Source organism: Vicia villosa, linkage group LG1 (genome assembly GCF_029867415.1).
Source record: "Vicia villosa cultivar HV-30 ecotype Madison, WI linkage group LG1, Vvil1.0, whole genome shotgun sequence".
Classification (NCBI taxonomy): domain Eukaryota; kingdom Viridiplantae; phylum Streptophyta; class Magnoliopsida; order Fabales; family Fabaceae; genus Vicia; species Vicia villosa.
The window spans coordinates 23,489,720-23,552,212 of record NC_081180.1 but is presented as its reverse complement, the minus strand read 5'-3'; the positions used below and the strand labels follow the sequence as shown (position 1 = coordinate 23,552,212).

Below are 62,493 nucleotides of genomic sequence, written 5' to 3'. Positions count from 1 at the left end.
TTATCTTTCCAGTATTCAAAGTTTTCACCATCAAATACCGGCGGTCTTGTATAACCATTGTTACCGTTGTGTTGCTCAGCAGAGCCAGATGTAGATGTAGACTTTGCAGTTTCATCAGCCATCTTTTACTGAAGCGTTTTTCTCTTCCTGAATCTTTTCTAAACACGGTTAAGTGCTTGCACCTTAGAACCGGCGCTCTGATGCCAATTGAAGGATAGAAAAACACTTAGAAAGGGGGGTTTGAATAAGTGTAGCTTTAAAAACTTGACAGATAAAAATAAATTGCACAGTTATTTTTATCCTGGTTCGTTGTTAACTAAACTACTCCAGTCCACCCCCGCAGAGATGATTTACCTCAACTGAGGATTTAATCCACTAATCGCACGGATTACAATGGTTCTCCACTTAGTCAGCAACTAAGTCTTCCAGAGTCTTCTGATCACACACTGATCACTCCAGGAACAACTGCTTAGATACCCTCTAAGACTTTCTAGAGTATTCTGATCCACACGATCACTCTAGTTCCTTACAACTTAATGTAATCAACTCTAAGAGTATTACAATTGCTTCTTAAAAGCTATAATCACAAACTGTGATATTTCTCTTAACGTTTAAGCTTAATCTCACTAATATATTACAACAGCAATGTAGTGAGCTTTGATGAAGATGAAGATTCTGAGCTTTGAGTTGAACAGCGTTTCAGCAAGTCTTTTAGAATAATTTCGTTCAGAGTTTCGTTAACCTTGCTTCTCATCAGAACTTCATATTTATAGGCGTTGGAGAAGATGACCGTTGAGTGCATTTAATGCTTTGCGTGTTCCGTACAGCATCGCATTTAATGTTATACGCTTTTGTCAACTACCTCGAGCCTTGTTCATGCTGTGTCTACTGACGTTGCCTTTAATAGCTTTTAACGTTCCTTTTATCAGTCAGCGTAGCCTGCCACTTGTACTTCCTTCTGATCTGATGTTTGTGAATACAACGTTTGAATATCATCAGAGTCAAACAGCTTGGTGCATAGCATCTTCTGATCTTCTGACCTTGAAGTGCTTCTGTGCGTGATACCATCAGAACTTCAGTGCTTCTGATCTCATGTTCTTCTGATGCTTCCATAGACCCATGTTCTGATTCTGCTTCGACCATCTTCTGATGTCTTGCCAGACCATGTTCTGATGTTGCATGTTGAACCCTTTTGAGACAAAGCTTCTGAGCGCTGAATTATGCATACTCTTTATATATTTCCTGAAAAGGAAATTGCATTGGATTAGAGTACCATATTATCTTAAGCAAAATTCATATTATTGTTATCATCAAAACTAAGATAATTGATCAGAACAAATCTTGTTCTAACAGACACCTCCAATAGTCTAACTAGACTCTTTGGACATCTCAAGTATCCGAATCAGAATGATACTTAAGGAACACCAATTCAACCTAGAATTGTTCTTCTGGAGATTAGAAGAGTGCTTCTAATCAAGCAGATTTTTCTCCTATTCTAACAGCATATTGTTTATGACACACTAACTAGAAGTCACTTTTGGTGCCTAAACAATTTATCAGAAGTTTCTTAAGAAATAACACAGTACAAGCAACAACTCTTGTGTTTTACATGTTATTACAGGAATTAAAAAATATCTTGTAGTCTTCAACTTCTGGATGAGAACTTCTTCTTCTTCTGAAAGCAGATTAAAAGCAACAGCTCTTGTTTCAAATTTCTTCTTTGACTTTGTCTTCTCTTTCTTGAGCAAGAAGATTAGAGCTTCAACTCTTGAATGTAATTCCTTCTTGTAAGACCATCTTCCTTCTCTCTTGATAAGCAGATGTCAAGTTGATAGCTTCTAGTGCATTGATCTTTATCTTTTTTTTTCAATATTGATCGTGGAGCCTTTTTCAACTAGCAACACATTTATGACTTCAAGCACACATGAAACACTATAGAGCAACAACTCATTGTATTCAATTTCTTTAGTCATTCAATGTGAAGATTCTATGACCAGTCATGTATTTGTAGATATCTCTTTACTCCTTTAAAGCATTCTGCATAACATGCAGATATTTCTGTTTCTCTCTTAAGATTTCAATTTCACAGGTTGATGTTGTGTTTTCCATCATACTTGTTTTCTCATCGCACACTTCGTGTATGTTACCTCTTATGGTACAATTTAATTTTCTACACTATCATGCTTGTGCATACACCCATCCTTAACTTTTAAGGTTTTGTTCTTTATATAGACTTCTGGTATATTACTGTTGGAGCATAGCCGTTGAATCGTATTTGAACATAGCATTTAATGCTTGGTATAGATTGAGTCAGGAAATACCTATTTCCAAGACGAATCTCATCATTGGTGTTTGATAACGTGTCTTCTTCAATTTTCTTCTTCCAAGATAGTTACTATTGGTGGCGTGTCTTCTTTCACTCTTCCAGGATGTAGACCAAAATAGATGTCATAATTTTGTCTTTACTTTGAGTACGGTAATTTCTTGCATGTGACTTAACTGGACCAATTTACGATGTTCTTAGAAGTTTCTGATTATTGGGTCAGAGCATCTTTTGTTGGCATTGCTTGTTCTTCTGAGAAAGCTTATCGAGCTTTTGTTTCTTTGATGTCTTCTGATCTTCTGACTTTAATTATTTGAACTTGCTTTTAATCAAAACATCTGATTATTTAACAATGTTCCATTTTTTTGTTTTTCTTGTTGTTTTCAGACTTCATGCATTTGATATTTCTGGTTTATCCTTTTGAGCTTGTCTGTTACTTTTTCTGATCTATTTTATTCCTCAGTCTTTAAGCATGTCTTTGATATGATTATTATGTTTGTTTTTGGTGAATGTCGTATAAGGCCTTTTAGCATAACATCTACACACTCAATGAAATTATTAGTAATAAAATTGTTACTCACAAAATATATGTTTGTTATTATCAAAACCAGATTCTGAACATAAATCTCAATCTTGTTATAATAAAAAATAATTCAAGGGCATAAAGAGTAATCTAGATATATCAATAACATATCAAAAACCCTAGGACATTTAAAAACGGTAAAAATGAGCATATACTAGACAATAAGTACCTTAGGGGATTGGGCACAAAGTCTTGCCCAAAAATAACTAGATATGTTGTTTTTCATATTTGAGGACTTCATGCTAAAAATTTAACAGAGAATGAAGCTTTAATGGAGAATGAAGCAGAGAGGTGAAAAAAAAGTGTAAGATTTAATGGAGAATGAGAAAGAGAAAGAGAGATGGTTTGGAGAATGAAACTTTAATGGAGAATGAAGCAGAGAGGTGAAAAAAGATGCAAGATTTAATAAAGAATGAGAAAGAGAGAGAGAGAGAGAGAGAGAGAGAGAGATGAGGTTTAGAGAATGAAGCTTTAATGGAGAATGAATCAGATACGTAAAAAAAGATGTAAAGGTTAATGGAGAGAGAGAGAGAGACGTGGTTTAACAGATGGGTGAAAAAAGATGTAAGGTTTAAAGGAGGGAGAGAGAGAGAGAGAGAGAGAGAGAGAGAGAGAGAGGGAGGTGCTTTAACAATCTGTGCAACTAATGGAAGAGGTTTTGAGAACATTCCCACGTTGTCTCTCTCAACAAAGGTTACTTGTATTTGAAAATTAGTGAAAAAAGTGTTGCGACAATTTGGTAAGTTCTCAGTCTTGAAAAGGTACTATTAAAAAGCGTCAACCAAAGTTTGAGATAAATTTTTAATTTGTTGTTATGTGGAGAATTGTTACTACCAAATTCTCTCTCTCTCTTAAACATTCTTTGATCGTTACAATCACATGACTATGTTGTAGTAGTGGTGAGTATGAGCGTAATACTGAGAAAAACGCACATTTGGAGGTGGTAAAATAATTGAGTAAGGATTAACTTAACCTTATTCTAATAAAGGAAAAAGTTTTTGTATTATCTAGCTGACTTTGGATGATATTGTTCTGGTAAAATAATGAGTGAGGTATTAAGGCTAGAGATTTAGAACTTGCACTTAAAAGTATAAAATGAAGCAAAGAAGATGTAGAAGAAAAGAGGTGAGCATGTAGGTTAGAAGGAAAAAATTAGAGAAGATGTGGAGTAGAAAATAGAAATGAGATGAAAAGTTTACACGAGTGTATAGAAAATTAATTAGGTGAGAACAATGTAGTATCTATAACATAAGAAAATTAGTGGTTGTGGAAAAGTCTACAATACCCTTATCTGATTTTTTGTCACCACATTAAAATTGTGGTTATTTAGTCTTTGCACAATAAGGTTATTAATTTTATTATTAAAATAATACAACATTCATATTTTATCAAAGTTATCAAATCTCTCTTCATTCTCTATTTTTTTTCTCTTTCATCACTTTCTCATTTCTTTCTTCCAAAAAAAATGGTATATATATATTTTTATATACGAAAAATGGTATTTATGATCAAAATATTTTTTAGTAAAAAATTGTATACGGGAAAATTTTATTCAAAAAATCTATTATTGATCTGAATATTTTTATATAAGAAAATTTAATATTGATCCGAATATTTTTGTAAATGATACCTAAATAAAAATAATAATTGTATACGGAAGAAATATATTATTTATGAAAAATGGTATTTATGATCAAAATATTTTTTAATAAAAAATGGTATACGGGAAAAAATTTACTATTTATCTAAATATTTTTAGATACGAAATTTACTATATATCCAAATATTTTTGTAAATGATACCTAAACAAAAATAAAGTATGTATACGGAGAAAAAATCTATTACTGATCTAAATATTTTTTATACAAAAAATGTTACTTATGATCGAAATATTTTTTATTCAAAATTGGCATAAGCCAAAAATTCTATTATTGATCTAAATATTTTTATATACGAAAATTTAATATTGATCCAAATATTTTTGTAAATAATAGCTAAACAAAAATAATATTTATATACGGAAAAAATTTATTATTTACGTAAAATGGTATTTATGATCCAAATATTTTTAATCAAAAATGGTATACGGAAAATAAATTTAATATTGATCTAAATATTTTTATATAGGAAAATTTAATATTGACCCAAATATTTTTATAAATGATACCTAAACAAAAATAATATTTGTATATGGAAAAAATCTATTATTTACGAAAAATGGTATTTATGATCCAAATATTTTAATTAAAAAATAATATACGGTAAAAAAATCTACTATTGATCTAAATATTTTTATATACGAAATTTACTATTGATCCAAATATTTTTGTAAATGAAGTCGGAAAACAGGAAAAGAATCTATTATTGATCTAAATATTTTTATATACGAAAAGTGTTATTTATGATTCAAATTTGTTTTATTCAAAAATGGCATAGGCCAGAAAATCTATTATTGATCTAAATATTTTTATATGCGAAAATTTAATATTGATCCAAATAATTTTGTAAATGATACCTAAACAAAAATGAAGTCTGTATACGGGAAAAAAATCTATTATTGATCTAAATATTTTTATATGCAAAAAATGTATTTTATTATCCAAAAAAAATTTATTCAATGGGTACCTCAAAAGGCTTAAAGAGTAACTTAACATCACATATTTCTGTTTGAGAGCTATGGTCCCGAAGCTCAATATGAGATTGGTGCAACATATGAAAAATAATTCAAGGGCTTAAAGAGTAATCTAGATATATCAATAACATATCAAGAACCCAAGGACATTTAAAAAACGATAAAAATGAGCATAAACTAGACAATAAGTACCTTAGGGATTGAGCCAAAAGTATTGCCCAGACATAACTAGATATGTTGTTTTCCAGATTTGAGGACTCCATGCTAATAGTTTAACAGAGAATGAAGCTTTAATGGAGAATGAAGCAGAGAGGTGAAAAATAAGTGTAAGGTATAATGGAGAATGAGAAAGAGAGGTGGTTTGGAGAATGAAGCTTTTATGGAGAATGAAGCAGGGAGGTGAAAAAAGATGCAAGGTTTAATGGAGAATGAGAGAGAGAGATATGAGGTTTGGAGAATGAAGCTTTAATGGAGAATGAAGCTGAGAGGTGAAAAAAGATGTAAGGTTTACTGGAGAGAAACGTGGTTTAACAGATGGGTGAAAAAAGATGTATAAGGTTTAATGGAGAGAGAGATAGAGAGAGATGGAGGTGGTTTAACACACTGCGCAGCTAATGGAAGAGGTTTTGAGAACATTCCCATATTGTCTCTCTCAACAAAGGTTACTTGTATTTGAAAATTAGTGAAAAAGTGATGCGACGATTTGGTAAGTTCTCAGTCCTGAAAAGGTAGTATGAAAAAGCGTCAACCAAAGTTTGAGAGAAATTTTTGATTTGTCGTTTTGTGGAGAATTTTTACAACCAAATTCTCTCTCTCTCTCTCTCAAACATTCTTTTATTGTTACAATCACGTGACTATGTTGTGGTAGTGGTGAGTATGAGCGTAGTACTGAGAAAAACACATATTTGGAGGTGGTAAAATGATTGAGTAAACACTAACTTAACCCTATTCTAATAAAGGAAAAAGTTTTAGTATTATCTAGCTAACTTTGAATGATATTTTTCTGATAAAATAATGAGTAAGGTATTAAGGCTAGAGATTTAGAACTTGCACTTAAAAGTATAAAATGAAGCAAAGAAGATGTAGAAGAAAAGAGGTGAGCATGTAGATTAGAAGGAAAAAAATGAGAGAAGATGTGGAGTAGAAAATAGGAGGAGATGAAAAGTTTACACAAGTGTATAGAAAATAAATTATGTAAGAATAATGTAGTATCTATAATATAAGAAAATTAGTGGCTGTGGAAAAGTCTACAATACCTTTATCTGATTTTTTTGCCACCACATTAAAATTGTTGTTATTTGGTCTTTGCACAATATTGTTATTAATATTATTATTAAAATAATTCAATCTTCATATTTTATCAAAGTTACCAAATCTCTGTCCATTCTCTAGTTTTTTCTCTTTCTCACTTCTTTCATCCACAAAAAATGGTATATATATTTTTATATACGAAAAATGGTATTTATGATCTAAATATTTTTATATAAGAAAATATAATATTTATTCAAATAATTTTGCAAATGATACCTAAATAAAAATAATAACTTTATATACGAAAAAAATCAATTATTGATATACATATTTTTATATACGAAAAATGTTATTTATGATCGAAATATTTTTTATTCAAAAATGGCATAGGCCAAAAAATCTATTATTGATCTAAATATTTTTATATACGGAAATTTAATATTGACTTAAATATTTTTCTAAATAATACTAAACAAAAATAATATTTATATACGGAAAAAAAATCTATTATTTACGAAAAATGGTATTTATGATCTAAATATTTTTATTCAAAGATGGTATACGGGAAAAAAAATCTAATATTGATCGAAATATTTTTATATACGAAAATATAATACTGATCCAAATATTTTTGTAAATGATACCTAAACAAAAATATTATCTGTATACGGAAAAAAATCTATTATTTAAGGAAAATGGTATTTATGATCCAAATATTTTAATTCAAAAATGATATACAAGAAAAAAAATCTAATATTGATCTAAATATTTTTATATACGAAATTTAGTATTGGTCCAGATATTTTTGTAAATGATACCTAAACAAAAATGAAGTCTGTATACAGGAAAAAAATCTATTATTGATCTAAATATTTTTATATACGAAAAATGTTATTTATGATCCAAAATTTTTTTATTAAAAAATGGCATATAGTAGGGTACCTCAATGCGCTTAAAGAGTAATTTAACATCACATATTTCGGTTTGAGAGCTATAGTTCATAAACTCAATTTGAGAATGCTGCAACATATGAAAAATAACTCAAGGGCTTATAGAGTAATCTGGACATATCAATAACATATCAAGAACCCTAGGACATTTAAAAAATAGTAAAAATGAGTATAAACTAGACACTAAGTACCTTAGGGGATTGGGCCAAATGTCGTGCCCAAACATAACTAGATATGTTGTTTTCCAGATTTGAAGACTCCATGCTAAAAGTTTAACGGAGAATGAAGCTTTAGTGGAGAATGAAGCAGAGAGGTGAAAAAAAAGTGTAAGGTTGAATGGAGGATGGGAAAGAGAAAGAGAGGTGGTTTGGAAAATGAAGCTTTAATGGAGAATGATGCAGAGAGGTGAAAAAAGATGTAAGGATTAATGGAGAGAGACGTGATTTAACAGATGGGTGAAAAAAAAAGATGTTTAAGGTTTAATGGAGAGAGAGATAGAGAGAGAGAAGGGAGGTTATTTAACACACTGCGCAGCTAATGGAAGAGGTTTTGAGAACATTCCCACATTGTCTCTCCCAACAAAGGTTACTTGTATTTGAAAATTAGTGAAAAAGGGTTGCGACGATTTGGTAAGTTGCCTGTCCTGAAAAGGTACTATGAAAAAGCGTCAACCAAACTTTGAGATAAACTTTTAATTTATGGTTTTGTGAAGAATTGTTACTACCAAATTCTCTCTCAAACATTCTTTGATCGTTACAATCACATAACTATGTTGTGGTAGTGATGAGTATAAGTGTTCTGGTAAAATAATGAGTGAGGTATTAAGGCTAGAGATTTAGAACTTGGACTTAAAAGTATAAAATGAAGCAAAGAAGATGTAGAAGAAAAGAGGTGAGCATCTAGATTAGAAGGAAAAAAATGAGAGAAGATATGCAGTAGAAAATAGGAGGAGATGAAAAGTTTACACGAGTGTATAGAAAATAAATTATGTGAGAACAATGTAGTATCTATAATATAAGAAAATTAGTGGTTGTCGAAAAGTCTACACTACCTTTATCTGATTTTTTTGCCACCACATGAAAATTGTGGTTATTTGGTCTTTCCACAATAAAGTTATTAATTTTATTATTAAAATAATTCAATCTTCATATTTTATCAAAGTTACAAAATATCTGTCCATTCTCTATTTTTTCTCTTTCTCATTTATTTCTTCCACAAAAACTGGTATTTATGATCTAAATATTTTTATATAAGAAAATATAGTATTTATCCAAATATTTTTGTAAATGATACCTATATAAAAATAATAACTTTCTACGGAAAAAATATATTATTTACGAAAAATGGTATTTATGACCCAAATATTTTTTATTAAAAAATGGTATACGGAAAAAAAATTACTATTGATCTAAATATTTTTAGATACGAATTTTAATATTGATCCATATATTTTTGTAAAAGATACCTAAACTAAAATAAAGCATGTATACGGGAAAAAAAATCTATTATTGATCTAAATATTTTTATATACGAAAAATGTTATTTATGATCGGAATATTTTTTATTCAAAAATGGCATAGGCCAAAAAATCTATTATTGATCTAAATATTTTTATATACAAAAATTTAATATTGACTTAAATATTTTTGTAAATAATACTAAACAAAAATAATATTTATATACGGAAAAAAAATCTATTATTTACGAAAAATGGTATTTATGATCTAAATATTTTTATTCAAAAATGTTATACGGCAAAAATCTAACATTGATCGAAATATTTTTATATACGAAAATATTATATTGATCCAAATATTTTTGTAAATGAAACCTAAACAAAAATATTATTTGTATACGGAAAAAAATCTATTATTTAAGGAAAATGGTATATATGATCCAAATATTTTAATTTAAAAATGATATACATGGAAAAAATCTACTATTGATCTAAATATTTTTATATACGAAACTTACTATTGATCCAATTATTTTTGTAAATGATACCTAAACAAAAATGAAGTCTGTATACAGGAAAAAAATCTATTATTGATCTAAATATTTTTATATACGAAAAATGTTATTTATGATCCAATTTTTTTTATTAAAAAATGGATATAGTACGGTACCTCAATGGGTACTCAATGCGCTTAAAGAGTAATTTAACATCACATATTTCTGTTTGAGAGCTATAGTTCGGAAACTCAATATGAGATTGCTGCAACATATGAAAAATAACTCAAGGGCTTATAGAGTAATCTAGACATACCAATAACATATCAAGAACCCTAGGACATTTAAAAAATAGTAAAAATGAGCATAAACTAGACACTAAGTACCTTAGGGGATTGGGCCAAATAACTTGCCCAAACATAACTAGATATGTTATTTTCCAGATTTGAAGTCTCCATGCAAAAAGTTTAACGGAGAATAAAGCATAGAGGTGAAAAAAAAGTGTAAGGTTGAATGGAGAATGAGAAAGAGAAAGAGAGGTGGTTTAGAGAATGAAGCTTTAATGGAGAATGATGCAGAGTGATGGGTGAAAAAAAGATGTATAAGGTCTAATGGAGAGAGAGGGATAGATAGAGGGGAGGTGGTTTAAGCTAATGGAAGAGGTTTTGAGAACATTCCCACATTGTCTCCCTCAACAAAGATTACTTGTATTTGAAAATTAGTGAAAAGTGTTGCGACAATTTGGTAAGTTGTCAGTCCTGAAAAGGTACTATGAAAAAGCGTCAACCAAATTTTGAGATAAATTTTTAATTTGTGGTTTTGTGGAGAATTGTTACTACCAAAAACTCTCTCTTAAACATTCTTTGATCATTACAATCACATAACTATGTTGTGGTAGTGATGAGTATGAGCGTTCTGGTAAAATAATGAGGGAGGTATTAAGGCTAGAGATTTAGAACTTGCACTTAAAAGTATAAAATGAAGCAAAGAAGATGTAGAAGAAAATAGGTGAGCATGTATATTAAAAGGAAGAAAATGAGAGAAGATGTGGAGTAGAAAATAAGAGGAGATGAAAAGTTTACACGAGTGTATAGAAAATAAATTATGTGAGAAAAATATAGTATCTATAATATAAGAAAATTAGTGGTTGTGGAAAAGTCTACAATACCTTTATCTCATTTTTTTGCCACCACATTAAAATTGTGGTTATTTGGTCTTTGCACAATAAAGTTATTAATTTTATTATTAAAATAATTCAATATTCATATTTTATCAAAGTTACGAAATATCTGTCCTTTCTCTATTTTTTTCTCTTTCTCAATTATTTCTTCCACAATAAATGGTATATATATTTTTATATACGAAAAATGGTATTTATGATCTAAATATTTTTATATAAGACAATATAATATTTATCCAAATATTTTTGTAAATGATACCTAAATAAAAATAATAATTTTTTACGGAAAAAAATATATTATTTACGAAAAATGGTATTTAAGACCCAAATATTTTTTATTTAAAAATGGTATACGGAAAAAAAAATTTACTATTAATCTAAATATTTTTAGATACGAATTTTACTATTGATCCATATATTTTTGTAAATGATACCTAAACAAAAATAAAGCATGTATATGGGAAAAAAATCTATTATTGATCTAAATAATTTTATATATGAAAAATGTTATTTATGATCGAAATATTTTTTATTCAAAAATGGCATGGGCCAAAAACTCTATTATTGATCTAAATATTTTTATATAAGAAAATTTAATATTGACTTAAATATTTTTGTAAATAATACTAAACAAAAATAATATTTATATAAGGAAAAAAATCTATTATTTAGGAAAAATGGTATTTATAATCTAAACATTTTTATTCAAAAATGGTATACGGGAAAAAATCTAATATTGATCGAAATATTTTTATATACGAAAATATAATACTGATCCAAATACTTTTGTAAATGATACCTAAACAAAAATATTATTTGTATACGAAAAAAATCTTTATTTAAGGAAAATGGTATTTATGATCCAAATATTTTAATTCAAAAATCATATACAAGAAAAAAATATACTATTGATCTAAATATTTTTATATACGAAATTTACTATTGATGCAAATTTTTGTAAATGATACCTAAACAAAAATGAAGTCTGTATACAGGAAAAAAAATCTATTATTGATCTAAATTTTTTTATATACGAAAAATGTTATTTATGATCCAAATTTTTTTTATTAAAAAATGGCATATAGTACGGTACCTCAATGGGTACCTCAACGCGCTTAAAGAGTAATTTAACATCACATAATTTAACATCACATATTTCTGTTTGAGAGCTATAGTTCGGAAACTCAATATGAGATTGCTGCAACATATGAAAAATAACTCAAGGGTTTATAGAGTAATCTAGACATATCAATAACATATCAAGAACCATAGGACATTTAAAAAAATAGTAAAAATGAGCATAAACAACACTAAGTACCTTATGGGATTGGGCCTGGGCCAAATGTCTTGCCCAAACATAACTAGATATGTTGTTTTCCAGATTTGAAGACTCCATGCTAAAAGTTTAACGGAGAATGAAACTTTAGTGGAGAATGAAGCAAAGAGGTGAAAAAAGCGTAAGGTTAAATGGAGAATGAGAAAGAGAGGTGGTTTGGAGAATGAAGCTTTAATGGAGAATGATGCAGAGAGGTGAAAAAAGATGTAAGGATTAATGGAGAGAGACGTGATTTAATTGATGAGTGAAAAAAAGATGTTTAAGGTTTAATGGAGAGAGAGGGATAGAGAGAGAGAGGGGAGGTGATTTAACACACTGCTAAGCTAATGGAAGAGGTTTTGAGAACATTCCCATATTGTCTCTCCCAACAAAGGTTACTTGTATTTGAAAATTAGTGAAAAAGTGTTGCGACGATTTGGTAAGTTGCCAGTCCTGAAAAGGTACTATGAAAAAGCGTCAACCAAATTTTGAGATAAATTTTTAATTTGTGGTTTTGTGAAGAATTGTTACTACCAAATTCTCTCTCAAACATTCTTTGATCGTTACAATCACATAACTATGTTGTGGTAGTGATGAGTATGGGCGTTCTGGTAAAATAATGAGTGAGATATTAAGGCTAGAGATTTAAAACTTGCACTTAAATGTATAAAATGAAGCAAAGAAGATGTAGAAGAAAAGAGGTGAGCATGTAGATTAGAAGGAAAAAATGAGAGAAGATGTGGAGTAGAAAATAGGAGGAGATGAAAATTTTACACGTGTGTATAGAAAATAAATTATGTGAGAATAATGTAGTATCTATAATATAAGAAAATTAGTAGTTGTGGAAAAGTCTACAATACCTTTATTTGATTTTTTTGCCACCACATTAAAATTGTGGTTATTTTGTCTTTGCACAATAAAGTTATTAATTTTATTATTAAAATAATTCAATCTTCATATTTTATCAAAGTTACAAAATCTCTGTCCATTCTCTATTTTTTCTCTTTCTCACTTCTTTCTTCCACAAAAACTGGTATTTATGATCTAAATATTTTTATATAAGAAAATATAGTATTTATCCAAATATTTTTGTAAATGATACCTAAATAAAAATAATAACTTTCTACGGAAAAAATATATTATTTACGAAAAATGGTATTTATGACCCAAATATTTTTTAGGGTTAAACCCTATTTTGCCCCCTGCCATTTGGGGAGAATCTCAAAAAGGACCCTGTAAAAAAACACAGATTCCATCCTTGCCAAATTCAGATTCCCTCATTTTAAACCCTTAGTGGATGAGATCCCATAAACAGCTGACATGGACTTGCCACGTTGGCATAACTTATTATTTAAGGTACAGGTGTCATTTTTTTTAATTCAGAATAAACATATAACATATTTAAATTATTGAAACAATTAAAATTAAAATTAAAAAATCAAATCTTCATATGAACCTTTCGTTCTCCCCCTTGCAACCCTAAAACAGATAAGTTCCATTTGCATGTTCTCCATCTTCTCTCTTCAACGTCCATGATCAACGCATCTTCAAAGGAAAAGTATCAACAGTTGTAAGGTATGATTATTTCAGTTCATCTATTGTTCCCGATTCCATTTTTCATGGTTATTAATGGTATGTTTTTCTATTGCAAGAATGACGTTGTGCAAAATAATCTTTCACCATGGTGGTGAGTTCGTGCGTGATAACTTCGTGTTCTACAGAGAAGGAGATGTATCGACTCTTCATAGGCAAGATCCAGATACCTGGTCATTCTACGAAGCAATGACTGTGGTTCCCCAGCTTGGCTTTGATGGAGGTCGAATCAGAATGTGGAGGAAAATAGAAGGTATTGATGAAAACTTTTTTCACTTGACTGATGATCTTCATGTTACAGAAATTATAAAGCATTGTATCCAGCACAATGTTGAGGGGCATATTTGGCTAGAACATTTTGTTGGAGACAACACAAAGTGGGATGAGAAACCAAATATAGTTGATGTTGGTGAAGTGAGTGAAGATGATGACTCTCCAGGGGTAAGGTTTGGGGACAGCGAGGAAGAAAGAGTAAATGATGACAATGAAGGATTTGTGACTGTGGAGGTTGAAAGACCAGATGATGGTAATAGGGTTGAAGTGGCAGGTAAGAAGCTTAGGTACAAGTTAAGAGCTAACAAGGATGCATCAACTTTAAGGTCTTCCAAAAAAATAAAGTTGTGTGTTCCTTCAAGGGTGCTTCGGGACAAACCTAGTTCATCAAAGGCTGTAGAGCATGGTGTTGATTATGAGAGTGAAGAGCTTGGTAGTTTTGATCCAGATGTTAGTGACAATGAGAAGATGCCCAAGTATGAGAAGTTTATAGGAGACTTACTCAACAAAGACTATGAGTTCAAACTAGGTATGGAGTTTAATTCTCTTGTTGAATTTAAAGATGCAATAAGGGAATGGTCTGTTTTAAATGGTAGAGAGATTCGGTTTGTGAAAAATGAAAGCACCAGAGTTAGGGTAGAATGTAGGGGTAAATTTGGATTTACAGCCCTTTGTAGTAAAGGCTTGGGAATGGCTAGTAGGTGTTCCAACCAAACTATGGTGTAAGCATGCATTTAGCTATTATCCAAAATGTGATATTCTGATGAATAATCTTAGTGAGTCTTTTAATAGTACCATACTGCAGGCTAGGGATAAACCAATTATCACTATGTGTGAATGGATTAGGAATTATCTTATGAATAGGGTTGCAGTTAGTTTGACTAAGTTAGATAAGTGGAAACATAAGATTATGCCTAAACCTAGGAAAAGAATGGACAAAGAAATTGTAATGAGTGGTAATTGGATTCCTACTTGGTGTCAAGACTTGATATGGAAGGTTAACCACACATTTGATGGGCACCAATTCATTGTAGATTTAGGGAAAAAAACATGCACATGTTGTTTTTGGGAACTTGTGGGCATTCCATGTAGGCATGCCATAGCTGCCATGAGTTATCAAAACTTGGATCCAGAATCATTTGTGGATGATTGCTATAGTAGGGAAACATACACTAAATGTTACTCATATAGTGTGAGTCCCACTAATGGCATGGATATGTGGCCTACTGTTGATAATGAGGATATGCTTCCACCTTCATACAAGAAAGGTCTAGGTAGACCCAGAAAACTTAGGATTAGAGAGCATGATGAAAATGGATCTAGAATGAGAAGGCCAGGTGTCAATTATAGGTGCACCAGATGTGACAGCATTGGACATAACTCTAGGAAATGTAAAGCTGAAGTTCAAAATCCTGCAGCTTTAAAGAGAAAGGTGTGTAAAAAAAGTTTGCTATTCATTGATTTTGTTTGCTGATTTAGTTTGTTTGCTTCTTATTGATTTAGTTTGCTTCTCTTATTGTTGTGTCACAGAGAAAGGCACCAAGGAAAGCTGCTTCATCAAGCAATGTGGGTGACACTGAGACAGTAGAGGATTACTTTGAGGGGGAAATTGATGCAACAATTGAAGCAATGGTGGCATCAGTTGAAGCTGACTTAGCAACTCAAGCATCACAGATATTGAATCTAAGTCCTACCAACAAGTCTCCATCCAAGAACAAGACAGAGAACAAGAAAGTTGGCTCTAAGAAGAAACGATGTTGCACTTTATTATGTTGTGTTTTGGTACTGTTTGTAATGATTCTAAGAAGACATGAAGTTGCTATTTGTTATGTTATGTTATGTTATGTTTTGTAATAGTTTGAACTCAGTGGCATTTTGTTATGTTATGTTTTGTAATAGTTTGTACCAATGACATTTTGATAACAATTATGTAGTGCTGACAGTTCAGTTGTACCAATGGCAAATTATGCAGTCAGTTCTGTTATTGTTTTGTTGCACCAATTCATTTTGTTGTACCAATTCTGCATAGTTTGTTATTGCAAATTATGCAGTCAGTTCAGTTGTACCAATGTTATTGACTAAGTCAGTTATGTATCTCAGTTTGCAATCATAGTTCAATTAGAGTGCATCTGATACAACTCAGATAGAGTGCAATTTTAGAAGTTCAACTTCAGATACAACTCAATTAGAGTGCAATTAGAGAACAGTTGACAACTTCAGATACAACTCAATTAGAGTGCAATTTTAGAAGTTCAATTTCAATAACATTTCAGTTCACTACAAGGCAATTTCATTTCAACTCAATAGCATTTCAATAAGAGTACATCTGATACAAGGCAATAACATTTCTATTTCAATAAGAGTACATCTGATACAAGGCAATCTCATTTCAACTCAATAGTGTTCCTACAACAACATCTACTTACTACTAAACAGAAAAACAAAAAACAACCAAGATACAATAAGAGTGCAGGTGAGGGCATTAATAATCTTATGATCTTTTGCAGCCTTCATTTTTAGTTTCTCAATCTTCATCTTGTTCATTGACATCCCAACCTCCTGTACAAAATTCTTCCCAAATTCTACACCCAAATTCCTCATAACCTCTAACAGTTGTTCGCTTTCAGCTAAAGAGCCACCTTCAACTATTTCACTATCAATTTCATCGTCCCATTGAAACCCATTACAATCATCATTCTTCTGAAAAAATTTGAAACAACATTAGGGTTAAGAAAAAAGAAATGGAGAACTAGGGTTATAAACTGAAATCGAACATACCCCCCAATTTCTACACTTCCAATATTTTCTTCCTGGGTTTGACTTCGATTTCGACACAAACATTCGCATAGGTTGATGGTGCCCGCAGATTGGAGCTTTCCTCCCACAGCTATTAATCTCAGAACTTGCGCTTCGAGACATTCTTTGAAGCTCGTATGCAGGTTGATGTTGTAGATGGAGGAAGCGCTGCGTACAAACCCTAGAAACAAAAGAGACAACTTGAAATCAACAAAAATTCTTCATTTGATTTTAGTTTAAGTGTTTCAATAATTTAAATATGTTATATGTTTATTCTGAATTAAAAATAAAAATAAAAAATGACACCTGTACCTCAAATAATAAGTTATGCGAACGTGGCAAGTCCATGTCAGCTGTTTATGGGATCTCATCCACTAAGAGTTTAAAATGAGGGAATCTGAATTTGGCAAGGATGGAATCTGTGTTTTTTTTTACAGGGTCCTTTTTGAGATTCTCCCCAAATGGCAGGGGGCAAAATAGGGTTTAACCATATTTTTTATTAAAAAATGGTATACAGAAAAAAAATTACTACTGATCTAAATATTTTTAGATACAAATTTTACTATTGATCCATATATTTTTGTAAATGATACCTAAACAAAAATAAAGCATGTATACGGGAAAAAAAAATCTATTATTAATCTAAATAGTTTTATATACGAAAAATGTTATTTATGATCGAAATATTTTATATTCAAAAATGGCATATGCCAAAAAATCTATTATTGATCTAAATATTTTTATATACGAAAATTTAATATTGACTTAAATATTTTTGTAAATAATACTAAACAAAAATAATATTTATATACGGAAAAAAAATCTATTATTTACGAAAAATGGTATTTATGATCTAAATATTTTTATTAAAAAATCTAATATCTAATATTGATCAAAATATTTTTATATACGAAAATATTATATTGATCCAAATATTTTTGTAAATGATACCTAAACAAAAATATTATTTGTATACGGGAAAAATCTATTATTTAAGGAAAATGGTATATATGATCCAAATATTTTAATTCAAAAATGATATACAGGAAAAAAAATCTACTATTGATATAAATATTTTTATATACAAAATTTACTATTGATCCAAATATTTTTGTAAATGATACCTAAACAAAAATGAAGTCTGTATACTGGAAAAAAATCTATTATTGATCTAAATATTTTTATATACGAAAAATGTTATTTATGATCCAAATTTTTTTTATTAAAAAATGGCATATAGTACGGTACCTCAATGCGCTTAAAGAGTAATTTAACATCACATATTTCTGTTTGAGAGCTATAGTTCGGAAACTCAATATGAGATTGCTGCAACATATGAAAAATAACTCAAGGGCTTATAGAGTAATCTAAACATATCAATAACATATCAAGAACCCTAGGACATTTAAAAAATAGTAAAAATGAGCATAAACTAGACATTAAGTACCTTAGGTGATTGGGTCAAATGTCTTGCCCAAACATAACTAGATATGTTATTTTCCAGATTTGAAGACTCCATGCAAAAAGTTTAACGGAGAATAAAGCTTTAATGGAGGATGAAGCAGAGAGGTGAAAAAAAAGTGTAAGGTTGAATGGAGAATGAGAAAGGGAAAGAGAGGTGGTTTAGAGAGTGAAGCTTTAATGGAGAATGATGCAGAGTGATGGGTGAAAAAAAGATGTATAAGGTTTAATGGAGAGAGAGGGATAGAGAGAGGGGAGGCGGTTTAAGCTAATGGAAGAGGTTTTGAGAACATTCCCACATTGTCTCCCTCAACAAAGATTACTTGTATTTGAAAATTAGTGAAAAGTTTTACGACAATTTGGTAAGTTGTCAGTCCTGAAAAGGTACTATGAAAAAGCGTTAACCAAATTTTGAGATAAATTTTTAATTTGTGGTTTTGTGGAGAATTGTTACTACCAAAAACTCTCTCTCTCTCAAACATTCTTTCATCGTTACAATTACATAACTATGTTGTGGTAGTGATGAGTATGAGCGTTCTGGTAAAATAATGAGTGAGGTATTAAGGCTAGAGATTTAGAACTTGCACTTAAAAGTATAAAATGAAGCAAAGAAGATGTAGAAGAAAAGAGGTGAGCATGTAGATTAGAAGGAAAAAAATGAGAGAAGATGTGGAGTAGAAAATAGGAGGAGATGAAAAGTCTACTATGTGAGAAAAATGTAGTATCTATAATATAAGAAAATTAGTGGGTGTGGAAATGTCTACAATACCTTTATCTGATTTTTTTGGCACCACATTAAAATTGTGGTTATTTGGTCTTTGCACAATAAAGTTATTAATTTTATTATTAAAATAATTCAATCTTCTTATTTTATCAAAGTTACGAAATCTCTGTCCTTTCTCTATTTTTTTTCTCTTTCTCAATTATTTCTTCCACAAAAAATGGTATATATATTTTTATATAAGAAAATATAATATTTATCCAAATGTTTTTGTAAATGATACCTAAATAAAAATAATAAGTTTATAGGGAAAAAAAATATTATTTACGAAAAATGGTATTTATGACCCAAATATTTTTTATTTAAAAATGGTATACGGAAAAAAAAATTACTATTGATCTAAATATTTTTAGATACGGATTTTACTATTGATCCATATATTTTTTTGTAAATGATACCTAAAATAAAATAAAGCATATATACGGGAAAAAAATCTATTATTGATCTAAATAATTTTGTATATGAAAAATGTTATTTATGATCGAAATATTTTTTATTCAAATATGGCATAGGCCAAAATATCTATTATTGATCTAAATATTTTTATATAAGAAAATTTAATATTGACTTAAATATTTTTGTAAATAATACTAAACAAAAATAATATTTATATACAGAAAAAAATCTATTATTTACGAAAAATGGTATTTATAATCTAAATATTTTTATTCAAAAATGGTATACAGGAAAAAAAATCTAATATTGATCGAAATATTTTTATATACGGTATACAGGAAAAAAAATCTAATATTGATCGAAATATTTTTATATACGAAAATATAATACTGATCCAAATATTTTTGTAAATGATACCTAAACAAAAATATTATTTGTATACGAAAAAAATCTTTATTTAAGGAAAATGGTATTTATGATCCAAATATTTTAATTCAAAAATGATATACAAGAAAAAAAATATACTATTGATCTAAATATTTGTATATACGAAATTTACTATTGATGCAAATTTTTTTAAATGATACCTAAACAAAAATGAAGTCTGTATACACGAAAAAAAAATCTATTATTGATCTAAATTTTTTTATATACGAAAAATGTTATTTATGATCCAATTTTTTATATTAAAAAATGGCATATAGTATGGTACCTCAATGGGTACCTCAACGCGCTTAAAGAGTAATTTAACATCACATAATTTAACATCACATATTTCTGTTTGAGAGCTATAGTTCGGAAACTCAATATGAGATTGCCGCAACATATGAAAAATAACTCAAAGGTTTATAGAGTAATCTAGACATATCAATAACGAATCCTATGACATTTAAAAAATAGAAAAAATGAACATAAACTAGACGTTAAGTACCTTAGGGGATTGGGCATGTGCCAAATGTCTTGCCCAAACATAACTAGATATGTTGTTTTCCAGATTTGAAGACTCCATGCTAAAAGTTTAACGGAGAATTAAGCTTTAGTGGAGAATGAAGCAGAGAGGTGAAAAAAGTGTAAGGTTGAATGGAGAATTAGAAAGAGAAAGAGAGGTGGTTTGGAGAATGAAGCTTTAATGGAAAATGATGCAGAGAGGTTAAAAAAGATGTAAGGATTAATGGGGAGAGACGTGATTTAACAGATGGGTGAAAAAAAGATGTTTAAGGTTTAATGGAGAGAGAGGGATAGAGAGAGGGGAGGTGATTTAACACACTGCGCAGCAAATGGAAGAGGTTTTGAGAACATTCCCACATTGTCTCTCTCAACAAAGGTTACTTGTATTTGAAAAATAGTGAAAAAGTGTTGCGACGATTTGGTAAGTTGCCAGTCCTGAAAAGGTACTATGAAAAAGCGTCAACCAAATTTTGAGATAAATTTTTAATTTGTGGTTTTGTGAAGAATTGTTACTACCAAATTCTATCTCAAACATTCTTTGATCGTTACAATCACATAACTATGTTGTGGTAGTGATGAGTATGGGCGTTCTGGTAAAATAATGAGTGAGATATTAAGGCTAGAGATTTAGAACTTGCACTTAAAAGTATAAAATAAAGCAAAGAAGATGTAGAAGAAAAGAGGTGAGCATGTAGATTAGAAGGAAAAAATGAGAGAAGATGTGGAGTAGAAAATAGGAGGAGATGAAAAATTTACACGAGTGTATAGAAAATAAATTATGTGAGAACAATGTAGTATCTATAATATAAGAAAATTAGTAGCTGTGGAAAAGTCTACCATACCTTTATCTGATTTTTTGCCACCACATTAAAATTGTGGTTATTTGGTCTTTGCACAATAAAGTTATTAATTTTATTATTAAAATAATTCAATTTTAATATTTTATCAAAGATACCAAATCTCTGTCCATTCTCTATTTTTTTCTCTTTCTCACTTCTTTCTTCCACAAAAAATGGTATTTATGATCTAAATATTTTTATATAAGAAAATATAATATTTATCCAAATATTTTTGTAAATGATACCTAAATAAAAATAATAATTTTATACGGAAAAAAAAATATTATTTACGAAAAATGGTATTTATGACCCAAATATTTTTAAAAATGGTATACGGAAAAATTTTTTACTATTGATCTATATATTTTTAGATACAAATTTTATTATTGATCCATATATTTTTGTAAATGATACCTAAACAAAAATAAAGCTTGTATACGGAGAAAAAAAATCTATTATTGATCTAAATATTTTTATATATGAAAAATGTTATTTATGATCGAAATATTTTTTATTTAAAAATGGCATAGGCCAAAAAATCTATTATTGATCTAAATATTTTTATATACGAAAATTTAATATTGACTTAAATATTTTTGTAAATAATACTAAACAAAAATAATATTTATATGCGGAAAAAAAATCTATTATTTACGAAAAATGGTATTTATGATCTAAATATTTTCATTCAAAAATGGTATACTGGAAAAAAAATCTAATATTGATTGAAATATTTTTATATACAAAAATATAATACTGATCAAAATATTTTTGTAAATGATACCTAAACAAAAATATTATTTGTATACGGAAAAAATCTATTAATTAAGGGAAATGGTATTTATGATCCAAATATTTTAATTCAAAAATGATATACAGGAAAAAAAAATCTACTATTGATCTAAATATTTTTATATACGAAATTTACTATTGATGCAAATATTTTTGTAAATGATACCTAAACAAAAATGAAGTCTGTATATAGGAAAAAATCTATTATTGATCTAAATATTTTTATATACGAAAAATGTTATTTATGATCCAAATTTTTTTTATTAAAAAATGGCATATAGTACGGTACCTCAATGGGTACCTCAATGCGCTCAATGGGTACCTCAATGCGCTTAAAGAGTAATTTAAAATCACATATTTCTGTTTGAGAGCTATAGTTCGAAAACTCAATATGAGATTGCTACAACATATGAAAAATAACTCAAGGGCTTATAGAGTAATCTAGACATATCAATAACATATCAAGAACACTAAGACATTTAAAAAATAGTAAAAATGAGCATAAACTAGACACTAAGTACCTTAGGGGATTGGGTCAATAACATAAACTGCCCGAATATAATAACTTACCCAGAATTCTCTAAAACTTCGTAGGTTTCCTATTCGCCCTGGTAGAATAGGTGGCGACTCTAAAATCTAAATTTTTAGGGCAGGTTGCTACAACGTCCCAGTTGTGTATTTCCATCATAGACCTTCGAGGGCGTGACACATATTTTCCACATAGTTTTTACTTCGAGGGCATGTTGCTACGACGTCCCAGGCGTGTATTTAGGGCAGGTTTCTTTTTCCTTTTTCCATATAGTTTTTACTTAGAAAAATTTAGTTTTCTTTAGGTTTTGGTTTAATAATTTATTTTAGTTAATTATTTTAGTTTAATAATTTAGTAATTGATCTTAGGTTAAATAGTTAAATAATTTAATTTAGGTAGATTAATTAAATTAGGATAATTAATTTAAATCAGGATTAGTCTAATTTTTAGGTTAAATAATTAGAATTAATTTTTTAAATAGGTTTAGATTTTAATTTTAGGTTTACAGCTAGGTTTAGTCTTCAACTTCACAAACCATAGATAACTCTAGAAATCTTCAGGAAGGTGTTGCCCATTAACCGTAGGTATAAGTTTACCCTTTTGTAATCAAACATTGATTTTCTTCAAGCGCAATTCTCTTCTCACCTCATACTCCCTTGATTGTCGCATGCCTTTAATTTTAATTATCTATTTTATTTATATTTCGTTTTTTATTTAAATTATTTGCCTTTTTTAATTATGCTATTTATTTATTCGATTTCTTTAAATTCTTGAAATTATGTATAGGTCGCAATAAGTTTTCTTGTAATAGTTGTAGGTTTTATTTACCGCCTTTTAATTTTCTGCCTTTATTTTCTGCCCAGAGGTGTTTATTGTAATAGCGTAGGAACTTTTAACTCTGCCTTTATTTTGAACTGCATGGTTAGTAAACTAAGGAGTGATAAACCATGAACTGAACATAGAATCACTAATTATACAAGATAAAATATCCGAACTGAATCACTTGATTGTGCCACACACACACCTTTGGGGTGACCTCTCTTGTTGCCTGTTGCCTTTTTAATTATGATTCTAAAATAGTCAAGTCCCTCGATTTCGAGGGTACCTAAAGAAAATGCTGCCTCAGTTCATTATCATCATATGAGATCTAGTCCCTCGATTTCGAGGGTACCTAAAGAAAATGCTGCCTCAGTTCATTATCATCATATGAGATCTAGTCCCTCGATGTTGCCTCGAAATGAGATGATTGTCCCATTGCTAAGGTAGCCTCGCCTATTGCCTAAAATGACTATTATATCCTTCCCTAAAGACTACCTACCCTCTATATGGTAGGGACAGTTTTATGGCGAACGATAATTTCTCGATGACCCTTAACATCCAATGAAAGGACTTCCTACCCTCTTATGGTATGGATAGCATTTTCAAACTGAAAATCTAAAAGAACAATTTTTCTAACTTAGGGTAGGTGCTTTTGATTGCTTGATCTATTCAAATACAAATTCAAAATTCAAAATATTTTCCCACTTCTTTTCAAAGAATCTTTTCAAAAAGACTACGCTTATTTACAAGCTAAAGTTCTTATTCAAATTCTTTTTCTATTCACACACTACACTTCAAACGTTTTGAAAACAAAAGGGAACTAAGCAATTAAGAGCCCATGGATAACCATGGATACAAAGGGTGCTTACACCTTCCCTTTGTATAACTTACCCCCGAACTCAAAATCTTTTTAAAAGGTCTTTTCTTGTTCTTTTAGCCTTTCTATATATTGGATAAAATAAAAGTCGGTGGCGACTCTTGCTATCCGCATATTTTTTAAAAGTCAGTTCTCCCACCGAGTTACAGTCGTCCACAAGAATGCCAATAAGAAGGATTGTAAGTCGGCGTTTTATACAATCGACAGTAGACGCGACGAATTTTGATTAGATTTCCCGTGTTGAATCGTCAATGGAGACATGAGATATTCTTTTCAAGTATTTACTGAGGAGGTGAGAAGGTGAAAGTTGTCAAATTGCAGGGACTACAAAGGCATTATGAATTACTCCAAATGGGAGAAGATGAAAAGATCGCAGGTTTTATCGCGAAGGTGCAGAAACTTGTTCATCTCATGAAAGACTGTGGTGAAGTTGTTGTACCCCAAAATTTGTCCTCCTAATTTTATTTTTACATGGCTCATGTTTCTCATTCATTTCATCTAGCCTCATTAGACCATTTGCATAGCATGCATTTTTTCCGTTCAATAAGGCATGGGTTCAAAAGATCATTAGTCATTCAAGCTAAGGCTTCACGGTAGTTTTGAGGATTTCTACATTAATAAAAATGATCCTTCTAGTTTTTTCTTCTTTGTGTGAGCAAGGGTTTTGATGCATGATTGTGAAATTATTCATCAAGATACAAGGAAATTCTTCTCCAAAATGCGCCAGGATTATGGATCGGAGTTTATTTCTCTGTATTCCTCAAAAGATCATAATCTCAATCTTTTGTTTTTGAGTATGGAGTGAATTTAGCTTTCATCTATCAATGCTTCAACTGAGGATCATTGAATTTGAGTTTGGTCATTCGTTGTACGTTTCTAGATGCATTGTTTTTCTTTAGTTAGGCTCTGTTTGGTTGAGATACAAAGTTTGAGCCATGATACGAGGTGTTGTGTTTGAAGGTTCATTGGGCTCAAGGCATCATTCTTTCTAATACTTGTTGCTTGACACGCAAGTTTGGTTTAGATTGGAAAATTGAATTGAGTTAGGGATTCATTGAAGTTGCAAGTTTGATTGAGATTTGTTCATTGAAATTTGAAGCGGATTTGAGTTCAAAAATAATCCGAGTGAATTGAAAGTTCTTAAGCATTTGCGTGAAATTTCTTGGTATTTAAGTTACAAGATCAAAGTATTCATCAAAAATATTCATTCAAGTATTGATTCATAATTCACTAGCAATCATTCAAGATCAAACTCATTAATCATTTATTCAAGTTCACATCAATACAAGTCAAGCAAATTTCAAGATTTCATTCAATTCAAAGTTCATTCAAATAAGTTCTACCCGAAATCATGGGTTTCAAATAACTTCCCACTATTTCTTTCAAATTTCTTTCAAGATTCATTACAAATCTATGCCATCATTTTTTTTTTTGGAATATTGAATTCATAATTACAAAGAAGTTACATGAAAATCAAGACTTAAACCTATGCTTCAAGCCTAGTCTTCAAATTCCATCAATCCCTCCAAATTGTGTCCACAAAACTCCAAAACCAATGCTGCCCCAGTCTGCACAAAAACAGTCCACAATACTGGCCAAACGTTTGCCATTATGCTGTCTCAAACAGTCCAAAAATTACACAAAAATGGCATAAAAAAAACCTGCATCAAAAAGCAATATAACAGTGTCTCAAATTATTTCAAATGCTGTCCACAAAACTCCAAAACCAATGCTGCCCCAACCTGCACAAAAACAGTCCGCGATAATGTCCAAACCTTTGCCACTATGCTGTCCCAAACAATCCAAAAATTACACAAAAATGGCATAACAAAAACCTGCATCAAAAAGCAATAAAACATGGCTCAAATTAGTTCAATCATTTCAATCAAGTCACAAACACTCACCTAAACCAACACCACAACTTCAATCTACAACTCACCTTCCAAACCGTGTCACTATCCCCAACTCGCTTCACTCGAACGAACACTCAAGCTCAACACAACATGCACCAATCCCTCACAGCAAAACAACACCGCAACCTAACCTCCAACCTTCCCATAATTTCATTCAGAATACTCACTGCCATAACTCACCCACACACAAGTTAACCTCAATCGCAATCAACAACAACCTGAACACGAATCTTCATCCACAGCTCTACAACAAAACAACAACAACAACAATCCAACCGAATCATCTTCTTCAAGTAACAAAACCGAACACAGCATCAACATGACGCAACCGCGTCGTACAGAACCTGCAGATCCGCAACATCAGATTCATCGAATCACACCGCATCGCAACAATTTCCCCACCTGCAAAAATTCGAGCAAAACTGCAACAGTAAAGAAGATTTGAAGAAGAACAAGAGGAGAAAAAGAAGTATACCTGGAGAGTTGCTTGCTGGCCGGAAGTTGAACTATCATCGGCAATTCCTCTATCTGCGGTTAGGGTCCCTTACAAGTACGTTTATTTTTATTTTTTTTTGGTTGATTTTTTTTTTATTTGTATGAGTTTTCCCTTTATAAATTATGGGTATTATATTGTGTAGCTCAGCTTGTTTGAATTAGGTTTGTAGTTTGAAAGTTTGAATTCGGTTATCCAGATGGTTTTGGGGGAAGATCCAAATTTTGAGGGGTTGGTTGTTATTATGAGAATATGAGTGGATTCTTAAGGGTTTTTTTTAGGGAATAAGTAAAGGGTTTAAAAAGTAATCAAGATACATCACTAACATATCAAAAACCCTAGGACATTTAAAAAACGGGAAAAAGGAGCATAAACTATACAATAAGTACCTCCAGTTTTGCCCAAATATCATTAGATACGTTGTTTTCCAAATTTTTGGACTCCATGCTAAGAGTTTAACGAAGAATGAATCTTTAATGGAGAATGAAGTAGAGAGGTGAAAAATATGTAAGGTTTAATAGAGTAGGAGAGAGAGAAAGAGGAGACATGGTTTAACACAGAGAGGTGAAAAAAGATGTAATGTTTAATGGAAAATGACAAAAGACAAAGAGGTGGTTTAACATAATGCACACCGCTAATGGAAGAGGTTTCGAGAACATTCCCACATTGTCTCTCTCAACAAAGGTTACTTGTATTTGAGAATGGTGTAAAAGTGTTGTGACGATTTGGTAAGTTGTGAAAATGGTAGTACAAAAACGCGTCAACCAAAGTTTAAGAGAAAATTTTTAGTTTATCATTTTGTGGAGAATTGTTACTACCAAATTCTCTCTCTCAAACATTCTTTTATCCTTACAATCACGTGACTATGTTGTGGTAGTGGTGGTTGAAGGATAGAAAAACACTTAGAAATGGGGGGTTTGAATAAGTGTAGCTTTAAAAACTTGACAGATAAAAATAAATTGCACAGTTATTTTTATCCTGGTTCGTTGTTAACTAAACTACTCCAGTCCACCCCCGCAGAGATGATTTACCTCAACTGAGGATTTAATCCACTAATCGCACGGATTACAATGGTTCTCCACTTAGTCAGCAACTAAGTCTTCCAGAGTCTTCTGATCACACACTGATCACTCCAGGAACAACTGCTTAGATACCCTCTAAGACTTTTTAGAGTATTCTGATCCACACGATCACTCTAGTTACAACCTGCTTAGATAACCTCTAAGACTTCCTAGAGTATTTTGATCCACACGATCACTCTAGTTCCTTACAACTTAATGTAATCAATTCTAAGAGTATTACAATTGCTTCTTAAAAGCTATAATCACAAACTGTGATATTTCTCTTAACGTTTAAGCTTAATCTCACTAATATATTACAACAGCAATGTAGTGAGCTTTGATGAAGATGAAGATTCTGAGCTTTGAGTAGAACAGAGTTTCAGCAAGTTAATATGAGTTTTAGAATCGTTGTTGTTAACTTTGCTTCTCATCAGAACTTCATATTTATAGGCGTTGGAGAAGATGACCGTTGAGTGCATTTAATGCTTTGCGTGTTCCGTACAGCATCGCATTTAATGTTATACGCTTTTGTCAACTACCTCGAGCCTTGTTCACGCTGTGTCTACTGACGTTGCCTTTAATAGCTTTTAACGTTCCTTTTGTCAGTCAGCGTAGCCTGCCACTTGTACTTCCTTCTGATCTGATGTTTGTGAATACAACGTTTGAATATCATCAGAGTCAAACAGCTTGGTGCATAGAATCTTCTGATCTTCTGACCTTGAAGTGCTTCTGTGCGTGATACCATCAGAACTTCAGTGCTTCTGATCTCATGTTCTTCTGATGCTTCCATAGACCCATGTTCTGATTCTGCTTCGACCATCTTCTGATGTCTTGCCAGACCATGTTCTGATGTTGCATGCTGAACCCTTTGAGACAAAGCTTCTGAGCGCTGAATTATGCATACTCTTTATATATTTCCTGAAAAGGAAATTGCATTGGATTAGAGTACCATATTATCTTAAGCAAAATTCATATTATTGTTATCATCAAAACTAAGATAATTGATCAGAACAAATCTTGTTCTAACAGTGGTGAGTATGAGCGTAGTGCTGAGAAAAAAACATTTGGAGGTGATAAATTAATTGAGTAAAGACTAGCTTAACCCTATTTGAATAAGGAAAAAAGTTTTTGTATTATCTAGCTATTGGATGATATTTTTGTGGTAAAATTATGAGTGAGGTATGGAGTACAAAATAGAAGGAGATGACAAGTTTATTCGATTGTATAGAAAATAAATTATGTGAGAACAATGTAGTATTTTAATCGAAAAGAGTCCACTCAATTCATTGAAAAAACTAAATGTGAGAGTATATTTATTCTTGATGATGATTTATTTGTATTAACAAATAATGTATGTTTTATTTTTGAATTTATATTATTTTTCTTTTATAATGAATAGAAGTTATAGGAGCTTTATCTTTTCTTTAATTTATTCATTGTGTAACGTAAATAATAATTATTAACTCTAATTAAATTATTTGAGTTTTTAATATTATAAAATTATTAGTAATTTATTTTATCATTATATTTTATATGATATAATATATATAAAAAATTATTCTTAATGTTCTACCTCAATTTAATAATGATTTAACCTTCTAACCTTAAACTCTTACCTTATACTGATTTATTCAAAATGAGATTGTTGTAAAGTATGAAAAATAAGTTAATGGCTTAAAGAGTAATCTAGATATATCACTAACATATCAAAAATCTTAGGGCATTTAAAAAAACGGTAAAAAAGAGCATAAACTAGACCATAAGTACCTTAGGGGATTTAGCCAAAAGTTTTGCCCAAACATCATTAGATACGTTGTTTACCAGATTTAAGGACTTCATGCTAAGAGTTTAACGAAGATTGAAGCTTTAATGGAGAATGAAGTGAAAAAATATGTAAGGTTTAATGGAGTAGGAGAGAGAGGAGATGTGGTTTAACACAGAGAGGTTAAAAAGATGTATGGTTTAATGGAAAATGAGAAAAGACAAAGAGGTGGTTTAACACACTGCACACTACTGATGGAAAAGGTTTTGAGAACATTTCTATGTTGTCTCTCTCAATAAAAGTTACCGATTTGGTAAGTTGTGAAAAATATAGTATAAAAAGGCGTAAACCAAAGTTCGAGAGAAAATTTTTAGTTACATTTCTCCATAAAATGAAAAACTAAAATTTTTCACTCAAACTTTGGTTGCCGCGTTTTCATACTACTTTTTTCACAACTTACAGAATCGTCGCAACACTTTTTCTCACTATTTTCAAATACAAATAACCTTTGTTGAGAGAGACAATGTGGGAATGCTCTCAAAACCTCTTTCATCAGCAATGCACAGTGTGTTAAACCACCTCTCTGTCCTTTGTCATTTTCCATTAGACCTTACATCTTTTTTCACCTCTGTGTTAAACCACGTCTCTCTATCTCTCTCTCCCCATTAAACCTTACATCTTTTTTTACTTCTCTGCTTCATTCTCCATTATTGTTTCATTCTCCGTTAAACTATTAGCATGAGGTCCTAAAATCTGGAAAACAATGTATCTAATGATGTTTGGGCAAAACTTTTGGCTAAATCCCCTAAGGTACTTATTGTATAGGCTCCTTTTTACCTTTTTTAAATGTCCTTGGGTTCTTGATAGGTCAGTGATATATTTAGATTACTCTTTAAGTCCTTGACTAATTTTTAATACTTTGTAGCAATCTCAGTTTGAACAAATCCGTATAAGGTAAGAGTTTAAGGTTAGAAGGTTAAATCATGATTAAATTGAGGTAGCATATTAAGAATAAAATTTTAATATATTATATCATATAAAATATAATGATAAAATAAATTATTAATAATTTTATAATATTAAAAACTCAAAACATTTAATTTGAGTTCAGTAATTATTACTTACGTTACATAATGAATTATTAAATTAAAGAAAAGATAAAGCTCATAGTACTTCTATTAATTATAAAAGAAAATTAATATAAATTTAAAAATAAAAACGTACATTATTTGCTAGTACAAGAAAATCATCATCAAGAATCAAGATTCTCTCACATTTAGTTTTTTTTCATTGAATTGAATGGACTCTTTTCAATTAAAATACTACATTGTTATCACATAATTTATTTTCGGGTTAAATATACAATGCCCCCTTGTCATTAGGGCGAGATTCGGTTTTGTCCCGAGATTCAGTTTTGCCCCCCTGAAGTTTTTTTTTGTAATCCGCCTCGTATAAAACAAAGATTTTGTTTTCTGTGCCCTTATCCCTTGTTTGGTTGACTGGACTTGCTTACTTATTGTATACTATGTTGAATTTGGTTCTGGTATGTTAACAAGCAACATTTCCACCATCCGAGCTACAACTTATTCGTTGAAACTAAATGCTTTCTATTTAGTTTAGTTATTAGTGTTTTATTTGTATTTTTTAATTAGCTTTTTATTATTTAATATATATATATATATATATATATATATATATATATACTTTTAAAAACGTTAATATATATACTTTAATATAATTATTGCTCAATTTGATAATTATTGCATTATCTATTTATTTTATTTTAATTAATTATTTTTTATAAACTTCATTTTTTAATAAACTATATTTTTTTTGTAAACTTCATTTTTGTATAAATTAATTACTAAACTAAAAAACAGTACAAAATATATTAATGTTTTTTGATATATATATATATATATATATATATATATATATATATATATATATATATATATATATATATATGATCAAATGACACCAAGGTGTCAAAGTTTAATTTAACACCAAATCTCAACCGTTAAAAGAATTGATCTAACGGTGATAGTAAATAGTCTAATTTTTAGGAGAAAAATATGCTATGTATTCTTTTATTATTACTCCCTCCGTTCCTTTTTAAGTGTCGTTTTAGAAGAATTTTTTTGTTCCTATTTAAGTGTCGTTTTATAATTTAATGTTATGATTTGTCATTTATACCCTTATTTTCTCAATAACTCCACCTCAAATTTTTCAATAAGTTATTGGAAAAAGAGAGTTTATGATTGAATTTATTTGGAAAGAGAAAAATAAATAAGGGTATAATAGAAAAAGTAACTCAAATAATCCACTATCTTGGTTGATGAGCTTTTTGCTAAAACGACACTTAAAAAGGAACGGAGGGAGTATTTTTTTTCATTTAGTATCACTATTAGATCAATTCTTTTAACTGTTGAGATTTTGGTGTCAAATTAAACTTTGACACCTTGGTGTCATTTGATCCTATCTCATATATATATATATATATATATATATATATATATATATATATATATATATATATATATATATATATATATATATATATATATATATATATATATATATATATATATATATATATATATATATATATATATATATGGCATTTCAAATGAGAGGGGTCTTTTAATGAGAGATGAGAGGATCAATTAATAGCCATTAGATTAAATTACTATTTTTTATTTCATCTCATATTAAAAGATGCATGTGATAAAGCTTTTAGTAATTAAGGAAACATAATTATCTCGCTTCCCTAGTTAGCTTTCTTTCTTCCAGCAACTATTATTATCCGTATCCTTTTGCCTTCACGTCAAAACATATATTCATGCTTTTTCCTTCTTCATGTTTTCAATAAAAATTTATATGTTCCACTTTTCTTGTTTCTAAATACCATTATCATTAATCTTCTCACTGGCTCTCTTGTTCATTGTGTGCTTCCTACTTTCAATTTCTATGGACAGCGAAATATCAATCGGTACTCAAATTGTCAAGGTAACATCCTTTTAGCTTTGAATAAAAATTCTTTATATATATCGTTTTTTGTTAATGTTTTTTGTTTTTTGTTTGTTTATAATTTTGTTTGTTTTATATATAACTTATTAACGTTTTTTATATAATTTTTGTTTTTTGTTAACGTTTTTTGTTTTTTTGTTAGTTTATTATTTTGTTTGTTTATATAATATATATTAATTATTATATGTTAACGTTTTTTTGTTTGTTTTATATAACAATGTACATTAATTATTATATGTTAGCATTTTTATAATATATAAAGTACATTAATATATCAATGTTTTTTATAATATTTTAACTATATATATATATATATATATATATATATATATATATATATATATATATATATATATATATATATATATATATATATATTAAAAGTATGTATATTAGTTTATAATATGTGTAAAATGTTAGTTTATAATATATTAACAGTTTATAATATTAAAAGTATATAGTTTATAAAAAAATGTTAATTAAAATATTAATATAATAATAAATAAAATGTAACTTTATTGTTAAAATATTAAATAAATATTAACTATAAGTATTATTTACATTAGTATAGTATATTAATATGTATACATTAATATATTATTAATATAGTACATTAATATAACATCATTGATATAATATATTGTTTCAGTTCCATCATATATCACAATTAACAAGTTGGCGTAGTGGTAGCACCCATTTCCTACATTCTATAAGACATTTTTCCAAACCGTGCCAACGTGACATTTAAAACCATAATAAAATAAATAAAAAACATTTAAAAAGCCACGTGAGATGCCAAGGGGATAAAAAAAACACTTTTCACCTCCTCCTATTTTGTACTCCACACCTCACTCATAATTTTACCACAACAATATCATTCAAAGTCAGCTACATAATACAAACTTTTTCTTTTTTCTTAGTACTACGCTCATACTCACCACCACTATCACAACACAGTCACGTGATTGTAACGATAAAAGGATGTTTGAGAGAGAGAATTTGGTAGTAACAATTCTCCACAAAATGACAAACTAAAAATTTTCTCTCAAACTTTGGTTGACGCGTTTTTATACTACCTTTTTCACAACTTACCAAATCGTTGCAACACTTTTTTTTCACTATTTTCAAATACAAGTAACCTTTGTTGAGAGAAACAATGTGAGAATGTTCTCAAAACCTCTTCCATTAGCAGTGCGCAGTGTGTTAAACCACCTATATTTCTTATGTCTTTTTTCATTAAACCTTACATCTTTTTTCACCTATCTGTAGTCAATTTTTTATGTTATTTACTGAAAAACTTTGCAAAAGAGTTCCGATAATCAGTTTTAATTTTTATTTTGCAAATCATAAAACTTTGTCAAAGAGTTCCGGTATAAAAAATTATTTTGTAGAAAAAGTGAATTTTTTTTATGAATCAACTATTTTTACAAGAGTATTTTGATAATAGGTGTAAGAGAATTAAAGATGGAGTATGAGGTAAAATTTCCCACCTCTAGTTGTCACTAGGGGTGGCAAACGGGCATGTCCGCCCCGTTTAGGCCCACCCCGCGAAAAAATGCAACGGGGCGGGCGGGCATATGAGAGAGTGCGGGTCTAAAACTTTGCCCCGTCCCGCAAAAAAGTGAGGGCGGGGTCGGGAAAGCCTGCGGGCATTAAACCTTTTAGGCCTAAAAATAGTAAAATTGTATGAAAAAGCTCATGCCCGCAAAAAAACGGGGCGGGGCGGACACACTAAAGGGAGCGGGCCTAAAACCCCCCCCACCCCGCGAAAAAGTGCGGGTAAAACGAACTTTTCCCGCGGGCCGGACCCGTTTTGCCACCCCTAATTGTCACCACCATATTTAAGCTAATTCCATCATATTTCCCTATTTCCCTTACACCCTATTTTTGTCCATTACACACTATTTTTCTCTTTCCCTTGGAATATAGCGTCTTGAATCAAATTCGAACCAGCAGCACAGGGCTTGGAGGAGCCTCTAAAAAGTTTGGAGGAGCCTCTAAAAAGTATATACTATATCATCTCATGATATTATATAAATTTAAGTTTAATTGCAACCCAGCTCACGTTTGCAGTAGCTTGATGGTGATGATTTGAGTATGAAGCCTAATAATTTACTTACATATCTAACTCTATTATTTTTTTCTTAACTGCTGCAGTTAAGATTTGATATTTTTTTGTTAATTTGGCCTTAATTATATTGCTTTTTTTTACACAATTACATTGTATTTAAAAAAACTATAGATCACATGTTATCTTTATAAAATATTAATATTTTCAAACCGATTTTACCATTACTTATAAGAGGAAGCTTCATGAAATCTATCACATTCAATTTAAATTAAAAAATTGTTGAATCATTCTTCTCACATCGTCATGTATATAATTTGTTTTGTTTCAAAGCTCCAGTTAAACTTTCTTTTTTCTTGAGAAAATCTTCAATGCTTTTAAAAAGATGATGAATCAAAACATCATTCGTCATCAAACGATTAAATAAAGCATAAAAGTGTAAAGATGAACAAGGTAAAAAGAACATGATGAAGAAGAAGAGTGAGAGTGAGAGACGAGAAAAACGAGGGGCGGCTGATTGTCTATATCCATTAAGATTATCTTATTTAGAGTTTTTACTATGAATTGGGCTTATAAAAGAAGCCCATGATTTTTTTTCATGCATATATGGTGAGAGAGATCGAGAATAGAAATCGTGTTCAAGAGAATGGTTTGGTGTCAAGGTCAGAGATCATGCAGGTTCGCTTGCACCATCTTGATAACAATTGGATTAAGCTCAATTGTGACGGTACTTATAAAAACTCTGCATCCATGGCCGATTGCAGAGGCTTATTTAGAGATTCTTCAAGGAGTTGGGTGAAGGGTTATGCTTGTAAAATTGGGGTGTGTGATGCTCTCACTAGCGAAATACCCGCTATGTTACATGTTTTGGAGCTTGCTTGGCTAAAGCATTTACAAATTTAGTAGAGTAGAGTGATTCTAAAATATTAATAGATATGGTGTGTCAAAAGAGTTTAGATGATAAAAAAATTTCAATATGAATTCGTAGAATAAAAAAAAGGACTAGAAAGGATTGACGCATAAAATTCCATCATATTTGGCGCAAAGGCAACTGTTGTGCAGATTGGATAACAAATTAAAATTTTTATTTGAACAAATTAAATTTTCATTTTTTTTATTTTATAGTTTTTGTTGAAAAAATTATTTTAAATCAGATAGATCGAGGCCTTAATCCTGAACAAAAACTACTTTTTTATAAGTATTTCAAGCACTCTCAAATGTCTTAGAGTTGGAATGCATGAATATCTAGAATAATTTAACCTGTAATCGAATTTACACAAGACTGATAAAAACTCTGATGTAGGGAAGAAAATCTGGAATTTTAGTGAAGAGGATGTACAATTTTTTTTTGTTATACAATTTCTAAATCTAGAATGACTAATTTATAGGCGAAGATAACGTTATTTCACAAGGTTGCGGTCATTGATGAAACACACACTTTCAATAATACTTATATCAAATGTTCCACTGTTTCGCCTAAGCAAACATTTTTACCAAATGTTGCATTGTTTCGCTTACAACAACAGTTCAAAAGTGTTGTCTATTTTGACTGCATTTTGTAATACTTCATGAAGCATTGTCTTTATTCGAATTCAAAATACAATTTGCCTAATACAACATGTTATAAAGTGTTTTCTATTTCTGAATTCAAAGAACAAGTTCCACATACATATTTTCTTGTTATTTTAGAACATACATTGTGATTAATTTAGTCTTTAAAAGAAAAATTTTAATGAAATGAGGGCACGAATGAATGATGAGCTCGTATGAAACTCTCCTTGTTGTTGTTGCGAAGCATGTGTGGAGGTTAATATGGAGAAATGAAAATGAAATATGTTATATATAATTCATAGTTTAAAATATGTGTATGCATGAAGAAATATTAGCAAAGAACATAAAGTTAAATAAGCAAACATATAATGTCATATTTTGTTTCAGGAATATTAATATATGTTTCTCGCCCTTTAAACTCTCCTCTTGAGTGTCTTTGCGGCAATTATGATGTGTAATTATCCAACCAGAAATATTTAAATATGATGAACATAAGCTAAGATAATAATGCAAAATGAATAACTTTTTCTCCTTCAAAAAAATATACACTTTAGTTTTGAAGCTTTAACTTTTAATTGAACTCCTTATAGCTTTTTTTTCTTCTTAAACTCTGATTCTCGAAAAAAAACTACTAATTCCGTTTTTTACTATAAGTCGTTTTGGCATTTTCACACATATTAAGAAAAATAATAATTATTGTATAAAATAGAGAAATTATAAAAGATTTTACTAAATTGTCCTTCATTAATTGTATGGAAAAGACAAATTAAAATAATTTAAAGAAAGAGAATAATAAATGCTTAAGGGTATAATAAAAAAAAATAGTATTAATGATTCTTATTATGACTATTATAAAAGATTTTACTAAATTGTCCTTCATTAATTATTATTACTATTATTATTATTCTTATTCTTATTATTATCCTATTTTTGCAGGTACTTCCTTTAACCAAAGGGGAGCAGAGGTAAATTCTATCTCTCATCACTCCATTACCTTTTCTAATCACTTGCCACTTTCTCATTATAACATTGGTAAAATACCTTTTTCTGGCCCATTTAATTTGTTTTTGCTAACCCTTTTTTTCTTTAATTAATTCAATCAACCCTAAAAAACAATTAATCGGTAGGTCTTGTCCATTAACATTTATTCGGCCATTGGCCAAAAAACAATTTAATTAAAATTAGATTTTTAATTAGGTTTATAGCCAAAAAAAATAATTAAATAATTTAATTAGGTTTTTTAGCCAAAAATAATTAATTTGATTAATTAGGTTTTTTAACCGATTAGGTTTTTTAGCCAATTAGACTTTTTAGCCGATTTAAGTAATTAGGATTTAACCAATAATTAATTAAATAATTTAGGATTAGGGTTAATGAATTTTTAATTAGGTTTTCACCTTATAACCCTATTTTTCTCAAATCCTAATTTCATTCTATTTTCATCGATTCTTCGATTTTTCCTCTTGCGTTTAATTATTTTTAATTATGTATCTTTTCGAGGTTGTAATAATTTTAATTAGATTTATTTTCCGTATTTACTTTTCTTCTGATTATTATGTAACTTCCCAGAAGTCATGTAATAGTTTTAGGGTTTATCTTTCCGCACTTTTATTTCCCCGCACTTTACTTTTCACACTTCCCCGTTTTTGGTTATGTATTCCCCCTCCCCGAAGCCTTGTAATAGCGTAGGACTTTATCTTTCTGCTTTTATTTTCCGCACTATATAAACTGTTTAGATGCATGTTAATAGGATTGTATGGCAAGATAAAATCAATCTAGAATAACCCTAATTTTCAGGATTAAATAAATCAACCACTTTTGTTCACACACTCACATTTAGGGTAATCCTCTCTTATGTTTCCTTTCAACGAATAATAGTCAAGTCCCTCGAGCGTAGGGATACCTTAGAAAATGTTGCCCCCGATTTAAATCATCATAGTCCCTTCGATTTAAAGATCATGGTCCCTTCGATGTTGTCTATGATATAAATGATCTCATCTTTCGATTAAATGATGATAGTCCCTTTGAATGCTAAGGTATTCTTACTTGTTGCCTTTTATGACTATTCACATCCAATGTATAGGACTTCCTACCCTCTTTATGGTATGGATAACCCCTATGACTTTTCGATGACCATTTACATCCAATGAAAGGACTTCCCACTAACTAATGGTGTGGATAGTCTCTTTCCCTTAAACGAAAGACTTTAATAACAAGATAGACCTTACAAACTTAGGGTAGGTAATTCCTAATTGCTTGCTCAATTCAAAAAACAATTCAAATTGCTTTTCACACCTCCTTTTTTAAAATAATTCTCAAAGGCTACACTTTGTATACATCTGTACGAAGATCATTACAAAGTTAAAGTTCTTTTTCTAACTGTTTTTCTAAACACACACTACACTCTTCAAACAATTCAAACAAAAACAAGTGAGCTAAGCAATTAAGAGCCCATGGATAACCATGGATACAAAGGGTGCTTACACCTTCCCTTTGTATAACTTACCCCCCGAACTCAATCTCTTTCAAAAAGGTATTTCTTGTTCTTTTAGCCTTTTCAATTGGATAAAATAAAAGTCGGAGGCGACTCTAGCTATCCGCACATTTAAAAAAGTCAGTTCTCCCACCGTATTACATAGTGGCTTTTAGAACATGATCTTCTTAGAAAGGAGATCAAGTGGCAAATACTTCTTGTTCTTGTGGACTTCCTTCAAAGTCATGAGAACTTCGTGTTCTCATAAACTTCCTTCAGAGATTTAGATCTTCTTATTCTTGTAAACTTCTCTCTCGGTGAAGCTTTCTGATAATTGAGAGACTAATGTTCAAACTATCTTCTTCTTATAAGCTTCCCTCAATGCAGCCTTCTGCTTTATTTTCTGCTTCAGAACTTCTGAAACATGAATAAACGATTAGGGAGCATATATGTTCTTATTAACTGAAAATTCTAGTAACTCACACGCGATGTCGTACTGGATGTTATGACATCCACAATTACACAGAATAAAACGTTAAAACAGACGTGCATAAAAACAGTAAAGAACATAAAAAAATTATTCACCCAGTTCGGTATACAACAATACCTACTCTGGGGGTTACCAAGCCAGTGAAGGAATCCAATATAAGCATAATTAATTCGGATTTAAACTCCCTCGTTTACAACTCCTCACTTAAGACCTACTCAATATAATTCCAATCTATTCCTAGACCTGAGTATCTCCACTCACTCCCCCTCAATCACAGCAGTGATTACAAACAAACATTAAACAATTTAGAGAGAAGAAACACTTCAAAAACACACATTGATCTGCTTAAAAGCTTCAATCAAGAGACATACACTCGTGCTTAAAAGCTTAGAGTGACAAAATACATAAACAACTTATTCCAATACAATCATCAAAAGACAATTGCTTGGAGTACAAGAAACTAAACACACAACTACAGAACTACGGTTCTTCACAATTAACAAATCTTTCTCTCTGCGTTCCAAATTAGGATTGCAGTATTCTTGTATGCAACTCTTGGGCCTCGGGCTTTCCAAGAACCAAATTAGGGTTAACCAAGTTAACCTAATTTACACGTCATGAGGTTGTTACAGAATGTGCTGTTAACTAAATCTTCTAGACGAAATATTCAACACACAATAAAAAGTTTCCTAAATTATAGATTGAGAGAAATCAGAAAACATAATAATAAAGCATATCAGCTCCTGCTGTTAGACATGGATGTCATGACATTCACTAACAAAACCTGTATTATCTTAACACATATGCAACCTGCATAACTCCATATAAAGCATGTCATGACATTGGTCAAGACATTAAACACCCGGGAATGTTTCACCACAAAATGCAGCCAATTTAAAACATCTACGTTAACATTATGTGTTTGTTATCATTAAAACTATTTCAAATATGTAGAACCAGACTTTATTCTAAAAATCTCTCCCTTTTTGATGATGACAAAAACTCATATATTTTGAATAAATAATTAACATAAGAGATATCAGAACCCCCCCTGAGTTAGAAACCCCCTCTGAGTTTGATAATCAGAAGATTTAAATTAGAATACTTCCCTGATTATGTCCTGATCATGTTCTTGAATAGAAGTTCAGATGAAGCTTATAAAAGTCCTTATCCAGAAGTTTCTTGTTCTTAATAAATGATTTAGCAAATATATTAAATAAAAAATGTTTGAGGCATTAGTCCAGGTAAACTGTTATGAAATCAAAATATCCCACGTTCTCCCCCTTTTTGTCAATAATAAAAAAAATTCAATAAAAAAGAAAGAGACTTCATTAATAATGGAATTACAAAAAAAATAGAGCCAAAAAAGGGAATTACAAAAAGGAACAGAAACAGAAAGGTATTACAACTAAAAAGAAAAAGCTTCGCAACACTAAATAAGGAGAACTTCATCATGGTCCTGAAATTATGCGTTGCATAAAATATCGACTACTCCAGCAGATTCAAACAGAGCAGATAAAATTCGTCCATAAGGAATGTGGAAGTTCTAACCGCATTCGAAGGCCAAGAGAGATTCCCTCATATGACTGGAGATAATGGTAGGGAGTTTCACAGGGCTTCCTTTTTCAAGACGATGAATGAGAAAACGATCCCTAGAAGACAAAATTCTATGAAAGTTTCCTCTGGGCTTCAAGTTGGAGACACTACAAGAAAATTGACAGATTGCGACGGTTAATTTGCTTGATTACGACGGTTAAAACTGCCGCAATTTACAATCTACGACGGTTTAAGTACCGTCGCAGAATCGTGTGTCCCCAACCTGTTTCGCGACGGTTGCCAAAACCGTCACACCAACTGTCGCGCTAGTTCACGACGGTATGTAACTGACTTAAACTCGCAATTGCGACAGTTAAAAACCGTCGTGAATATTGCTTAATTTTTGTTTTTCGTTGTTTTTTACGACGGTTTGAGACTGTCATGAATGCGATATCCCGACGGTTGGAACCGTCGTAAATATGCCTTCATTTAGTTTTCGCAACAGTTTCAATATCGTTATTTATTTTACATTTAAATTTAAAACATATTTCGGAGGTTCGTAACCCCCGCTAAATATATATTAATTTTAAAAAAAATTATGTATGTATATATATATTTATATATGTATTATCTAACGTAACTATAAAAAGCTAAATGAAACATCATTAATATATTAAAAACTCATTTAACTTATATTTTCTTGTAAATATATTTAATGATACTTACACATATTTGCATATAAATAATTAGTACTAAAAATCAGTAGAATATAACAGAATCAACTTATCCTAAAAATAATAAGCCAAGTTCCAAAAACATTGAATCCATGTTCTGGCAGAGAACAAAATAGTCTTGCAGCCTCTTACTTAATTCTTAAATCTAGATATGATTCCACCTTGCTCACACATGAATCTATAGCGCTATGATTCCACCTTCATCCTTAAAAGCAACTGGAAAAAAGCCAAGACAATAAAACACAACCTTTACGATCACAAAAACAAAACACATTGTAATCTATAGCTATGATCCATTGATTTGTTCATAAAAAATGAAGTCAATAACTCCATAAGAATAGAAACATCAAATTGATATAGAGAATTTGATTGATGATAAAGTTACATTTAAGGAGTCAAAGTGAGTAATATCAATGTGGCAATAATATTAGTTGGGTGTAGCTCAGGAAACTTTTTTATAAACTGCTATTTAAGGCTATGTTACACCAAGTAAAAGTATAGTTTCATGAATTTAGTATATCTAATGGAACAAACCTGTACAAAACCAGATTGGTGGAGGTGGTAGCAGCAAGATCTGGGTTTAGCTAATAAACATCACTATCAGATTGAATTGAAGTTGGTTAAGTTGTTGGTCCACTGCAGCAAGATCTAATTTCTTCAAACTCAAAGATTCCTGTATATGGATAACTTTCAGGTTTGCAGATAATCATGACATTTATCTATCTAGAGTTCTTATATCACTGAATTTTTAATGAACCACCACTCAAAAATCCAAGTAATAGATCCAAAAGTGTAGAATATGTGAGTTACATTGGCACACTAACTCTTTTCTTCAAATTATTAGACAGTTAATAATAAGTTTAATACCAAAGACAATAGCACAAAATAGAAGGAAGTGTAAGCAACCTTCATGTCTGAATGCATTGAAATCAAACTAGTATTTAGCCAAGAAATTTATCGAAGTAGCTGATAGAGAAATTTATTACATGGGCGAATCCATGCATTTGAGCAGAAGTAACTCTCTAGTTTTTATTTCATTTGGCTGGACATAAGTAAAAACATTTTGTACTTATATTTGTCAAATAGCATTTTTCTTTCTCTATTTACATAATACTAGCATTGGTACAAACCTCAACAATGACATCAGCTTCAAAAAATTTTAGGGGGTAATGTACCGGTACAGCGAACACACCTACAAAACTGAAAGAATTAAGACGGTCGTACGCAACAACTTCTATGAAAATTTTAAAGTTCCATACCAAACAAAAATTAACAAACTAAGTTTTCTTGGTAATCTTCTTCTTGGTGGAGGATGTTGAATAATTCAAATGACTTCTAATTAGGAGAGATCTTTTAGCTCAATCAACTACTAATGAAGCTTCACTGCACACTTTTGATGGTCGCAGAGTTGAAATAGTTAGACAAAAATCAACACAATTTCAAATCTAAAGTTTATCTAGAAGATAGACTTCAACCTACATATATTAAAAAAAGGATATTTTCTATCCCAAACCACTTAGTGTAACACATGTAAGTTTCATGTCTAAAATCAAACACATATAGCATAAAGTTATATAAGCCTAAGTCAAAATAACAAAACAGAGTTTTTAAAGATTGAAACCAATCACTAACAGACTTGAAAAATTATCCTAGAATTAAACTCGTAACTATAATATAGTTTGTAGAAGATGTATGAGAGCCACATCTTATTATAGTAGACATACCTAGAATTTAAAAACGCATGTGCCAACATAAGAGCCAAATCAATTTCAACTCTAAACAGAATTTCAAAAACATAAAGGAAAGTAGTAACCCCCATTTTTCTATTAAGTGGAATGAATAAACTAAACTAGATGCAATAGACCGCAAAAATAAGTGTGATCAATTATATTAATAAAAAACTTCTTATTAATAAAAAAGTATTCTAACACTAATGCATATGTACTTCTTTAAATAATAGAGGCTATACACAAATAGTACATCAGAAAAACAGCGCTTATACTTAACTATATACATCAACTAGAAGTAACATAATTCAGTTTTCAAGTCATATAATTATGTGATACATTCAAGCCCTTAACCAGAAATTTCCCACTTACCTTTGAATAGACCTGTAGCATGGAACAAAACATCATTGTTGAATCCCAACAAGGTTAAATCCTAACGTTAGAACCATATGATAATAATAATCATTTTACCTGGATCATCATTTCAGCAAGCTGCCTAACTGTAACCTTATTGTTTGGGTTATCTACATTGAAGATATGGTCATTGGCTCTAGCAGGGTTTTCCTATCAACAAACATGTCACAAAATCTTTAGCAGATGAACTGACAACAATAAGTATTAGAGGAACATAATATCACATAATCTACCATCATCAATAGAACAACTTCAATAGCATCTTTGATGTAAACAAAGGTTCTCTAGGATTCTCCACCGTCAACAAGCTTGAGGAGCTCTCCTCTAAGAATATTCTACAGAAAAGGAATAGACGATATTTTAACAACTATTCAAATCTTCTTCAACTAATATATCTAGAAAATTATAGAAAGTTGGAAGTGAAATGTACAAGAACCTGAGGAACACCCTCACTGGACTGGCGATGTCGTGAATGGAGTCCATTATGGATCCAATCCAATTAAAGGACCTCACAATAGTAAACTCCAATCTGTTTCAGCACCCTCACCTGTCAATGATCACATGTTAGTGAGATAAGCTAAGAAATATAAACACCGACACTGACACGATGCAACTTTTTCAAAAGTGAGTAAATTAAATGTAAATAACGCAACGATACCCAAAAAATAGCATAAGGGGGGAATATGTTGTGTCAAAACCAGCGAAAATGAAGAATCTATTAAGTGTGGACGATAAGTGCTTAAGTTTAGTAAACTCGCTAAATATACCAAATCAAGAATGAGAGGACTACCATGGCCATCGTAAACACTGGTTTTTGTTTGAAGGAAGTCGTGAATGGGTGAATCTTGTATTTGTTTCACAGGAGAGATCTCGTTTTTCCTTATACAGGATAAATCATCATCTTGCTTTCATTTCAGTGTAGGGTTTATAGATTTGATTTTGGGGACTATTGAACTAGGGTTTCTAGTGAGAGAGAATGGACGAAGGTTTTGGGGAGAGAGAAAAAAGGGGAAAACATTTTGTGAGAAGGGAAGAAAGTAATGGTTTTGTTTTTCTTATAAAATTATTAAAATTTTATAAGATGATTTTATATTAAATAAAATAATTATAATTTAAGATAAATAAAATTAAGATTTCTGATTAAATTAAATTGAAATCTTAAAAAATGTGAGAGCTTTTAAATAATATTACACGAAATTATCAAGATTATAAAGATTTTATTTGATTTTAATTTATTAAAAATATTTAAAAAGATTACATTAAGTAGGATAGTAAAAAAAGGAGGAAAACTATAGGTTAGACAATGACAGTTGGTTCACCGTCGTGATCTTTGATGAATTTTAGGGGCGTGACGGTTGGTTCACTGTCGTGAATATAATGAGTTGCTTCAGCTGCTTAGTAGATAATGTGTGTGATAAAATGTATAGGGACGACAGTTGATGTACCGTCGTGATAAATGTTTTAGGACAGTTACTTGACCGTCGTAAACTTCAATTTAGGGCGGTTTATTGATAACCGTTGTGATAAATATTTTAAGGCGGTTACTTAACCGTCGTAAATTTTAATTTAGGGCGGTTTATCATTAACTGTCGCAATTTCTTATTAATTTTTTTTAAAAGTAAGGGCAGTTGGTGTTAGCCGTCGCAACAACAGTCTCTATATGCAAATTATGACGGTTATCAAGCAACTGTCGTTATTTTTTGGTCGTTAAACCCTAATTTTCTTGTAGTGAGAGAGCAAATCGAAAAAAGACTTGTTTAGATGGAGAAAGAAATTTTGGGTCGTTGAAAACACGTCTAGCACTATTGCTCAAATCATTTGGAATGGCAAATGCATTCCAGTAATCAATGACGGTGAGACATGCAGCAGTTGGTTTGGAAGGACAGCCAATGGTTTCAGCAATGGAGGATTCGGTGATGGTAAAGGGAATGCCATGGATGATGGATGAGATGCTGAGATTGTCATTTCTTACAGAAGCACTAATCCATAATTTTTTCACCAGATTAGTGAAGATAGGACCATGAAGGATGGCAATTTGGTCTTCCATCTTAACAACTTGATTCGACAACTTCAAATCGACTAACCCTTCAGGCTGACTAACACTGTGGTCATATAACTCTAAATGTTCATTCGCTGCAATAGCATCAATGATCTTCTTTATCTCAATGGCTGTTTTAAAATTCGTTGAGCCACCGACAGCTGTGTCAATTATTTGCTTCGTCTTCAGCTTAAGACCATTCACAAAATTTTGCATTTGTTCAGTGACATCAATGTTATGAGTGGGACATGCAACTAAAAACCGTTTAAACCTTTTGTATGCATCTCCGTGTGATTCTCCTTCCTTCTGTTTAAAATTTACTATATCATACCTCTTGCGGATATACATTGAAGCAGGGAAACACTCATTAAGAAACATCATCTCCATTTGCTTCCAGGTTGTGATACTTCCAGCTGGTAAAGAGTAAAACCACTCTTCTGCATCGTCTAACAAAGTAAACAGAAACATTACTAGTTTCTTTGCCTCTTCAGAATGCCCCTCTATCTTCAACGACGCTGTCATGGTAAGAAACCTTTGTAAATGCTTGTTTGTTTCTTCGTTGATTCTTCCAGAGAAAGGTTTCTTTTCAAGTTGTCGTATTGTTGTCGGGTGCAACTGAAAGTGGGCAACATCGACCGGTTAATTGACAATCGTCATCCGACCAGCTGGTGCATTTTCTCCACCATAACCACCTAAAAGTATTTCTACAGGAGCTGCCATAGTTTCAGCCCCCAAATTTGAATTCTCAGAATGAACATAAAAAGTTTTCTCGTTATCAGATTTCGAAGCTGTCAGAGTTTCTTCTACTGCTTCCAGTCTTTCTTGTTTCGCTTTTCAAAGTCTAGCTCTCAATGATCGTTCTGGCTTTATAACAAAAAGAAATTCTGCTGAGGACTTACATCGGATACAAAGATTAGACAATTATTAGTAATGAGCAAACGAAATAACAGAAAATAAAATTTTAGTTGCAGAACAACACAAATCCAATTGAATTATTATTCAACTTATATCTTGGCAGTCCCCGGCAACGGCGCCAAAAACTTGATCGGAAAATTAGTAAGTGTATTAATTTTTTACTGATGTAGTAATAAAAGTGGAGATTCCCCAAGTATCGATCTCGAGGACTGTTGTGGCGATATAAGTTATGACAAGAATTCAATTGAACAAAAAGCACATGGGATTGATTTGGTTGGTTGATTTAAGATGACAATAATTAAAATAAGCAATATTTAAAACTGGACTTTGTAAAAAGTATGAAAAGACATGCTAGGGTAGATGTATGAACCACCTTGTAATTCCTGTAACCGCTATTTCATGAAAGATTCGTTAATATGATTAAGTAATGATTCTCAATAGTTATTTTCCCTAATTCCTTAGCGGAAAATCATTTGATACTCAAATTAGGTTTTAATTCATTAACAACCCAATCTTGTATCAAGAACCGTATGCACATAAACAAGAATAGACAATCACTATTGTTAAACCCTTATTCCTAAGCGATTTACCGATAGTATTATTATTCAAAAATCGTTAAAATGGTTTGTCTGACCTAACCTTAACCATATATCAAAAATATATTTTCCAATAGAAAGAAGCATTAGACACTTTGAATATAAACTTAAATCATATAATCTTCAAATTCATAAAGCAACAGTAATTCGATTCAGTACATCAAAGCGATTCAGGGACGTCCCCCTAACATAAATAAGTTTAGCTACTCATAGTGTTTAAGAAAACTACAAAGATAAATGTAAACATTACAAGAAATTCTAGATTTGTGTGATCTCCAATTGCTAGTGCTCTTGAAGATCTTCTTCCCAAAACCCTTGCTAGCTCTCCTTCCTTGTGTAATTTTTCTCTTCCAAATGATCCAAGATGCTCAATCCTTATCAAAATTAGGTTTTAGTAGTATCAGCTCACAACACAGACATATGAAAGGTCCAAAGTACCCTTAATGAACTCAAGCCCTTCAAAAGATCAAAAATCAAATTATCTCTCGCGCCTGCCGATACGGGTCGTGTCAGGTGACACGGGCACCCGTGTGAGCCCACTGACTTCCCCATATTTTCTTTTTACAACCAACCTTCTTGACACGGGCCGTGTCAGGTGATACGAGCACCCGTATCAGCCCACTATACACTACCATTGACCCATAATAACTTCAACCTACTACATTTTATTAATTTCTAACAACCCTAATAAGATTATCAATGTTAGAGTTCAAAGTTTGAAAACTTACAAATTTTATGAAGCTTTGAGTTGCATTTGAATGAGCCTTTAAATCCTTTGATGTTATAGAGCAAGTGTAATTTATGTAGAAGTTAGAAGAAATAGGTGTTGTGTTGAAAATTTTATGTTTTTGATAGAATGAAAAGAGGTGGTGGCTGTTTTGAGTTTCCAGAAAAAACGCAGGATATTTCGGATATGCATCTTGAAAATTATGATTTCGGAGATGTATCTCCAAAAACACCTTTTATTTAAAAAAATATTAATTTTGAAGATGCGTATCCGAAATTATTCATTTTAATATCTTCAAAATACACATCTAAAATATAAAAATATTTATGTAATTTCGTCACGGGTGTTAAGAAGGTAGAGAGGTCTATAAAGAAATCCTTAGTTTCTCTCTTCCCAGTCTTAGTCTTTCTGACCTATCTCTCTTCACAACTTTACTTATCAACCAAACACATCTTTAATCTTGAAACCCCGAATAGGTTACACAAAATCTCTCTCTTCACAACTTCACTTCCCAACTACACACTTCCGTAGTCTCCAAAAAATAAAAATCGAATAACTTACATATCGCTGACGAGTAGCAGTGTGAGTAAAAAAATGGCGTACTCCAATGCCAGGCGCACGTTAGCTTCCACCCTCTCACGAGCTCTTTCTTCATCATCAACATCATCTGGAATCGCTTCTCGCAATCGCACGCGTTTCGCTTATGCGTTATCATCTCCCAAACAAACCCTACCCGTCCCTCACTCGTTCCCGGTTCGTACGAAATCATCGGGTTCGGGTTATTCTCCGTTGAACGACCCGTCCCCAAACTGGAGCAACCGTCCTCCAAAGGAAACGATTCTTCTCGATGGCTGTGACTACGAGCACTGGCTTATTGTTATGGAGTTTCCCGATAATCCTAAACCCTCTGAAGATGAAATGGTTAATAGCTATGTTAAAACCCTAGCTCAAATTCTCGGAAGGTTTAATTGATTTCAGTTTTTCTTATACATTGTTAGCGCTTTTTTTTAATCTGTTTTCTGATTTTTTGTTGTTTGGGTTTTTTGGTGTAGTGAGGAAGAGGCTAAGAAGAAGATATACTCTGTTTCTACTACTACTTATACTGGTTTTGGTGCTCTTGTTTCAGAAGAGCTTTCTTATAAGCTAAAAGGTGATTTTTCTCACTCTTCCTTTTTAGCTGATTCAGTGATCTCTATTTAGGTTATGAGTTTTGTAATTAGGGTTTTGTTGTGAATGATGTTGTGCTAATGTTTGTTTGATTGGAAATCTCTTATTGCATATGGATTATAATGGAGGTTAATTTCATGGACTGCCCTTGAGATTTTCTTGTGTCTGTGCAATTAAATTTGTTTGTTATAACATACTATTTGGATTGACTAATTTGAATTTATCTCCTAGCATGAATGTTTGTTAAACGTTGTGAGAGAGCTTATGGAAACAACTTGTGACATGAGCAGAATAAACTTATTTTCATAAGCTCTGCAAGATGGTTGGTTAATGAAAATAGCTTATAGCTTGCTTATATGAAAACAGTTTAATTTTATTTATTTTTTGTTATAGAAATAACTTAACACTTATATGATAGGGTCTTATGTCACATGTGCTTAATTAAGTTGTTTTTAAATATTTGGTTCTGGATGATCGAGAATTTCCCTATTTTGATTAAGTTGTTAACTTGTTGTGGCCATCTTTTCTGTCTTAATAGAGTTGCCGGGAGTTCTTTGGGTGCTCCCAGATTCTTATCTTGATGTTCCTAACAAGGACTATGGAGGTGAGTGGAGTTGTTTAATTTAAGAGATTGGTTAACTGTTGGATCATTGAGTGTTAACTTTTGATTGATCTTGGCAAATTTCAGGTGATTTGTTTATTGATGGCAAAGTAATTCCTAGGCCACAGTATAGGTATGCTGAAAGGCAACCAAGTAGAAGTAGACCTCGTCCACGGCATGATAGGAGGCGGGAAACTATGCAAGTTGAAAGGAGAGATCCTACTCAAAGACAGAACTGGAACCAAGGTCAGGGAGGACATATGCAGCCATCAAATTCTAATGAATAGACAAAACTCGCTTTCAGGCGGTGGAGAAAGCCATGAAATGTATATTAGGAACTCTGCTTGAGCAGTAGTCTCGTATTGATTATAGAACCAAGTTTTTCAATTAGATGATTTTGGTTTAAGGTTCTAAGGTGATATTTTACTCTCATTTTCCTTTGTTTAGAAAATGGATTTGTACCTGAGTGACATTTGATCTGAGTAGTTTTCACCATTCTGAATTATGATGAATTTGGGACTTGGATATGCTTTGGGCTCTACAGTTGCTTCCAGTGTCATTGTAGTCTTTTTCATATGTGCATTGATGTTCCAGTGTCATTGTAGTCTTTAAACAATTATGTGGTGTTATGTAAGGAAGATGTTTGTTTTGCATCTGAAAGTTCTTAACACATCCTCAATGACCTGTCATTGAAGTTACTTATTCAGTTCTTTTGTTTGGAGCTGCTACTCTATGGATCTTTTGCTAGATTGCATGCATTAATATTATTCCTATAATCTAATCTCTCATTCTGGATAATGCTGAATTGCTTTTGTTGAATCAGTGATGTCACTATAAATAGTTTGTTTGAATTTCCTCCAAGTCTGATTCTAGGGTGCTCACGGACAAAAGTCAGGTCCATGGATCTTATTATGCACTGGCTACATCATAGTTGTTTCCAGTGTCAAGAAACTGTCTATTGATGTTTGTTTCCCCTCTGCTGTTGAGATTCTTTCTCCCTCTTCTCTCTCAAACACAAACAAACCTCTACTTCAGAATGTATATGGTGAAAAGCATCTTCCAACCACACTATCAAGTCCCGTATCAATTTCAAACTTCAGGGCAGTATGGTTTTTCTCCCATTGTGGCAATTTTCAACTAACATGGTTACATGGATGTTATTTAAGGGTGTATGTTTACAAGATATTTTGGTATAAAAGTCAGAAGATTTTTATAGACTTTGTAGGATTATATAGATTTTTTGATTTTTTTTAAAGATTGTTTACAATTAAGATTTTTCTGTTTGGATTTTAAAGAATTTATAGTACAGGTTTTAAGATTTTAAAATACTTTATGAATTCTTTATATATTTAAAAAAAAAAAAAGATTTTTAAGATCAGAATGGGGTTGGAACCACTTGATGTTAGAACTGACCCCCGAACTGGACTATATCAGTGGTGAAAATGACTTGATGATTTTTTATTTATATTTTTTTATGAACAAGACAGATAAAAAAAGAGAATAAATAAATTCTAAAATCAATACAAATATTTGCCCATTTAATAATTAAGCATAAAAATATTAATAAAAATTCTTTATATGTTTAAAGATATATTAGTTCTCTAATTTAACATCTTGTTAATTTTTAGGCTTTGAACAACACTCATAAATAAGTTATAAATAAGGTTTTTGTGACTGATAATGATGACGATTCTCTAAATATATTAGTTTTTTATGATTTAAAAATATAAAATAATCATATTAATGTTTAAAAGTGAATAAGAATGAAGATTAAAAATTGAATAATTATTTTTAAAGAATAATTATTATTTTTTGTTTTGGACTTGGTCGACGTTGGCCCAAACACAACGCAAGGTCCAAATCCATCCATCTTGGTCCAGGAAGAGGCCCAGTCGAACTCCTGCTCGTATATCGGGCAGAGACCGTTCCTGGTTAAACATAGCAAGTCCACAAACCTCTCGAGCAGGGCTGTGGACCGAGCAAAACCGCGTTCAGAGTCTCGAGCAGGCGATCAAGGGAGCACTTCTTTTTGCCATTCCGTCGAGAACCCTCATCCTCGTAGGGTTGCTTATGTTCTCCAACCTCCCGAATTGGGCGGAGTCTACGCGCTCCCGAGAAGATCGTGTCTACCCTTAGACTTCAGGACGGTTGACCCAGGATGGAGACCACGTGCTGGTCTCCACTACACACGTAAAATTATGGCAGTCTCCATTTTTGGGCATGGGCATCCAATCCAATGTGGGGATCTTGGCCCAACGCTGGGCTATAAATACCCTATTTACTAGAGGGTCAAGTAACTTTATTCATTCTCACTCTTACCTTGTACTTGCACTCTGATTGCTCTCTCTTCTCACTTTGGCATCAGAGTACCTTACAGGTACACCCCCATTCATTTGAAGTCTAGCTGTTGAAGGCCATTGACGATCTAATCTGATCAGGTAAGATCAGTGGCGCCATCTGTGGGAATCCTTTGATCCCCCATCTTTTTCGAACACAAAGATCAAAGTAAATTCACTCTAACCTCCGATCATCATGGTCAACAACAACAACAACGCTCACCCTAACGGTGACCCTTCCGATCTTGACAACCTACTCTGGAATTCCACTGTTGCAAACGAACAAGGCCAGCCTAGGTACGACCAGGCTCATCCGAGAGACGGGGAAGCCGCCTCATCCTCGACCAAGGTCTCCTTGCGGATGACCAACCAACAAGATGACAACCGTTCCACCCATGTGGACATACCCTTGCCCGAGAATGCTGATCCAGTCATAGCGACCCTGCTCGCTGCCATCAACCAGACCAGCTGTCTCCTGTTCCAACAGAAACCAACAGATCATCACGCTCAAGAAGAGACAGCGGCCACACTCTTCCCCGCGAAGACGCCGCCGATCACGATCCTCCACGAAGTCCCCGACTACTTCTAGGAGAAACCAACAACCCAAGTACCATTTACCTTCTCCGCAGAAGGACTACACACCGTCCCCAACTCCTATTCGGGGACAGAAACACCGTAATTCCCCAAACGTCTCTCCTCGTCCCCGTCGCAAAGGACCTCAGTTGGAGAGAAATATGCCTTAGCAGACCAAAGGTAGATAGGTCACTCTCCCCGCAGAAAACGATTGTCTCCTCCTTGTAACAAAAGGTAGATAGGTCACTCTCCCCGTAGAAAACGATTATCTTCTCCTAAAAAAAAAAAAAACCATAGAGATAATATTTTGACTAAATAACAACCTAACATAATTACAAAAGCTATATTACTTCAGCCTAACAACCTATTAAAAAAATTCAAATAGTTTATAGATCTACATAATAATTAAATCTTAGTTTTAACTCGATGGTTAATTTTATAGTATGTATCAAACTGTCTAAGCGAGGAACTTCTTCGGTTAATATACGTGACCATTTTACTCCCACTGTCGAAATCTTTACCTAACCTAACAACAATTGGCTATTTTGGTGCCTACAATTTTCACATTTTTTGTATAATCGAGTCATTTCAATTAAGCTCTTAATTGGTTTATTTTATATCTGGTCCTTTTTTGACACCTTTACTAGAATATAATCGATTATTACACCCAAAAAAGCGATTAATCATCAAGAACAGATCATTCAAATTTTCCCTGCAAATTTCTTCATCTTCTAGATCTTCCATCTTCCATTTCATCGCTGCGTTTCTGATTTCAGAGATGAATTCCAATTACGGCAAATCAAATTCAAATCCCCAAAAATCATCTGTTTCTCTCAACAACTTCAACTTCGATCTTGATCTCGGAATCGGATCCAACCGATCCAAATCCCTAAAAGATCAGAAAAACCCCAATCCTTCCTATTCCAATTCATACTCAACTCCTTCGTATTCATCGGCGCAACCCAAAAAAACTACATGGACCCACCAACCCACGCAAACTCCGGCCGGATTACCCGGCGCACCACCGTCCATGGTCGGAGACATCTTCGGAAAGAGCTGGGGATCTACTCAACCTTCCGGTCCTAGCATTGGAATCGTTAATAAAAACCCTAATCTGTTTGGGGATTTGGTTACCTCTGCTTTGGGTCAAGGTTCTTCTTCTTCTTCTTCGAATGTTCCTCTGAAAAATGCTACTCCAGTGGCTAATAAATCGTCATTTTCAATGTCGAATATGGCGAATTCTTTGCCGAAAAATTCGAATACGCCGCAAAGTGGTAGTGGTTCTACTTGGGGATCATCAGCTTCTGGGAGCTTTAATTTGAATGCTAGTCAAAAACCCAATCTTGGAGGTCCTTCGATTCGAAGTGGCGTTGGTGTTGCTGCATCTGGTAGTGGAACTGGAATTGGAATTGGAAGTGGAATCGGTTCGAATAACAAAGATCCTTTTAGTTCATTGGGTGGCTTTGGATCTAAGCCATCTTCTAGTCTTAATTCAGCTGCTAAACCGCAGAAGATTGATTCAGAAGATGATGGGTTTGGTGATTTTCAGAATGCTTCAAAACCAAGCAACAATGCATTTCCATCAAGTGGTGGTGGTAGTGTTGGATTTGATGTTGATTTTAGTGGAACTTCGGCTTTTTCGAATAGGACTCCTCCTGTTCAAGCTTCTTCAGGTGGTGGTGGTGATCCGATGGATATGTTTTTCGCATCTTCAACTGCTTCTTCTGGTGGTGGAGGTGGTGGTGGTTCTGCTGCAGCGGCGTCTTCGGAGATTGATGATTGGGGTACTGAGTTTGGAGGTGGAAACCATGATGTGGGTGGAACAACTACTGAACTTGATGGGCTTCCACCTCCTCCTGCTGGGATATCGGGTTCTACTGCGAAAGGCAAAGGGATGGATAATTACAAACAGGGACAATTTGCGGATGCTATTAAATGGCTTTCGTGGGCTCTCATCCTTTTAGAGAAAGCTGGAGATGGTGCTGGTACAGTGGAGGTTTTGTCGTGCAGAGCTTCTTGTTACAAAGAAGTTGGAGAGTATAAAAAAGCAGTGGCTGATTGTACACAGGTATATTTTCCTACCTTATTAAGGGCTGTTCATGGTAGTTCTTTTGTAGATATGAATAATATATATCTTCGTAGCACCGACACATGTAATTACACTCAATTAGTTCATTTTTTTTTCCAATTACTATTGTTATCAATGTGTCTGTTCATGCACCTTGCTGTGCTTCATTAGTTATATTAGAGAATTTTACTTGACATATAACTTATATGGTAATGTTGAGTTGTTCAATCACTGCGTACCAGTTGTTTTACTAAGGTCGAATTGTTGGATTGATAGATATCTGTCTTTGCATGTTTTTTTGGGGGGCAAAAATGCTAGCTGAAATATGTTACGCCAAGGATTCACAGTTTGCTATAAGTTAGAGCTGTAAAGACAGAAGATAAAAAGCCAATCAAAATGAGATGCTATCTTTTTTGGCTCTGCTGGAAAACAAATCTTGTTAGAAAATATTAGGATCAACTAGCTTGGAGCCGGATTAGTCGATCTACTAAGTAGGTTGGAACCGGCGCGAAAGCAAAAAAAAAAAAAAAAAAAAAAAGAAGCATTGATTTTTCATTTTGAGCTTAATTAAGTATTTTATGTATAAGCTATTTTTATAATTAAATATAAAATATGGTTAAATTGTTTTTATATAAGTTGTCAGTTGTTTTGATAAGCATTCATAGAGAGCTTAATAAAGTAAGCCTAAATTTTATGAACTAGACACAAGTTGTTTATGTAAGCTCTCCAAAACACTGGTAATTTCTCCTTAAGTAATTCCAAAAAAAATTGTAAATTAATTCTTCCAAACACACCCATAATGCCTTAAGGAAGTCATTTCTAGTTAGTGCAGTGCTTTATTTTTAGAAACTAGTGCTCCTATTTATGGAATGAAAACATGAGTCAAGATGGATAATCCCTGAAATCTTATAGCTAGTTTCTAACAGATATATTTCATCTCTTTGTCAAAAATAGTTGAACAGCTATAGTATTTATATCATAATATCAGATACATATGCTATCCAATTTTGCAAAACAGCTGTTATTGAAAAATATATATAGAATATAACATATGTATAATATGCAATTCCAAAGAATCTAATAAGAACATTTTTGTGTTTGGACTTTGATGTTTCAAAGGTATGTTAAGTGTCTGCGCGTATTGGTTTTGGATGTGTATAACATATCCTAGCGTGAAAGGAATGTAAAAATCAGTGCTTCATAGCTTCATGTATCGGTAAAAACTAAAAACTGTTGGATTTATATTTTCCCATCAGATCATTGCCTTGTGTTGCATTTTTCTTCATTGACACCCAGGGTAACATGTGTAATCAATTTTGTAATTGAAGTTTGAAAAATTATGATAAGTGGCTACTAGTCCATGAGTTTTGTAAGAGCACCCTAATATGTTCCCCTCCTTATTTACGTTTCCTTTCTCACGAATGCAACCATACTGTATTCTTATCAGTAATTCACCATGTAATTTTGAGGATGAATGTAAACCATCTGCATAATGCTATGCAGGTTATTGGAAACAACAACAAAAACGTTGCTGTCCTTGTTCAGCGTGCTCTCTTGTATGAAAGTATGGAAAAGTACAAACTTGGTGCTGAAGATCTGAGAACCGTGCTGAAGATTGATCCTACTAATAGGGTTGCTAGAAGTACTGTTCATCGGTTGGCTAAGATGGCTGAATAGAAGGGAAAAAAAATCTATCATTTTTTCTTTTCCTTATAATGATATATACAGGGTGATATAATATGTATGCACCGCCTCTGATTGCTGTCACCCTTCATGTGATTTTTGATGTATGGCTTTTTTCAAATTCTGCCTTGTCTTGAAATTAATATTCTTGCTTCCTTCACCCAGATTTTAACTCAATACTGATTGTGCCATAATCTTTTTCTGACTATGTTCTGTGATTCATTTAGATTGTTTACATATTAAGATACATATTTGTTATTCTTGAAGAATAGCTTGTACCATTGCTATTGATGGTCCATTATGGATAAAGTTTTATAATTGTCTGATCAAAATGAGTTCATAGACACTATTTTGCATCATCCTTACCATATTACTTTCCATTTCTTTCTCCACGACTCGACCATTTGGGTTGGCTTAGAAGAGGGATGAGTCTGGGTAATTTTGGAGGCAAATGTAAGAGTATGTGTTGCTTAAATTGTGAAAGTAACACTCCATCCAGGCTTCAATCACTTTATCAAAGTTTCTGAGTTGATATCTGTTATTCTGATTTGTTCTTTGGGAGTATTGCTCTTTCACTTGTTTGCATTGAGTTTAAACTTGGTCTAACTTGGTAATATGATGGTGTAGTAGAGTTGGATATGCAGGTTAATATGTGATGTTTAACATTCTCTACGTTCTACATAAATATGTATATTAAATGGATTTGGTTGCTTCGTTGGTTTGCTTTAAATAATAAGGAGGTCGGACAAAATCGTTGATCGTCGAAATTGATCGATTACGAGTAACGAAACAAAAGACATGCATCTTTGAGTCTATACGAACAAAATGTGCAACGAGTCATGTAGTTAATCTATTGTTTGTGTTCTTATGTGTGATCTTATAAATTCATATTCTTATGTGTGATCTTATAAATTCATAAAACATTGACAATAGGGGTGTGCAAAATATCAGGTTGTGAAGCCCAAATCCATAACTAAACTTAAACCACTTTTAAATATCCGAATATAATTGAATGGTTATTAATGGTTTGGTTATTCATTCATATTATCCGGATATAATTAAATGGTTATTAACCGGTTAAATTATTTTGGATTCGGTTATAATCCGGTTATTATCCAAATCCAAATATTTTAATTCTCAAAATAAATTGTTTTTTTTTTGAAAAAAAAAATCGGAAAAAATAATTTTTAAAACTGGATTTTCTTTAAAAACCGGTTATATAATCATAACCAAATTTATAATCGGTTTTATAACCAGTTTTGATTAAAATGTGATTATGGTTATAAATCCAAATCATTTAAATGGTTTTAAAATAGTTATGGTTTGGTTTTTGAAAATAACCAACCATGTACACCCCTAATCTATAATATAAGAAGGGAATATGTGCTGGTTAATACAGCATTACCCTTGCTTAATTGGGTGACAAATCTCACTTATGGGGGCAAATTAGGTCCAAAGTAATCATTTGTCAGGCAATTAGATGGTATTAGTTACATAATTGAGACCTTTTTGTGCCATTCCTTTGCGGTCTCCATTATTTTATATTATTCAACCCATTAACCGGTTGCATATGGACGAGAAAAAGTAGAAAAGTTTCCTCTGCAAAACAGCAACAGCAGTCATGGTCTTTCCAATGAATACACTGTTTGCAGGTATCATTCTTTCTTTCCTTCTCTTTCTTTCTTTTCTCTTCTCTTTCTTCACTCTTCCCATCTACCTGGCTTGTCCGGATCAAACCTAACACAAAAAAACCAAAAACAAGTATCAATCTTTCTTTCCTCTTCTCTTTCTTTCTTTCCTCTTTTCTTTCATCAGTTTTCACTTTTCCCATTTACTGGTTTTGTAGATTTTCATGGCTTAGTAAAGTAGCTGAAGATGCTGTCTCAGGTATGGTTCTTCAATATTTTTTAGATTTTGAATCATGAGATTTCTTTGTTTTGTTATATTCATTAGGAAAAATGTAATCTTTTTGGATTTTGAATCATGGGTTATTCGTAGGTTTTTGCAGAGAGGATGTTCGAGGAAGAAATTGGTGGTTTGAAAGTGTTTGAAATTGGGTCCCTCTATATGGTTCTCAAGATGCAACAACTTCTCCAAAACTACGACATCCGTAACGAAACCCTAAAAGATGTCGCTTCGTACATGCTAAAAGCAATGGTTTTAGATCTTGAAGGTAAAACATGTAATCTTCGGAACATCGTCTCTGTTTTGTTTGGAAGTTTTTTCAATTTATGTGGTTGTTAATGAGTTACAGGTTTAGGTTGGCTATTCCAAAGCTTAGCGTACATGGTATGGTTTCTGCTGTGAAAGATATTTTAGAGTAGCTTAAACTTTGTGTTGCACATCATTACCCAAAATACAGGTGAAGTAAGCTCAACAGATAACATTTTTGAAGTTGTAAATATGCTTAAAATGTCGACTCCTCTTTATAAAGAAACAATTATGTGATGTTTATTTATTTTACTCTTTGGCTGCAGTTTGTTGAAAGTATGGCGAAGTCTTAGTTATAATCTGAAAACAACTCTCGGTAGCATGGTTTCTCACTTAGCTTCCCTGTTTGCTTTTGAAGATTATGTGTTTCAGCTTCTTAATTTTCAATATTACATTGCTTTAGTATGTATTTTTGTGCATAGCAGATCTGATGTATGTGTGAACATGTGCAGGTGCAAGTCACGACGTAGAAATGCTTAATCGTGCCTTAATATCGGTCTGCAGTAGCATGTTTGATGTCCAGTCGTGGCCAGATTTCAGAATATGACTCAACAAGGTCATCACATGGTGGAGTTATGGCTTTTCTGCTCCTTCATGTATTGCTGCCATTGGCTTTTCTGCTTCTTCATGTATTGCTGCCATTGGCTTTTCTGCTCCTTCATGTAATGAATTAGTATCCTTTTTGTGAATTTTGTCTAACTGTTTTGAATCTCCAGGATAGGACCTTGGTTATGGTTATGATGACCTTGAAATGTACTTGGGCTGCAATGGTCCTTATAATACTACCTCTGCCTTATGTTATCTTGGTCTGAACTGATAATTTTAAATGCCTTTTATGAACTGACATGTTAGAATAGCTTGCTAATTAGATAATAACAGAGGAAAAGTTCAAGCATTGTAGTGCAGCTTATAATAATTCATCACCACTTCTTCGAAATGTTGTTAATTTCTTTGTATTCATAAGACAATCACCAACGATCAGGGCGGTAACTACAAAACGACAATCTCAATATGGGTAATGGGTTCAAAACCATAGAGCCTGATGTCTCATAATGAGAAATGTGATTTTGGAGAATTTTTGGTTTATTTTGAAGAAAATGTATTGAAGAATAAAAAATTTACAATCTCAATATGGGTAATGGGTTCAATGTCACCGAAATTTCATCTATCTTATTGATGAATTGTGTTTTTTAAATCTAAATATTAAAATCCTATGGTTGGAGGAATTTTATTTTTGATAGAATTTACTTGGTGAAAAGGACATGCATCAAAGTGAATAGAGGATCAGTTGCTGTGAGTATCGATGGAGTGTGTTAATTTTCTTATACCCAAATACAGGTGATTCCTTGTGTTGTGCTGTCTTTGTTCGTTCATCCCACAACCCAGCATCATACTATTAACCAGATTTTCTGGGCTTTTTGTGTTTATCTTGAAGCTGTATCAGTTCTACCTCAATTGCGAGTCATGCAGAACACAAAGGTCTCTTAAAAATATATTTCAGTCTGTTCCTTTTACTTTACTATCTTTTAATTGTTTGAAACTGTTTGTAGTTAATTCTGAAATTGAACTTTCAGATTGTTGAACCATTCACAGCACACTATGTTTTTGCCCTTGGAATTGCAAGGTTCTTGAGTTGTGCACATTGGGTCCTTCAGGTTTGTTGGGATTTTGACTTCTAAGATGTTTTTATCATCCAATTCTGAAAATATTTAAAACTATTTTATCATAATATCCTCTAATTGAGTATCATCAATAATTTTCATATTTATACCTTGGCTTTATTATAAACCTTGGCTCGCGTTGTTGTGTATCACACTTCTACTTCAATGAAGTTTTTGGATTTAGCACTTTGATCCGAAATCGTGTATTTTTTTACAGGGTTTTGGAAATGTAGGTTCTTGGGCTGCACAATTGATTGATGAGAAACCTGCTGTTGGGTTACTTCTCTATATGAAGTGATCCAGTCGTCGTCATCAATATCAGTTTTTGCCTGTTGTGAATGAGGTCGATAAATCCTTTCTATTTGTTGTTACTATTCTATAATTATTCTGTTTCTATTATGTATTCTCATCTATGTGTTGTTTTGTTTCAATTTAACAATATATTTTTGGCAGAACCATATAGCAAGAATTGGAAAGATGAATAAGAGCATGTTTTATATGGTAGGTTAGTTCTTTTGTATTGATCGATGACATGATAGAATTTTTTCTATCGATAGGTTTACACTGTATAATCATATATTTAGCTAATAGTTCTTTAAATTGTCATTTTAAATCCGACATCATTTGAACAAAGTGGTAAACAAGCGGCAAATCCTGTTGTGAATATCAGTTTTTGCCTGTTGTGAATGAGGTCGATAAATCCTTTCTATTTGTTGTTACTATTCTATAATTATTCTGTTTCTATTATGTATTCTCATCTATGTGTTGTTTTGTTTCAATTTAACAATATATTTTTGGCAGAACCATATAGCAAGAATTGGAAAGATGAATAAGAGCATGTTTTATATGGTAGGTTAGTTCTTTTGTATTGATCGATGACATGATAGAATTTTTTCTATCGATAGGTTTACACTGTATAATCATATATTTAGCTAATAGTTCTTTAAATTGTCATTTTAAACCCGGCATCATTTGAACAAAGTGGTAAACAAGCGGCAAAAACATATATGTCAATGTGGAACTGGTGGGGAAAAGTTTCTGGAGACTCATTCAGAGTTTGCGAAAACATGCTCTGCTGAACCTTCCCTTTCTTCTGGTACAACTGCATTGACTGCAATTATATTTGGAAGGTCTTTACTCGTGGCTAATGCCGGAGACTGTCGTGCTGTTTAATCCCGGGCTGGAGGGGCTATAGAAATGTCCAAAGATCACAATCTCTTATGCATGAAAGAAAGGACGAGGATTGAGTCACTCGGCGGAATTGACAATGATGGTTACTTGAAGGAAATGAGTGAAAGAGGTGGACCATTGAGTGCTGACCCAGAACTTAAACTGATGACATTGACGAAAGACGAAGAGTTTATGGGAAAGAGACATGAGCATGTATATCATGAAGCACAATGTAGTTATATTTGTAGTTTATTAAACTTTTCTTAGCAGTCAAGAACATCAATGTAAATGGACTCCATACAAATAGTCTTCTTTGATATTAATTGTTATCGGGTTCCTGTACTTTTGTGCTTATTGGTGTTATTTTAAAAAAATTAATATACAAAAATAGTGATGACTGATATGGATTCTGATGATAGGATAGTCAGCCACTAATTAAGAAATTTGGTATAGACATAAGTGACTAAGATCCATTCTGTGACAAAACCATAGTTACTCCTGAGCTATTTCTATTGAGATGTAAAAATGGAATAAATTGTAAACATTAAAACACCAAAAAGATGTTGAAATAGTTTAATGAAAAGGAATCATTCCAATATTGTACATTGGCTTTCACAATCACCTTTAAAAAACTTGAGAATGTGATGTACAAATTGTCAAACTACAAAACCAATGCCCAGACAAAATAATCATGTGAAAGTGAGTGTCTTATAAATTTAGGGATTATGTTTTGTATTTCTTTGCTCATGTTTGCAAATTATGCTGATATTTTATCAATTAATTTGACAATGATATGTATTTTAAAAGTTTTACTTAATCAAATTTTTATCGGTATTATTTTTATATACGGGAAAAATTGTACTACTGGTTCGAATGTTTTTATAAATGCTGTCAAAATATAGCAAAACAATCTATGATTAACTGAAATATTTTTATAAAAGATATTAGTTTTATATACAAGAAAAAATATACTACTGATTTATGTATTTTTATAAATGATGTCAATAAAGAATTTTTTTTTTATTATTTCCTTATTACTATATTTGTTGGAAATTCAACTTTGTTTTTAAAAAAAAAAAGTCATTTTTAATTTCACAATTTTTTTTCCATAGGTTTTATTTTTTTTAATTTCTCTTCTAATCATACATTTTAGTTGTTAAATAATTACTAAATACCATGCAACTTTATTTTCAAAGACCACTTATAA

The 62,493-nt window shown here is 31.7% G+C and overlaps 3 protein-coding genes and 3 long non-coding RNA genes across 8 annotated transcripts; 4 read left to right on the top strand and 2 right to left on the bottom strand.

Moving 5' to 3' along the window:
* Positions 1 to 25,528: 25,528 nt before the first annotated feature.
* LOC131631306 (uncharacterized) lies at positions 25,529 to 27,170 on the bottom strand. Of its 2 annotated transcripts, XR_009292650.1 has the most exons (3): positions 26,677 to 27,170; positions 26,228 to 26,603; positions 25,529 to 26,123 (listed from the first exon to the last, which is right to left on the bottom strand). It is a non-coding gene; the product is annotated as an uncharacterized LOC131631306 (long non-coding RNA). The 2 variants fall into 2 exon arrangements; XR_009292648.1 differs by having other exon boundaries at positions 26,228 to 27,170.
* Positions 26,616 to 37,331, top strand: LOC131631317 (uncharacterized). The gene is made up of 3 exons (XR_009292654.1): positions 26,616 to 26,751; positions 32,496 to 32,526; positions 37,103 to 37,331. It is a non-coding gene; the product is annotated as an uncharacterized LOC131631317 (long non-coding RNA).
* A 3,943-nt stretch (positions 37,332 to 41,274) lies between these two features.
* On the bottom strand, positions 41,275 to 44,572 carry LOC131602800 (uncharacterized). Of its 2 annotated transcripts, XR_009284144.1 has the most exons (7): positions 44,331 to 44,572; positions 43,977 to 44,087; positions 43,774 to 43,875; positions 43,598 to 43,690; positions 42,530 to 42,789; positions 41,934 to 42,072; positions 41,275 to 41,615 (listed from the first exon to the last, which is right to left on the bottom strand). It is a non-coding gene; the product is annotated as an uncharacterized LOC131602800 (long non-coding RNA). The 2 variants fall into 2 exon arrangements; XR_009284143.1 differs by having other exon boundaries at positions 42,530 to 43,690.
* Positions 44,573 to 48,225: 3,653 nt separating this feature from the next.
* Positions 48,226 to 50,123, top strand: LOC131602789 (multiple organellar RNA editing factor 3, mitochondrial). Its single transcript, XM_058874983.1, has 4 exons — positions 48,226 to 48,778; positions 48,869 to 48,966; positions 49,522 to 49,587; positions 49,672 to 50,123. Exons 1-4 carry the CDS (start codon positions 48,411 to 48,413, stop codon positions 49,869 to 49,871), a joined length of 732 nt encoding a protein of 243 aa, XP_058730966.1. The 5' UTR covers positions 48,226 to 48,410; the 3' UTR covers positions 49,872 to 50,123.
* A 2,901-nt stretch (positions 50,124 to 53,024) lies between these two features.
* On the top strand, positions 53,025 to 56,421 carry LOC131631302 (uncharacterized). The gene is made up of 2 exons (XM_058902103.1): positions 53,025 to 54,561; positions 56,065 to 56,421. Exons 1-2 carry the CDS (start codon positions 53,272 to 53,274, stop codon positions 56,236 to 56,238), a joined length of 1,464 nt encoding a protein of 487 aa, XP_058758086.1. The 5' UTR covers positions 53,025 to 53,271; the 3' UTR covers positions 56,239 to 56,421.
* A 2,549-nt stretch (positions 56,422 to 58,970) lies between these two features.
* LOC131662277 (uncharacterized) lies at positions 58,971 to 60,414 on the top strand. Its single transcript, XM_058932053.1, has 5 exons — positions 58,971 to 59,084; positions 59,172 to 59,225; positions 59,794 to 59,934; positions 60,030 to 60,110; positions 60,334 to 60,414. Exons 1-5 carry the CDS (start codon positions 58,971 to 58,973, stop codon positions 60,412 to 60,414), a joined length of 471 nt encoding a protein of 156 aa, XP_058788036.1.
* The last annotated feature ends 2,079 nt before the right edge of the window (positions 60,415 to 62,493 follow it).

Coding starts and splice junctions, on each gene's coding strand:
- LOC131602789 (XM_058874983.1), top strand. CDS start 48,411: ATGGCGTACTCCAATGCCAGGCGCACGTTAGCTTCCACCCTCTCACGA. Junction 48,779..48,868: donor CTAGCTCAAATTCTCGGAAG/GTTTAATTGATT, acceptor TTTTTGGTGTAG/TGAGGAAGAGGCTAAGAAGA. Junction 49,588..49,671: donor TCCTAACAAGGACTATGGAG/GTGAGTGGAGTT, acceptor GGCAAATTTCAG/GTGATTTGTTTATTGATGGC.
- LOC131631302 (XM_058902103.1), top strand. CDS start 53,272: ATGAATTCCAATTACGGCAAATCAAATTCAAATCCCCAAAAATCATCT. Junction 54,562..56,064: donor CAGTGGCTGATTGTACACAG/GTATATTTTCCT, acceptor AATGCTATGCAG/GTTATTGGAAACAACAACAA.
- LOC131662277 (XM_058932053.1), top strand. CDS start 58,971: ATGTCCAGTCGTGGCCAGATTTCAGAATATGACTCAACAAGGTCATCA. Junction 59,085..59,171: donor TGGCTTTTCTGCTTCTTCAT/GTATTGCTGCCA, acceptor TTGAATCTCCAG/GATAGGACCTTGGTTATGGT. Junction 59,935..60,029: donor GAGTCATGCAGAACACAAAG/GTCTCTTAAAAA, acceptor TTGAACTTTCAG/ATTGTTGAACCATTCACAGC.